This window comes from Lygodium microphyllum, chromosome 8 (genome assembly GCF_053477565.2).
Source record: "Lygodium microphyllum isolate KBCC chromosome 8, Lygodium_microphyllum_v1.1.10, whole genome shotgun sequence".
Taxonomy (NCBI): domain Eukaryota; kingdom Viridiplantae; phylum Streptophyta; class Polypodiopsida; order Schizaeales; family Lygodiaceae; genus Lygodium; species Lygodium microphyllum.
This window is the reverse complement of record NC_141142.1, coordinates 82,960,498-83,032,586: the sequence shown is the minus strand read 5'-3', so window position 1 is coordinate 83,032,586 and position 72,089 is coordinate 82,960,498. Positions and strand designations below refer to the sequence as shown.

The 72,089-nt window shown below is 38.2% G+C and overlaps 1 protein-coding gene across 2 annotated transcripts; it reads right to left on the bottom strand.

The window, feature by feature from the left end:
* Positions 1–36,501: 36,501 nt before the first annotated feature.
* Positions 36,502–42,208, bottom strand: LOC148032507 (putative methylesterase 11, chloroplastic). 2 transcript variants are annotated; one of them, XM_087683188.1, is made up of 5 exons: positions 41,909–42,201; positions 38,949–39,200; positions 38,691–38,834; positions 38,166–38,297; positions 36,539–37,264 (listed from the first exon to the last, which is right to left on the bottom strand). In XM_087683188.1, exons 1-5 carry the CDS (start codon positions 41,996–41,998, stop codon positions 36,980–36,982), a joined length of 903 nt encoding a protein of 300 aa, XP_087539314.1. In that variant the 5' UTR covers positions 41,999–42,201; the 3' UTR covers positions 36,539–36,979. The 2 variants fall into 2 exon arrangements, with proteins under 2 accessions (XP_087539315.1, XP_087539314.1); XM_087683189.1 differs by lacking the exon at positions 38,949–39,200 and having other exon boundaries at positions 36,502–37,264; positions 41,909–42,208.
* Between the last annotated feature and the right edge of the window lie 29,881 nt (positions 42,209–72,089).

Below are 72,089 nucleotides of genomic sequence, written 5' to 3'. Positions count from 1 at the left end.
CTTGCTAGATGTGTGATCATGAAGAGTTACCACGCTGTATTGTTGGTGAGCTGCCAAGAGAAGCTCACCAATGCTATATTGTTGGTGAGCTACCAAGGGAAACTCGAACTTGTGTGAAGACTATAAACTGTACAGAGATGAAAGAAGCAACAAAAAAATCAACTAACAGAATGGTAAACAAACAATTTGAAGAATTGTTGGCTCGTGTATGATGATGATGATGACATCATCTTTGACATTAGTACTTAGTTCATCATCTTGAACACCACCTTCCTTAGAATCGAGATTTCAGTCGTTACTTCTTTACAGTCTAACAAGTGACCAAGCAATCAGACACATATTGCCTGTATGATAAAGAAGCACATCATCCAAGTCAAGAAAGAAGGAAAAGGTAGCTTCATGTCGCCTTGAGAGGAGAAGATTGCACCATGGCATCATCAACTCTATACATGTGGCAGTGTACCTCGCTACAAACATATGGATATGTGATGAAGAAAATGATGCATATGAAAAATCCTTCATGCTCATGTGAATGATTGTTATCATGGGAGCCACCAACTGTTGCCAATAAAAACATCATTATTGAAACTAGCATCAATGTGAAGATGAAGCCTATGATGAGAGCATCTTTGGATACCTATGACATAAAAGAGAATCATGGCACCCATGTTTCAAGAGAGAAGCTTTGAAAGTCTTCTTAATCTTGCCATATGATTACGATATGCCAATGTCATGCAATAATTGGCCTCTTGTGAGCAGCTGTTATAAGTGCCATCATATGCTACTTTGATGAGGGAAGGAGAACATAGAAGATATGATAGTATTCCACTCAAGAGTTAGATGAGTGCTACCCAAGAGCTCCATGTATGGAAAGTTCAAGAGAAAACACCTTACAAAGGAGTCAACCTATAGAGACAATATCATGTGTTTCATCTTCACTTTTCTTACTTTGCCCACATATATATTTGATTGAATGTGTATCTTAACCATTCTTCTTACCCCGTATAATTGCCTTGAGTTGAGTACTCTTCATAATACTTTGCTCCCATCTTTCATAGTGTCCTTGCGAACAAGCGGCTTTCACGAACTCTCGTGCGTATTACATGCATCGATGGGGGTAATGAAAGAGCAAGGAACAAGAAGGCCAAAAGTTTGGGAGGCATTGGATATAGTGTTTTTTGTATTGTGATAAAATACCTCGGTCCATTGATGATCTCCTAGCCTTCAAGAAAGCCCCTAACAAATTTAAAACCTTCATGAAGGATACCTAGGGAAAAAACAATTTCATACACTATATGGTGCGAAGATCAAATGTTGTATACACGCATAGTGAATGCCGGAAGGTCCCCAAGAACAAAGAACTCTACCAAACCTTCATAAAATCAAAAGAGAATTTGTATGACATGAGAAAAAAAGGAAAATTGGGTGCAATCTCTCTCCATGCCTTGTGTGAGCGCTTCACAAGGAATGCATTAATAGATTTATTTATCTTTAAGCTAAAAAATAGCCCACTTTACAAATAGCATGCTTTTGGCTTTTGTATTTGCTTTTGCCCAAATATAGAGTAAGGCATTTGGGTATCCAAAAGTTGAGGGCTATGCCCAAATACAAATATCGAATAATGAAATATTAAACCAAGCACCTATGCGCATACAAGATAATAACTATTTTGTCAAGCGCTTTAATAAATAAGCGTGCTTTAATAAATATTGGTACGACGCCTTTAGTAATAAGGCACACACCCATCAAAAATGGTAATTTTTCTAGGCATTTGAATTCACGTCATCGCCCAATGCTACCCAACGCCATCGCCGCCTACTCTACACATTAGCTAAAGCATTCACAATTGTTAGAAAATAATATGATAAAACCCAATTACAAAAGTGAATACCTAACAGTCTTCACCTACAAAATAATTAAATAGGTTGGAACTATGTTCTAACCTTAATTTAATTCAAGTGTGCACTCTAAACTCGTAAAAGTCCTTTAATTTGATATGTATTTTGTGAAATCACCTGCTGTGGAATCACCTACGTACACATTAAATTAATCTGACACCGGAAAAGGACAAGTGTCCCCCTCAACTTCTTGCACAAGGAATCCATGACCGCCAAAGACCAAGCCACTTGTAATCGGGTTGTTAAGACAACTCCTGCGAGTTGTAGCATTGAATAAGTGATATTGGTAACTAATTTTTATGATTTATTCTAGCCTTCCTCAATAATTACGACACTTGTTCATGGTAGTCCAACTAATCTAATATCGAGAACTTAATAAACTTGCATATTCTCGCACTTCATCTCTTAAATCTTCACGGCTAGGTCTCTCCACTGAACACTGGGATACTAAGCCTAGGATTCTTATCCCTTAGGAAATTGATCTCAGAGCAGCATAGATCCAATGGATCTATCTACACATTTCCATTTAAATTCTTTTTAAATTATCTAGTCTCTTTTTTTATATAATAATTTTCTATTAGTATTATTTAATCATTTATTTTATATCGTAGATTAACACACCATGTATACTCTTAATTATGTCAAATAAAAAAAACACCATGCATATATGGATATTTTTGTTAACAAGAATAACATTAAATTGTTTTTCATATTTCTAGAAAATTTACTATAACATGAGAATGTTGACTTTCAGCTTTTCCATGAAAAGATCAAAATTTTTATTGATGCAAAATATAAAAATTTTAGATGAAAATTAAAATTTTTACTAAAAAATAGGCATTTTAAAAACTGTCAATATATTAAATAATTTCCAAATATTATCCAAAAAATTTCCTAAACTTTTAGCATTATATAGTTCATATAAAAAATATTATAACTCATAATTATACAATCAAGAATTTTATAAAAAATCATATATTCCCTTTTAAAGTCATCTTAAAGCATTTTTAATTGTTTTTTATTTTTTACCAAAATAAATTCTAAAAACTATTCAAAATTAAAAATGAAGTTCAAAGATTTTTTATAAAAATTACAAATCAAATAAATATTCATGTTGAATCACTTATTTCTGTTTAACAAGCTAAGGCACTTACGTGAAGTATGAGAGTCGCAATTACGGTATTGGAAACCATGTCCTTTGCAGTCCAGCCAAGGGAAGTCTATCCAATGGTTCCAAATAGTAAGCTCATCATTTCTTGCTTCCTTGAGTTTTCATTTTCAAATTGCATTGTTGCCATACAAGTGGCCACTTATAACTCTCTGAAGATTTAGTCTTGATTAATTTTAAACCTAAGAGCTTAGCTTCCATAGTTTCATGTCCAAGACTAAGAGAGGGAAAGAGCGTAATTCAATATCTTCAGCATGCTTCCACGAAATCAAGAGCTAACTGAAGTGATTTGAAGGCAGAAAATTGTTCTCCTACCCTTTCATTTCATATGAAGGGGGTACATTGAAACTCTAATTTGAGGTTAGAGGAGAAGGCATTGTGATGATGGAAGAATGATAGTAATAAGTTTCCAATCAACAATGATTACTAGGATGATGGAAATTTTTCCTCCTCTCCCCCTCCCCCATATCGCTAATTGAATGGTGTTCTCTCTCTTCCCTCTAGTGTTGGAAGAGCCCCTTTTCCCAATCTCCCTCCTCTCCTTACGACATGAAGATGACGTCCCTCTTCCATTGTCTTTATGCGGATAACAGGAGGTGATCAGGTCCATGTGCAGGGTCTGAATTTATTTGCACGGTTCCTGGAGTAGGTTCGCAAGCACTTCTTGGGTTCATCAATATCCATAGTATCTCCATCACCATCAATCTCCATCTTCAAAGACTTGTCCCTCTTCCTTCCTTGTCTTGCGTTTATCAAGAGGGATTTCCAGGATAGTGTCGATCTAGAGGTTTTCAATCAGCTTTCAAGGTAGAAACAGAGAAATCATAAATTTTAGGTTGCCACAAAGTGCTCTCGTTTATGCAAGTGTGGTGTCACACAACAACAGAGCTCGATGATGCAGAAAATAAAGAGTGGGGATCATGGCGTTCTCTCTCTCTCTCTTCGTCTACCTACCCTGATAGCCTTCTTCCATCTTCTTCATCAATCAGTGCCTCCTTCTTCTTGCTCACGGACCCTCCTTTCTCCCCAGTGTCCACCAACGGCCTCTTTTTTCTAACCTTCAATTTTTTTCTTTAATACATCCCCCCCCCCCCTCCAAAGCTTAGACAGTCAAAGCACCTTTTGCCTTTACGATGGGGAAAATTATGTTCGAAGCTCCCTTAAGCACTTTGATTCGGCGCCATATTTTCTTTGGTGAAGGGGGTATAAGAAGATGGTCCATGCCATAAACTACCGCAGCACAAAAATGTCCAACCAAGGTCATCACCCGTGGGTTCAGGCCTGATAATAAAGCCATAGGTCCACTTGAAAAGATCCCCCTCTTTAAACCTTAATAAAACCATTATTATTGTTCTTGTGCTTTTTTGCATAGAACATAGTAGTAACCTTAGATTGGTAGTTTGTCCTCATTTGTTCAGATTTGATTTTAAATATTTCCTTCCATGTCAATTTATTGTCCTTCTCAAGTACCACATCTTTTAGAATGCTCGTTAAGATAGTTGTATTATAGAAACTGAACTTTTTTGTGTTTTTATTCTTCTTCCAAAGAGCCTAATGCTTGTGATAAACTCAAAGGAAAACTCCGCTAATTGTAGCAACCACAATATTTACCACGAAATATCCAACAATCACAACAAGAGTGATAGCATAAGCCACTCCATATTTAAACTTAACAGTCTCCATAACATACATGACAAAGCTCCAACCTTCTAGTGACACAACTTGAAAGAGTGTTAGGATGGATTATGGAAACATGTCAAAAGACTGAGATCCATAGCCGAGGTTTCCATGAGTTTTCTTGTGTATTAAATTGCTTGCGACTTAAGTCCTCTATCTGAGAAATGTGAATAGTATATTACAGGGTAGGACATTTGGCCATCTATCTGCTTTATACACATATATGCAAGATCTGATCCAAAGAATTGAGGTCCAATCAGTGAATAGAAAAATACCATAACAAGTGTAAGTAACAACACATCTTCAAGTGGCTCCATACTTCTCTGGAGAGCTTCAAAGATTACTAGCACATTTGCTCCAGACTTCTCTGGAGAGCTTCAAAGATTACTAGCACATTTGCTCCATACTTCTCTGGAGACCTTCAAAGAATGCAAGTGTTACTTAAGCGTTGTGCGGAACCACCACAAAGCTCGTAGATCTGCCTCTTTTCACTAATTCAAAATCAAATTTGGTGTTGGAAAGAGGGGAATCAAGGGAAAGAAGACAATATCTTATCTTCTCTAGATGATAATAATTCCCTATGGGAAAATTTTAGATTGTTCATGGTTGGGATTCACTAAGGAAATCTATCAGATTTTATCTATAGCACCACCTTCCTCTCATACAAGAGTTTCCTTGTATCGACATCTCTTGGCCAGTAGATTGCAGAGACATGGCCTCCAAAAATAGCAACAACAAACACCGCATCTACATTAAACTAGTGTAAAAAGTTGATAACAATGTGTTAATTGTCTAGAATTTTGCTTTAAAAATTTGTGATGTTAGGCATTGTTTCTAGGTGTTGTCATTCTCCCCCACTTAATTGAAAAGTGTCCTCACGAGCACAATTAGAAGAGCTACAAAACCATACATAGAAAACTAGTAGACAGTGAAAAGATAGGAAAATATTTACTGATGTCATATTAGTAATCAAGCAAGACAAATGTTTCAATTAAGTTATGTAAAAACTTGTGCAGACAAACGTTTCCCTTACTCATTCTCCCCACTAAAGTGCATAACAGATCTTCATCCAATGCATAGAATATACCAACTAGGAAGCTTTCTAGAGCCAATAAACAACAAGAATCCCTCTAGGCAAGAAAATGCCACACTACTATCCCACTAGGATTGTTGCTTCTAAAATAGCCTCACTAATAAGGTCCATGCCTAACAAAGAACCCAACAAAGCAAGCTAATATTACGACACCAAATAGGACTCCTATGGTTGGGTTGCTAACTCTCCATGTTCTACTAGAACAACCAGTCTCAATGGTCCCTAACTTCCAACTATCCAAAGTGTTCGTTTGTTTGTGTATTTTTGTTTTTTTTTAAATTATAGTGGTTGTCTTTCAATGCCAAAAGAGTATATACATTTAGAATTCTCCTTTCCAAAAGGTCCCACCCCAAAGAGATGCAAGACATACCCATCAAGGAAATCCCTATAGCCTACCAAGACCTCTGAGGCGATGGTTATCTTCTTTTTGTGTTTTGTCTTTCTTTTCTTTAATCTGACAGTTTCAGGGTTTTTTTTTTCTTTATTTATTTCTTTATTTCTTTCTCGCCTTCCAAAGAATAAATATATAGACTCTTCTGAACTATTATTATTTGGATTGGATTTTAAGGTTTTTTTTTAAATGATTAATTAGAAGGCTAAGAATGCATCACTTAATTGAACGGTCAAACATTTCAGCTCAATAACTTCACTTGAGGAATCTATTCTAGCACATAATACTAGTCATAGTGACTGGGAAAATGATAAGCAAGAAAACTCATTAGCTCAGCATCTCTCGTCCAAGCTACTCCTAGTCAAAATTTGGTGGATAGAACCTTGTTATTCAGCTATCCCACATCGTTTAAAAAAAATGACAAAAAGATAGGAAAAAACTCTATTGGATTCCTAATCAGACTTCCATACAATGAAATGTACTATGTCATGCACACACATCACCCCCTTTCAATCACTCCCTGGTGCTAAGTCCCATCCCATGTGGGTGGACTCTCATATATACTAAACTGTTTATGTATCGTTTAGTGTATGTGTGTTAAAAATTGAGTTTTGTGTTTCTTCTACAGGTATTTAGGTTTGGAAAACTCTAAATGATTGCAATCAAGTTATATTTTTAACTATGAAACAACCTGTTAAGTACATGGATATTGCAACTCCAAGATAATGCGAAGATAAACACATAGTGGTTCACAAATTGCAATGATCATCAACTCGACAAAGAACTCAACTACTAACCACTAAACCATTAATATGTTAAATCAATAAAGAATGAAACTCCTTTAAAAACCAACCATCTAATCAAACTTCCTTCTAATGAGCTCCTAGCACTAAAGGAGTATCCCAACCGTGTGTACAACTAACTACCTAACCATGTGAAGTCTAACTAAACTAAAGTGCGCTAAAACCTAAAATGTAAAGGTACCAACAAATCAAAAGTGCTTTTTAAAAGGATTATTTGTTTTTAATGTTTTATTTAAAAAATATGTAGAATAAAGTAAAAACCCCAAAAGACTCTAAGAAAACAAAAGATCTAAACTAAAATCTTCAAACTCCCTAAGATCTTCTACTACAAACAATAACCCTAATCCAAAAATCCACACTCTATAAGTCAAGCCTATCAACTAAACCATGACATATAGGATGCTCATGAATAGCATCCAGTGCAGACACATCAGACGTCATACACCGGCTATCAGGTGCATCGCTAGAAACCTCCATCACATCATGGAGCGGAGCCACGACTGCATCATCATAATAGGGCATAGGTGCCATCGGTAAACCTCCTAACGAGTAGCCCTCAGTCACATCGATATATGAACATATATAATCTAAACACGGACAACTAACATTTACTTGATCATTGGGATATGATGGAGTAAAACGGTAAACAACAGCTTGATATCTAGAAAATTCATGCTACTCTCTACCCACCCTAGACTAAGCAACACCACTCTCAGGTGAGAATACACTATCATAATCATGGCACTGATAAGTGTAACCTATAGCATCCTGAATTATAGTAGTACCATAATGTCAAAAGTAAGTATGACAGTGTAATACCATCCACCTTCTCCCTTTATGATGGGGAAAATTATGTTTGAAGCTCCCTTAAGCAATTTGACTATGAGCCATACTTTCTTTGGTGAAGGGGGTATAAGAAAACGGCCCACGCCATAAATAACACAATATTAGTGAGTTTGGAAATTCCCAATTTCCATTTTTTGAATACTAAAAAGGTGGTACCCGAATAACATGCCCATAAGTTTTTCAAAACCATATGATATGACCTATCATTGGAAAGCGCTTGAAAAATGGAATCTATTGAGCTATAGAGTGCTCGATTTGGATTTATAGTGTTCAAGTTATGACAAATCCAAAGATTTGACCACGTGTCCCAAACTTATGGGAAATTCCCATATTCCCCAATATGGTGTTAAATTGCCACAGCACAAAAATGTCCAATCAAGCTCATTAGGCGTGGGTTTAGGCTTGACAATAAAGCCACAGGTCCACTTGAAAAGACCCCCCTCTTTAAGCCTTAATAAAACCATTATTATTGTTCTTGTGTTGATTGATGCAGCATTGTCCACATGCATTTTTTTGCATAAAACATAGTAGTAACCTTAGATTGATAGTTCGTCCTCATTTGTTCAGATTTGATTTTAAATCTTTCCTTCCATGTTACTTTCTTGTCCTTCTCAAGTACCACATCTTTCAGAGTGCTTGCTAAGATAGTTGTATTATAGAAATTGAACTTCTTTGTGTTTCCATTCTTCTTCAAAAGAGCCTAATGCTTATAATGAACTTGAAGGAAAACTCAGCTAATTGCAACAACCACAATATTTACCAGAAAATATCCAACAATCACAACAAGAGTGATAACATAAGCCACTCCATATTTGAACTTAACAGTCTCCACATAATATACATGACAATGCTCCAACCTTTTAGTGACACAACTTAAAAGAGTGTAAGGATGGATGATGGAAACATGTCAAAGACTGAGATCCATAGCCAAGGTTTCCACCAGTTTTCTTGCATATTAAATTGCTTGGCACTTAAGTCCTCTATTTGAGAAATGTGAATAGTATATTACAGGGTAGGACATTTGGCCATCTATGTACCTTATACACATATATGCAAGATCTGACAACCCAAAGAACTTAAGTCCAATCAGTGAATATAAGAATACCATAAGAAGTGCAAGTAACATCACATCTTCAAGTGACTGCATACTTCTCTAGATAGCTTCGAAGATTTCTAGCAAATTGCAATCTACTGACATTGAAATTGACCCCAAATGAACTGTGCTTTACATTGCGGGTTACGAGGGGCATGCAAGTGTTACTTAAGTGATGTGTCAAACCACCACAAAGCTCCTAGACCTACCTCTTTTCACTAAATCAAAATCAAATTTGGTATTGGAAAGAGAGGAATCAAGGGAAAGAAGATAAGATCTTATCTTTTGTAGATCATAATAATTCCCTATGGGAAAATTTTAGATTGTTCATGGTTAGGATTCACTAAGGAAATCTATCATATTTTATCTATAGCACCACCTTCCTCTCATACAAGAGTTTCCTTGTATTGACATCTCTTGGCCAGCAGATTGCAGAGACACGGCCTCCAAAAATAGCAACAATGAACACCGCATCTGCATTAAATTAATGTAAAAAGTTGGTAACAATTTGCCAATTGTGTACAATTTTGCTAAATTTTTTTCCATATTGGGCATTGTTTCTAGGTGTTGTCAATCAAGGGAGATAAAATAGAGATGGAAAAATAAGGGAGAGAAAAAGAGAGGAAGAGAGTAAAGAGGAAGGAGAGATAAAAATAGAGAGGGGAGAGAGAAGGAAATGAGGGAAAGGAAACTTCATAAAAATGAGACAGAGGAAGAGGGAGAGAAAAATAGAGAGATGGAGGGAGGGAGAGAGAGAAAGAGAAACAATGAGGGAGAGAGAGAATGGGGATAGAGAAATAAAGAGAAAAAGAAAGGGAAAGGAAGGGAGAGAGGAGGAGCTCCATGAAAAATAGAGATAAAAAGAGAATGAGAAAAATAGAGAGATGAAGGGAGGAAGAGAGAGGCAGGGTAAGGGAGAGAAATAATGAGAGAGAGAGGGGAGGAGAGATAAACAAAGAGAGAGAAAGAGACGGAAATGAAAGAAGAGATAAAGGAGGAGAAAGATGATGTATGGCTGGTGTTATGAAAGCTTGGCATGGACTACAACAATATCCATGCATGTGTCAACAATTGTATACTATTTTAAGAAGACTATGGAGACATGTCTAAAGTGTGGTGCTCATAGATATCAATAGGAGTTGCAAGGGAAAATTGTCCCTTAGAAGATTCTCAGACACTTTCCACTTATATCGCGTATATGATACATGTTTTGTATATCAAGCATGGCAAGCTTGACAACATGGCATGCACAAAATAGATCCATAGATGGAGTCCAATGAATATCAGTAGATTCATGTCCATGGAGGCACATTGGCTTCACCTTTCTAGACTTTTTACGAGTGCAAAGGAATCTTCTCTTAACTTTTTACAGTGTATGGCCTCTAGTCTGGGGATACACTACTTTCTTACTAGAGGGCCATAAATTGAGGAAAGGTTTTCTTGGATGACCTCCAGCATGAATGAATTCCCAAAGCTAATACGAGTTAAAAATGGTCATTGAGGAGTCACATCTAAGTGAAATGTGATGGTTCTTAGTTTTTTATGTTGCGTTCATATTGGAATCACTTACAGATCAACCACTTATCAGATCCCATGCACATTTCAAGAATGTGGGTAGCTTATTGTGGATATTTCAATTTTGAGAGGGCAAAAAAACTCAGATTCAAGATACATCTGGACAAGTGACTTCAGGGCATCAAAATCCATCAACTTTGCCTTTGTCGTGCACTTGTTGGGTCTTGGATCCAGTAGTTTCTTTATAATGCCACACCTTGCGAGGATTAAATGAGGTCAAACAACCTCCGATCGAAGAATTGAGACTTGCGTTGGATCCCTCATATCGATATGCATCTAGGAAAACTTTGGCTCGGCCATCAACCACCACTTGATTTTTCATGAAAATTTGATCTTTGCTGCTTCTCTAACACTTTCTACTCCAAAAACGACCTTAAATGCTTTAAGCATGGCTCAAAATCTGCTCCTAAAATCTAGCTCTCAATTAAATTAGTAAAAAAGGGGTGACAAACAAGTGTTTAGATTGAAGAAACATGAATTATTAATAGATTGACAGGTTTACACATTATTAAATGCATGTCTAATGAGTAACACTTGAGCCACAAATTTAAAATATGGCCAAATCCAAAATGTTGGCCTCAAAATTCTGATATTTAAAACAAGTAAAACAATTTATGTAGATGCATTTGTCTCAAAAAAGTAGTCATTGTATGATTTTACAAAATATAGTACTGAGAGCACATCAGATTAAACTCATAAGGAACACATCAGAATGCTAGAAGGATGTGGTTGATGACATTAGTTGATGCAATAATGGATCTAGAGCTTCCAGGGTCTCTAGAATAAAAAATAGTAGATACCCTCAAGAAGAAGTCTAATCTAGAGAAGAACAAGATGGTCATTGGAGGGGGTCCTTCCAAAAACAAACCTTCTTTGAGCTTTGACAATGTCCTAAATGGAATCTTGCCCTATCATAACCCTATTGGTATATCGCGATTGCATATGCATCTTTGGATACAATTGATATTTTCTCACAAACTGGGCTAGATATATGGGTATAGTTAGACTCCACAAGAGAAGTTAGAGTAAACTAGATATTGGATTAATTAACTATGCATGTTGAAAGAACCTTTCTTACCAAGCCCTAGGCAAGAGAAAGTGGAGTATGAAGCTTTCCTACCATGCTCTAGATATTGGAGTGTAGTAGATAAGACAAGGTGGAGTGCTAAGATTTCTTACTAGGCAAGAAGTACTCTGAACTTGCACTTCAAAGGATTCCTTAGAAGGAAATAGAAGATTGTATCCTAGATTGGGATCATCAATGTTGGTGTGCATGTAGGCTAGGGGTTCAAAAAATGCATCATCAACCATGTGCGGAGGCCTTTAAGAAGGTGAACAATCATTGATGATGTCACAAGCACAAGATTACTAGCATACATGGCACCATTCAATGAGCGACTTGTATTCATGCAATCAACTATGAAACTTGTACCGAATATTTTTGGCAAGCCATAATTGCCACATGGTAAGTGCTCTAAGGGGATCAAGACCTTGCACACATGGCACAATAAGTGAATGACTTGTGCCAAACACTCCCCTGATATCTCGGGGGGGTCACTCATGTATATATGTATACATAACATGAGTTCAAAATAAGGGGTTTTCAAAACACCATTTTTATACATTTTTTACATACAAGAGGGTGTCATATAAAGGGGTTACTTACAGATTGAATAGAAAAGGGTTGTTTTTTATCCAAGAAAAATTCACAGATTAGGATATTTATAAATAGGCCATGAATGCACATTATATAGAGAATATATATATAATGAATCACTCGAGCCTGATATTGAGGCTATGCACATGTGGCACAAATGGGTGATTGAAAATGGTGGCACAATTGCCACCACAAATGGTACAATGATGCATAGATGAGTGAGATCGGATTTTAAAGGTTATTCTTGAAGCCGAAAAGAGCTCGGGATACCGTAAAAGACCAAATTTTCATGAAAAATGAAACGATTGCAGATCAATAAATTGGAGTTTTCCTGGATGAATTTCGATGCTAGGAACCCAACGCAAGTCTCAATTTGCTGATCGGAGTCCGTTTGAGCCCCCATTTAATCCTCTTAAGGTTTTGTGTTATGAAGCAACCATGTGATCTAGGACCGAAAAATATGTCACAGTGGCCAAGTTTATAGATTTCAACATCACAAAGCCATCCGTCCAAACGAATCTCAATTTCGAGCATGTTTGCCCCTCTGAAAGTGAAAAAAATACTTGGGATGTAGTGTGAACACAAAGTAGTGAACCAATTTTTTTCACCAAAAGCTTAAAGCTTGTTTAAGCTTATAAAATGACAAGACACAACTAATGAAAATGTGAGAGGGGGGTGTCTTTATTTCAACACCTCCAAATCATTAAAATAATGCCATTTTTTTATGATCAGCGTTAGGAAGAATCCTCAGGGCAGCATAATGCTCCAATTTCTCACCCTCCATCGTGACAAACAATGCTAAAAATGATGCATCATACAAGAATATCATATTTCAGTCTTTCTCCCTCCTCTCTCCTCTTGTGGTTTGTTCTCATGGATCAATGTAAAAGAGGGGGATGGGCTGATATGGGAATTTTTTGGTCAAGTGATGATGTGAGAGTAGAAAGAAATATGAATCAAAGTTGGATGGATCATTATTGGACATGGAAGAGCATCAGGGGGCCTCCAATGTTGAAAACACACATCATAATGACCAGTTTATGAGAAAAATACAGATTTTATCGTTTTATGATGGATTCTCATTTGACATGGTTAGCAATGCTTGGATTTGATTGCCAATCCTCTGTTTGATTAGTCATATTGAAAGAATCATAAAAAAGTAGTCGTATAATAATTTTATGCAAAACACGCAAAACCCGAGACTAGACGGTTTAAGGGGAAATATGCAGTTTTTGGATTTTTGGTGTGCATTTGCGGTTCCTATGGAATGAAACATGCTTAAAAAAGAATTCTCTATAAGAGTAATCAATCTATAGCTGAATAAGTAATTATTTACAATTTTCTATAAATAAATAGAAAAAAATAAAAATGGAAAAAATTAGGATTTTCGTGTCATAAAAATAAGGAAAACTAAGATTAATATGTGTGGACATATGATAGAGTTGAAGCATGTCTTAGTCATAGTTCAACCCTATCTCTTTGTTAGAGTGAGTTTCTATGGCTTTTAATAAAGAAAAATACATAAAAAACCATGCCTACACCTGTCAACACAACCAAAATTTTAAATGGTAAGGAGTAGGGGGTTGCTAGGTGATAAAGTATGTTAAAATCTGATGTTTCATACTGCATTTTATATACAGTTTGTGGTTGTTTAAAATTAAAGGGACTGTTAGCACAAGGAAGCTCGATGCTAGCCCTAAGCAACGAAGCACTATTATAGGAAAAGAGAAATCATGAATAGAATTATCTTTGCACTTTCACATTGCTAATTTTCAATGAACATTTTTTCGAGTACGATGGTCATATTCACACTTGCATTAATGTACCACATGGTATAATATTCCGGATGCATGGCACATGTTTGTATGAGTAATGACCCGATGCTGAGAGTGTGAGGTATCCCAAGCCATAGGGCTAGATATTTGATTCCTTGGGAGTTATTTGTTGGGATTTATCTATCATATATTAGATCATTTAATTAAAATAATGAAATTTGTTTTGGACGTGTTTTGTGTTTACAGTGCATCTTGGGACCAATCCCCAAGGTATATGAGAGTTGTAGTGAAGCTGTTGTCGTACTGTTGCGCATCCGAGGTGTGGAATCCACCAAAAAGTTGTGTGTATGACATTTGTTACTTTGTACATACTTAGTCATTGTATTTGCATTTTTGTTCTACGTGGATAGTAGTGGAGAGAGGTTTGGAGCAAGAGGAACTTATCTGTAATGCTCTGGTTGACATGTATGCAAAATCTGGCATGCTTGGAAAAGCCCAAGAAATATTTAACAATATTTCAGCTCGAGATGTCATATCATGGAGTGCGTTAATTACAGGTTATGTTCAACATGGATATGATGAGCAAGCAATGATGTGTTTTGAAAAGATGCAGCTAGAGGGCCTCTTTCCAAGTGCAATAATATTTTCTTGCATTGTGAAAGCTTTTGGCAACAGGAGCTATTGACAAGGTCAAAGAAATACATGATGAGATTGTGAAGGAGGGATTGCTGGAAAAAGATGTTGTTCTTGGCATTGCATTGGTGGATAAGTATGCCAAATGTGGTCTATTTGCAAAAGCATGGGAAGTATTTGATAAGCTCCCGAATGATAGAAGGTGTAAAGCCAAATTTAATCACATTTACTATTGTTCTCAATGCTTGCACGCCCACATCAAGGGATAGTGATAGCAGTCAAGAGGTTGAATCCAGAAGGGCAGCAGGGTCACAAAGAATGGATGGCACATGTATATTTTTTGGGTGCACTTCACCATCCCAATCTTGTCAAATTGATTGGATTCTACATAGTGACCAAACGTTGCTTGTGCATGAGTTCATGCCTTGTGGGAGTTTAGAGAATCATTTGTTTAGAAAGGGCACCTACAAAACTTTATCTTGGGCAGTTAGAATGAAGATTGCTATTGGTGCGGCCAGAGGTTTTACTTTTCTACACGATGCTAAAAGGTAGGTGATTTTTAGGGATTTCAAGTCCTCAAACGTTTTGTTAGATTCTAATTATAATGCAAAGCTTTCGGACTGGCCATTGGGTGGTAAAAATAGAACCGTTCGGCTGGTGAGAAAGGGAAAAAAAAGCCATGTCCAATTGGAAAGAAAAAAAGAGGAAGAATTGTACTTTGCCTGGGATCAGAGGGAAGTATAGGGAACTCAATAACGGGATCAGAGGGAAGTACAGGGGACTTAATAACGGAATCAAGGGATATTTTTGGGGGAGTTGGAATAAAGGAGGAGGACGACGATCTCCATTGGAATTCAGTAAGAAGTGAGGCTCGGCGTAGCAAGTTGCGGAGATGTGAGTTTTGGCAGTCTGCCAAGCGAGTTGCATGACGACTGGCGTGTGTCAAAACTACTGATCAATAATTAGCCACTGTGCAACAACAACAAGGCTCTTAGGACTTGTGGGCTCAGCCTCAATTTGCAATGCAGCCTGGTGTAGTAGTGAGTTCTTCGGTAACAATGATTAGTTGAACGCACTAGATGGAGCTGATAGAAAGAGACGGATTCATGAATTAGAATTAGAGGCTTTTTCCAGGGAGTTGGAACATCATTACTTGTTAACACAATCAAAGATGGAGGAGGCCGAATTCAGCACAGGTCCTCTTTCAGTGTTGACAGCAAGCGTGAAAAACAATACACAGGTTTTGATTAATTGTTGGAACAATAAGAAGCTACTTGGCAGGGTTAAGGCTTTCGATTGGCATTGCAACATGTTGCTGGAGAATGTCAAGGAAATGTGGACAGAGGTCCCTAAAACTCAAAAATGAAAGAAGAAGGAAAAAGCAGTTAATAAGGATAGGTTCATCAGCAAAATGTTCCTCAGAGGAGACTCTGTTATCATTGTTCTAAAAAATCCCAAGTAATTGGACAGGGCAACATTGCTCAAGTTTTTTTTTGACTGGTTTAGAACAAATTCACGTCGCCCTGAGCTTATTCTTGTAGCACTGGTTGTTTGGTTTCTGAGTATATTTCACAAGCATTAAAGTTGAAGGATTTTTTACTTTGCCATGGTCTCATGTGTTTTCCCTCCTTGTTGGGTTTTAGAAATGCAATACAATGCCATGGTATAGAAAGGATATACTGAAAGTTGTATACAAATAAAATATGTATGGGAAAAAGAAGCTGTGATGGGAAGTAGTTTTTCGATATGGCCAAAAGGCAGCAGTAGATTTTTCCACTTTGAGCCAACAGGAACAGGATGCCAAGCCAGAAATCATCAAGAAACAACAATAGCAAGAGGTCAAGACAAAAGGGATGGTTATCACTAAAACAGCTAGCAGTTCCTACAATTAATACTCCAGATACTCGATTAGCAACATCAAGTGATAGGTATGTTCGTGTCTATAATCTTTAGAAATCATTAGATACTGAATCAAGTGTAGCCCTTGAGCTACATAGTACTTTAGAGCTCTTTGAATGTTGCAGTAGCATCTGATTGCACATCAGAATTTGGAAGCTCCATATAGACAAATAATTTCCTCAGATTATTTGACTCTAAGATATACTTTGCTGTACTTTGATGTCTTATGCACGATGCTTTGCCCTGGAGCTTGAGCATACACCCACAACCATAAAACAAAGCCGTCCAGAACGTGTTGCTGTGTGAGAAATTGGACAATAGGATTATTCACATGATGGATCTTCTATCTTGAAATTCGTCAAGGTCCTCTGTGGACGTGACTTTGCTTTTGAAAACCTTTCGACCATTTGCTTTGTTAACTGATTGTACGACTCACAGTGTTACCACAGGATATATGCCCGCAAAGTTGATGTATGGTCAGAAATCGGTTATGCCGACTAAGACTTATGCTTTGACTTGGTCAATTTTACCTTGGCAAGAGGATTTGATAAGAGAGGATCTCTTAGCTCTTCGAATCCGGCAGTTGGAGAGAAGGCCAAAGGATATTTAGCTAGCTATTGACAGGTTGAAGGTTTCTAGACTAAGAAATAAGGATAGGTTTGACAGCAGGCATCGCTTGCGGCCTGATAGCAGCCTTGAAAATCAGCATACTGCACTTCGGAAGATGGTGAAATGATGGTTTGTGTCGTATATAGTCAGACATGTCTTTGATAATGCAACATATGAGCTGACAGAATTGGATGGGACAGTGCTTAGAGTGCCTATTGCAGGAAAAAGAATCAAGATTTTCAAGAAAAGAGATGATGAGGATTATGCATTGGAAGAATTTGCAAGAGAAGAGAAACGAGAAGAAACTCCAATAGAAGAGACAGATGATATGATAGATAACCTTGCGGATATACCAAAAATAGTCAATGAAGATTTTGATCTGTTCGTGGATCTTGACGACAATGATCATGGGTAGTTGGCCCATTCGGAGGATGCGCAGGATCAGAGGGGGTGGATGTCGTACTGCTGCGCATCCGAGGTGTGGAATCCACCAAAAAGTTGTGTGTGTGACATTTGTTACTTTGTACATACTTAGTCATTGTGTTTGCATTTTTGTTTTGCGTGGGCAGTATAGTGGAGAGGGGTTTGGAGCAAGAGAAACTTATCTATAATGCTCTGGTTGACATGTATGAAAAATTTGGTATGCTTGGAAAAGTCCAAGAAGTGTTTGACAATATTTCAGCTCGAGATGTCATATCATGGAGTGCACTGATTATAGGTTATGTTCAACATGGATATGATGAGTAAGTAGTGATGTGTTTTGAAAAGATGCAGCTAGAGGGCCTCTTTCCAAGTTCAATAATATTTTCTTGCATTGTGAAAGCTTGTGGCAACATAGGAGCTGTTGACAAGGTCAAAGAAATATATGATGAGATTGTGAAGGAGGGATTGCTGGAAAAAAATATTGTTCTTGGCACTACATTGGTGGATAAGTATGCCAAATGTAGTCTGTTTGCAAAAGCATGGGAAGTATTTGATAAGCTCCCGAATGATAGAAGATGTAAAGCCAAATTTAATAACATTTACTATTTTTCTCAATGCCTGCATGCCCACATCCAGGGATAGTGATAGCAATCAAGAGGTTGAATCCAGAAGGGCAGCAGGGTCACAAAGAATGGATGGCAGAGGTATATTTTTTGGGTGCACTTCACCATCCCAATCTTGTCAAATTGATTGGCTTCTACATAGTGACCAAAGGTTGCTTGTGCATGAGTTCATGCCTTGTGGGAGTTTAGAGAATCATTTGTTTAGAAAAGGCACCTACAAAACTTTATCTTGGGCAGTTAGAATGAAGATTGCTATTGGTGCGGCCAGAGGTTTTACTTTTCTACACGATGCTAAAAGGCCAGTGATTTTTAGGGATTTCAAGTCCTCAAACATTTTGTTAGATTCTAATTATAATGCAAAGCTTTCGGACTGGCCATTGGGTGGTAAAAATAGAACCGTTTGGTTGGTGAGAAAGGGAAAAAAAAGCCATGTCCAATTGGCAGAGAAAAAAAGAGGAAGAATTGTACTTTGCCTGGGATCAGAGGGAAGTATAGGGAACTCAATAACGGGATCAGAGGGAAGTACAAGGAACTTAATAGCGGAATCAAGGGATATTTTTGGGGGAGCTCGAATAGAGGAGGAGGAGGACGATCTCCATTGGAATTCAATAAGAAGTGAGGCTCGACGTAGCAAGTTGTGGAGACGTGAGTTTTGGCAGTCTACCAAGCGAGTTGCACGACGACTGGCATGTGTCAAAACTACTGATCAATAATTAGCCACTGTGCAACAACAACAAGGCTCTTAGGACTTGTGGGCTCAGCCTCAATTTGCAATGCAGCTTGGTGTAGTAGTAAGTTCTTCAGTAACAATGATTAGTTGAATGCACCAGATGGAGCTGATAGAAAGAGACAGATTCATGAATTAGAATTAGAGAGCTGGAACATCATTACTTGTTAACGCAATCAGAGACGGAGGAGGCCGACTCAGCACAAGTCCTCTTTCAATGTTGATAGCAAGCATGAAAAACAATACACAGGTGTTGATTAATTTCCGAAACAATAAGAAGCTGCTTGGCAAGGTTAAGGCTTTCGATTGGCATTGCAACATGTTGCTGGAGAATGTCAAGGAAATGTGAACATAGGTCCCTAAAACTCAAAAATGAAAGAAGAAGGAAAAACCAGTTAATAAGGATAGGTTCATCAGCAAAATGTTCCTCAGAGGAGACTCTGTTATCATTGTTCTAAAAAATCCCAAGTAATTGGACAGGGCAACATTTCTCAAGTTTTTTTTTGACTGGTTTAGAACAAATTCACGTCGCTCTGAGCTTATTCTTGTAGCACTGGTTGTTTGGTTTCTGAGTATATTTTCCAATCATTAAAGTTGAAGGATTTTTGACTTTGCCATGGTCTCATGTGTTTTCCCTCCTTGTTGGGTTTTAGAAATGCAATACAATGCCATGGTATAGAAAGGATATACTGAAAGTTGTATACAAATAAAATATGTATGGGAAAAAGAAGCTGTGATGGGAAGTAGTTTTTCGATATGGCCAAAAGGCAGCAGTAGATTCTTCCACTTTGAGCCAACAGGAATAGGAGGCCAAGCCAGAAATCATCAAGGAACAGCAATAGCAAGAGGTCAAGACAGAAGGGGTGGTTATCACTAAAACAACTAGCAGTTCCTACAATTAATACTCCAGATACTCGATTAGCAACATCAAGTGATAGGTCTGTTCGTGTCTATAATCTTTAGAAATCATTAGATACTAAATCAAGTGTAGCCCTTGAGTTACAGACTACTTTAGAGCTCTTTGAATGTTGCAGTAGCATCTAATTGCACATAAGAATTTGGAAGCTCCATATAGACAAAGAATTTCCTTAGATTATTTGACTCTAAGATATACTTTGTTGTACTTTGATGTCTTATGCACGATGCTTTGCCCTGGAGCTTGAGCGTACACCCACAACCATAAAACAACGCCGTCCAGAACTTGTTGCTGTGTGGGAAATTGGACAATAGGATTATTCACATGATGGATCTTCTATCTTGAAATTTGTCTAGGTTCTATGTGGACACGACTTTTCTTTCAAAAACCCTTCGACATCACGGTGATTAATCTAGGGGTACTCCCTGTGTGTATGCTTTGCAGTGTACAACATCAAGATGTTCAGGCACTACAAGGATATGAGGGTATAGCGACGCTCATTAGCGATGAGAAATAGCAACAGTACCTAGAGGGAAAAAACGTGGGCCGAAACCTAAGCGCGTCATTTTTTGCCCATTCACGAAAGAGAGAGCGAAAGGAAGAGTGAGAGGGAGAGAAAGAGAGAAAGAAGGAGAAAAAAGGCTTCTCACCGCCACCGCCGTCGTTCGCGAAGAATAGGAGGAGGTGTACCGAGGGCAAAGAGAAGCCCCTGTCGCGAAAAGGAGCCGCCAAACCCTTCTTCGAGCCTTACGATGTCGTATTGCTGCGCATTTGAGATGTGAAAACCACCCGAAAGTAGTGTGTGCAATTTCATACTTTATGCACACTTAGTTTTTGTGATTACATTTATGCTCTGCGTATTCAATCTATGCTGAATCTGGGCTTTGTGAGGATGCTCTGAATCTTTTTCAACTGATGGAATTTGAAGGTATTCAGCCAGACAGTATCACTTTTGCTAGTGTTCTCGCTGTCTGTAGTCATGCAGGTCTTATAGATAAAGGCCTATTGTATGTCGAATCTATGGACAAGGAGTATGGTATTTGTCCAACTATTAAGCACTATAATCGCATGGTTGACCTCTTTGGCCGTTTGGGACAACTCAATGCAGCTCTCACTATGTTGAATAAGATGCATCTCCAACCTGATCAAGCCTCCTGGAATACTGTGCTAACTGCATGCAGAGAATTGGGCAGCCTAGACCTCGGGTGTGCAATAGTATAGTAAGGGTGTGCAGAAGTTTAATGATAGACATAAAAGCTGAGGAGCTGAAAATGGAATATCTTTTCTAGTTCCATGGCCCACAATTCTAACTGATGCTTGACGGAAATAGCTGGGGGAAGAAAACGAGCGAGGCTAATTGGGGGGATGAAGAGATATCAACGAAAAAGGCTGCTGGAACAGAGGAAAAAAAAAGGAGGAAGACGTTGCTGTGAGGGAGAAAAGAGCCGAAGGTGACGAGAGGGGAAAAAAAGAAGTAGTCCAGACTGAAGGGGACGAGATCGTGGTGTCGTCAGGGATGACGACGACGGAAGGGTCGAATTGGGAGGAAGATGACAACGCAGATGTCCGTGAAGAGGAAGAGCTCTGAAGAGGATTGACGGAGGCTAGCGGAAGAAGTGGCTATGACGAAAGCGCAGAGCAGAAGATGAAGAAGAAAGTGACAAAGTTGCAGTGACAACGAAGAAGAGCTCTGAAGAAAATGTAGAAGGTGATGAAGCAGAGAGACAACGCAGAAGGTTTACGACGACGAAGATGACGTTGCTATGATGTAGGAGGAAGCCTGCAAAGGAAGGAAAACAAGGAGGCGTAAGAAAGAACGAGAAGATCAAAGAAGAAGGCCAGAAGGTGACGATGAGGAATGGGAGGCCGACGGAAGAAGACGTTGTTGGGATAGAGGTGATGGAGGACGAGGTGATGCAACAGAAGTAAAATTCTGAGTAATTCTGAGACATGGAGGATGATGACGAAAAAACGACGACAACCTGCACCACATGTGACAAAGGAGATACAAAGCAGAACATTGCTGTGACAGAGAAAAGTTAGAAGATTGTGACGAAGGCCGACGGGAGATAAGGAGACAGAGTAGCAGTAGAAGAATCGTGCGAAGATTTCTTCCTCCTTCCGCAGGTCGAATAATCGAGTTCAGAGTCTGAGAAGAAAAGCGTGGATTCCGAGCTGTTCAGATGCCGATGCTGAAGATAAGCTCCGACGTTCCGCTAGACGGAGTCTCCACCTTTGACATCCTCAAAGATTGCAGCAAAAACCGTGACTAAAACTAATGGCAAGTCAAAGCAGTATGTGATGGTGCTACTCAGAGGGGGCATTCCCATGTCTTTTGGAGGCAGTGAAGAGCGGCAGCATATGCAGAGCTAATATCCATTTGTTCGTCAAAGTTACATGTCGCAAATTTGATTTTCCTTTCAATAGAGAGCCAAAGGAAGGTTCTCGAGGATAAACTGGAGCCGCTGGCTGCAAAACAGGGACAGATTGCATTCGTAATTGGTGGAACTCGTGGCATATTCAGACGATCTTGAACTCTTCTTTATTCAAACATTATGGAGCTACCTTTACATCGATTGCAAGGGATATGAGATGAAACTACTTCATGAATTGATAAAGAATATGATTCTTTATTACCTTATGGATGTCATCACTACTTTGGCCCATCTTGTTCCTTTGAGTGAGCTTCTTTTACCCCAATGTGCTCTCCCTCAATCCACTGACACTGACTTTAGTGCTACACTAAAGACACAAACTAGCTGATTTATCAGTTGAAGAAGAATCTATTTTGAAGATATTTTCTTGACGACTGGATGATATATCTGATGCTCTTGTATTCTGATTTATAACATAAAGTGTTTTTCTTGCGAGGCTTTTGGTTGCTCCGTCTTGTTACTTGTACTTGAACCAAAAATTGTAATACACTTAAACCCTGGCATCATATTCGTCTTGATTATTTGTTTCGCTTGATCTTTCATCTTGGAATTTCACAAGAACCTCTGTGGTTGCGACATTGCTTTCACAAACCCTTCGACATCTTTGGTGAACCCGACGTGAAAGCGTCGCAGAAATTTCAGGATGGGAGACACTTCAACCTCTATTTCAGCTTCCTCTACAACTCCAGCTGCCTCTACTTCAGCTCCATCTATGACTGCTGCGTCAAGTACTTCAACGGAGGATCTAAAACAGATTTTGCAGAATATGTCCATGTATATGCAGCTCCAAAATCAGCAAACACAAATGTATATGCAGCAGCAACAACAATTGCATCAATAGCAGTTGTCTCAGCAAAGGCAACTCTATTCGGAGCAGGAGAATGCAAATAGCGCGACTAAGGCTATTGAAGCAGTTGAGAGTGAGAAAAAGCTATTTGACGGGCGTAATGTTTCAGCATATTTGAAGACATATGAGATCAAGATGGGGTTCTTTGGAGTTCCTGCTGGACTTATGAGTAAGTACTTCCTTCGTCTTGTCACACCTGCTTTGAGAACAAAAGTGACTGATTTGTTTATTCAAAATACACATTGGCAAGGTTTTAAGAAGGCTCTTAAAGAAGAATATTTTCTTGAGGACTTTGGTATGGCTACTCGACGGTCATTCCGAGAGTGGGTCTACATGCCAAACAAGGGTCTTGCTGCTTCAGAGTTGATTCAAGAATTTGAAGAAAGGTATAGTCAGCTTGATGCCATTGAACAAAGAGCATTGGATGTTGAAAAAGTTGAGCTTTTCTTGCAAGCTGCAGATCCTGCTCTTCAAGAAGAATTGGGTGAGCTTCTTGAAGATCGCACGAAGCCTATGGGTCTAAAAACTGATTGGCAGGATGCTCAGGATGCAGTCTCGACATTGACTAAGAGGAGGATATGGAAGACTCGCCTACAGAATGGTTCCATGACACCTACACCATCATCTACTCCTATGCCTACTTCTATCCCTGTTATTTCTTCTCCTCCTCAGCCAGTTTCTTGGCCTATGCCAGTGCCTACTGTTTCTACTCCACCTATTCCTCCTGTTCCACGACCGATGCCTACACCTTCTGCTCCAAAACCATCCGCTCCATCGGTGCCTACCTCTATTGATGATATAATCAAAGGAATCACAGATTTGACACTTGAGTCAGTCAAAGCGGAGTTGGTGGGTAAGTTCAAGGAGCAGTTTGCTTCGACTGTGCCTACTACTTCTTCTAGTGCTCCTAGTGCACCTAGGAGAGATCGGAGATGTATTTGGTGTGATAGTACAGAGCATCAGCATTGCAGGGATTGTGACTCTTTCCAGGATGCAAGGAGGCAAAATTTGGTATATTGGGGGCAAGATGGTAAGATTTGGTTGACTGAGACAGGAGCTCCACTTGCTACCAACTTTGGTAAAGGCGGAATGAAGAAGTTAGTGGAGGACATGGCTGCGCGTACTTCTTATGTGACAACTAGAGGTGATGCTTCTGCATATGGAGTACAGATTGAGAAGGGATCGGAGACTCAGTCTCCACTATGGACTTATGCTATGGAGATTGCAAACAAGGGGAAAATTCAGCAAGCTGTTTTGACTAGCGCAGGCTCTAGCATCAGATCAGAGACAGGTTGGGACTCGCCTGTTGACAGGTATTCTATTTATGCTTATTTGGCTAAATCTCATGGTGCAGATGTATTTGTTGAGGAGAAGCGTAAGAGGGATGAAGACAATCCAAGTGCAGCTAAGAAGACTAGAGGGGGTGAGTTTGTTACTCCACCTACTGCAGGACCGTCTTCACGATCAGGGCCAGATCGACAGATGGAGGATGCTCAAAAGAGGGAAAAGAGGCAAGAGCCTAGAGAGAGAAAGCAGCCAGGATTCAGATTGATGTCCGATATTGAGACATCTACAGACATGAAGAAAATCTTTAATGATAAGATACTTGGCAGTGAGGTGACTTTCACTATTTCTGAGATTTTGGGCATCTCAAAAAGAGAGTTTCAGGATCAGTTTCAGGAGGTCCTGAAGAAGAAAAGACATGCATTGTCTACCATTGATACACAGGGAGTTTTGATTGGAGAGTTGGATGAGGATGATGATGAGGTTATGGTTGTTAATGCTTCTGTTTTGCCGCAGGTAGAGAAGAGGGTTCAGCCTATGCATTATGCTGAAATTGATGAGCCTGTTTTGATACCGCGTAGTCACTTTTCGCGGAGCCATTGGGCTAGGGCAACTACAGAGACGATGGTAAAGGTTGGAGAAAAACAGGTGCCTTATGTTGCATTGGTTGATCATGGTTCAGAGATTAATCTCATTGTTCGTGGAGTTTATGAGAGTAACAGATGGCCTATGGATGTAGAGCATGGGTGGCGTATGAGAGCTGCCAATAACACTGCAGGTGATTTATATGCTGCTTGCCCTAGTGTCAGAGTTTCTATTGGTGATGTAGAGGAGGATTTTCATTTCTTTGTGCAGGATTCATGCTCTTATCCCATAATTCTTGGTCAGCCATTCATTACAGAGATGCTCATGGAGACAAAGGTCATGGATGATGGATCTGCTTATGCACGGATTCGCAGTAAGGATGGTATGAGAGCAGTTCAGTTTATGACTGTATGTGTGAACCATGTTAGAAACAGAGATACTCTCAGAGATGCACCCTTACCCACTGTGAGGGATTCGGGTTTTCATTAGGTACTGCCGTTTTGCGAGACGACGGTGGTACAGAGGAGAGGAGATTGGAGTTCTCGCCTCCTGGCAGCAGTGTTTTCTCCTCCGGTTATGTTGGGATTTCAGCAAATAGTTCGATGAGCTATCAGAAGACTTCTAGATTGTCTAGAGCTGCCAGGCAGTATATATGCAGGAAGGAGAAAATTTTTAAAAATGTAGGAATTTTGGAGGATGATGAGCACATAGATGGTATGTATGACAGTGTGATTTGTGCAGATACGATGTCAGAAATGGGAGATATGCAGAAAACTGATATGCTGAATTGTCATGGTAATGTATTAGTGCAATCCCTGGACATGTTTCATGAAATTGCAGATTTTGTGTCACAAATTGAGTCAGAGGGTGAGGAAACTCAGCAAAGAGTATTGAGTGCTGAAGAAATTCAGCAAACAGAGTTTCTAGCTGGTTATGATCAGCTTTCAGAGAGACAGAGGGCTGAAATTTTTTAGCCAACAGAGTTTATTGCTGAAATATTTCAGCATTCAGAGTTTGGGGCTGTTTCTATGCAGTCCATAGAGCAGAGGACTGAGAATATTCAGCCATTGGAGTGCAGAATTGCTGATTTACAGCAAGGTTTATGTAATGCAGAAGAGCATAATGAAGCCAGGGTTGACACGAAATACAAGACTGTGGATAAGAATGTGGATTTTATAGGCAAGATTATGGAGTATTGTTCTACTACTTCAGAGATACAGAGATTCATTGGAGCTTGTGTGTTTTACATGACTTGGACACCCCATTTTGCACACATAGCAAATTGTTTTTATCAGCTGTTTCGAAAGGGGCAGAAACTATTTTGGGATGAGAGCCACATTAGAACCATGTGGAAAATGAGGAAGTTATTGCAGATTTTTTGGAAGATGATGAAAAGATGGTTTGGGCCGTACATAGTCAGACATGTCTTTGATAATGCAACATATGAGCTGACAGAATTGGAAGGGACAGATGATATGGCTGAAAATCTTGTTGATCTACCGGAAATGCAAACGAAGAGATTGATTTGTTTGTGGATCTTGATGATAATGATCATGGGTAAGTTGGCCCATCCGGAGGATGCGCAGGATTAGAGGGGGTGGATGTCGTATTGCTGCGCATTTGAGATGTGAAAACCACCCGAAAGTAGTGTGTGCGATTTCATACTTTATGCACACTTAGTTTTTGTGATTACATTTATGCTCTGCGTATTCAATCTATGCTGAATCTGGGCTTTGTGAGGATGCTCTGAATCTTTTTCAACTGATGGAATTTGAAGGTATTCAGCCAGACAGTATCACTTTTGCTAGTGTTCTCGCTGTCTGTAGTCATGCAGGTCTTATAGATAAAGGCCTATTGTATGTCGAATCTATGGACAAGGAGTATGGTATTTGTCCAACTATTAAGCACTATAATCGCATGGTTGACCTCTTTGGCCGTTTGGGACAACTCAATGCAGCTCTCACTATGTTGAATAAGATGCATCTCCAACCTGATCAAGCCTCCTGGAATACTGTGCTAACTGCATGCAGAGAATTGGGCAGCCTAGACCTCGGATGTGCAATAGTATAGTAAGGGTGTGCAGAAGTTTAATGATAGACATAAAAGCTGAGGAGCTGAAAATGGAATATCTTTTCTAGTTCCATGGCCCACAATTCTAACTGATGCTTGACGGAAATAGCTGGGGAAAGAAAAGGAGCGAGGCTAATTGGGGGGATGAAGAGATATCAACGAAAAAGGCTGCTGGAACAGAGGAAAAAAAAGGAGGAAGACGTTGCTGTGAGGGAGAAAAGAGCCGAAGGTGACGAGAGGGGAAAAAAAGAAGTAGTCCAGACTGAAGGGGACGAGATCGTGGTGTCGTCAGGGATGACGACGACGGAAGGGTCGAATTGGGAGGAAGATGACAACGTAGATGTCCGTGAAGAGGAAGAGCTCTGAAGAGGATTGACGGAGGCTAGCGGAAGAAGTGGCTATGACGAAAGCGCAGAGCAGAAGATGAAGAAGAAAGTGACAAAGTTGCAGTGACAACGAAGAAGAGCTCTGAAGAAAATGTAGAAGGTGATGAAGCAGAGAGACAACGCAGAAGGTTTACGACGACGAAGATGACGTTGCTATGATGTAGGAGGAAGCCTGCAAAGGAAGGAAAACAAGGAGGCGTAAGAAAGAACGAGAAGATCAGAGAAGAAGGCCAGAAGGTGACGACGAGGAATGGGAGGCCGACGGAAGAAGACGTTGTTGGGACAGAGGTGATGGAGGACGAGGTGATGCAACAGAAGTAAAATTCTGAGTAATTCTGAGACATGGAGGATGATGACGAAAAAACGACGACAACCTGCACCACATGTGACAAAGGAGATACAAAGCAGAACATTGCTGTGACGGAGAAAAGTTAGAAGATTGTGACGAAGGCCGACGGGAGATAAGGAGACAGAGTAGCAGTAGAAGAATTGTGCGAAGATTTCTTCCTCCTTCCGCAGGTCGAATAATCGAGTTCAGAGTCTGAGAAGAAAAGCGCGGATTCCGAGCTGTTCAGATGCCGATGCTGAAGATAAGCTCCGACGTTCCGCTAGACGGAGTCTCCACCTTTGACATCCTCAAAGATTGCAGCAAAAACCGTGACTAAAACTAATGGCAAGTCAAAGCAGTATGTGATGGTGCTACTCAGAGGGGGCATTCCCATGTCTTTTGGAGGCAGTGAAGAGCGGCAGCATATGTAGAGCTAATATCCATTTGTTCGTCAAAGTTACATGTCGCGAATTTGATTTTCCTTTCAATAGAGAGCCAAAGGAAGGTTCTCGAGGATAAACTGGAGCCGCTGGCTGCAAAACAGGGACAGATTGCATTCGTAATTGGTGGAATTCGTGGCATATTCAGACGATCTTGAACTCTTCTTTATTCAAACATTATGGAGCTACCTTTACATCGATTGCAAGGGATATGAGATGAAACTACTTCATGAATTGATAAAGAATATGATTCTTTATTACCTTATGGATGTCATCACTACTTTGGCCCATCTTGTTCCTTTGAGTGAGCTTCTTTTACCCCAATGTGCTCTCCCTCAATCCACTGACACTGACTTTAGTGCTACACTAAAGACACAAACTAGCTGATTTATCAGTTGAAGAAGAATCTATTTTGAAGATATTTTCTTGACGACTGGATGATATATCTGATGCTCTTGTATTCTGATTTATAACATAAAGTGGTTTTCTTGCGAGGCTTTTGGTTGCTCCGTCTTGTTACTTGTACTTGAACCAAAAATTGTAATACACTTAAACCCTGGCATCATATTCGTCTTGATTATTTGTTTCGCTTGATCTTTCATCTTGGAATTTCACAAGAACCTCTGTGGTTGCGACATTGCTTTCACAAACCCTTCGACAACGGTGAGTGCATTGTCCACTCTTGCTTTGCTTTTGTGTTTTCTCTCTCTTTTACTTGTTTTTGGTATAAATTGTGTGTATTGAGAGAGGGAGAGGAAATGAGAGAGAAAGGGAGGGAGAGGGAGAGGGAGGGAGAGAGAAAGAGAGGGGGAGGGAGAGAAAATGAGAGAGGGAGAGAGAAAGAGAGGGGGAGGGAGAGAAAATGAGGGAGAGAGAAAGAGAGGGGGAGGGAGAGAAAATGAGAGAGGGAGAGAGTTTTTTTCTCTCTCTTTTACTTGTTTTTGGTATAATTCGTGTGTATTGAGAGAGGGAGAGGAAATGAGAGAGAAAGAGAGGGAGAGGGAGAGGGAGGGAGAGGAAATGAGGTATAATTTGTCTGTATTGAGAGAGGGAGAGGAAATGAGAGAGAAAGAGAGGGAGAGGGAGAGGGAGGGAGAGGAAATGAGAGAGAGGGAGAGAGGGAGAGAGGGAGAGGGAGAGGGAGAGGGGGAGGGGGAGGGAGAGAAAATGAGAGAGGGAGAGGGAGTTTTCTCTCTCTCTTTTACTTGTTTTTGGTATAATTCGTGTGTATTGAGAGAGGTAGAGGAAATGAGAGGGAGAGAAAATGAGAGAGAAAGAGAGGGAGAGAGAGAAAGAGAGGGAGAGGGAGAGGGAGGGAGAGGAAATGAGAGAGAGAGAGAGAGAGAGGGAGAGGGGGAGGGGGAGGGGGAGGGGGAGGGGGAGGGAGAGAAAATGAGAGAGGGAGAGGGAGTTTTCTCTCTCTCTTTTACTTGTTTTTGGTATAATTCGTGTGTATTGAGAGAGGTAGAGGAAATGAGAGGGAGAGAAAATGAGAGAGAAAGAGAGGGAGAGGGAGAGGGGGGGAGAGGAAATGAGAAAGTGAGAGGGAGAGGGAGGGAGAGGGAGGGGGAGAGAAAGAGAGGGAGAGGGGAAGGGAGACAAAATGAGAGAGGGAGAGGGAGTTTTCTCTCTCTCTTTTGCTTGTTTTTGGTATAATTCGTGTGTATTGAGAGAGGGAGAAGAAATGAGAGAGAAAGAGAGGGAGAGGGAGAGAGAGGAAATGAGAGAGGAAGAAATGGGAAAGGAAGAGGGAGGGAGACGGAGAGGGAGAGGGAGGGAGAGAGAAAGAGAGGGGGAGGGAGAGGAAATGAGAGAGGGAGAGGGAGAGGGAGAAGGAAATGGAGACATTAAACATAATAGGGAAATGAGAGAGGGAGAGGGAGAGGGAGAGGGAGAGGGAGAGGGAGAGGGAGGGAGAGGGAAACATTGAAGAGAGAAAGAGAGGGAGAGGGAGAGGGAGGGAGAGAGAGAGAGGGGGAGGGAGAGGAGAAGAGAGAAAAAAACATTAAACATAATAGGGGAAGAGAGAAAGAGAGGGTGAGGGTGAGGGAGGGAGAAGAAATGGGAGAGGGAGAGGAAGAGAGCAAAAGGAAATGAGAGAAGGAGAGGAGAGAGAAAAAGAGAGAAAAGATGTTAAACATAATAGGGAAAAACGAGAAAGAGAGGGTGAGGGTGAGGGTGAGGGTGAGGGAGGGAGAGGAAATGATTCATACAAATGCAAAGTTCTTAGATGCTCCTAGTCGCGAGGCTGTGTAGGGTGATTTTAGGTGAGTAGTAGAGGCTTGGCTAGTGCCTTTTTAGAGCTAGCGTTGGGCCCGTTTTAGGTCACGATAGGTGGTGCATTTACTGGGAGCCGCTAATAAGTGACCGCTTTCAAATCTTGGCTATAAGTGACCCATTATTTTTCTTAGTTTCCAATTGGGAGTCATCTTGAAGAAGTGGTGGATATTAAATGCAAGTTGACTAATACTTCGGTTATCAACATGATGATTAATCCAAGGAATCCCAATAACTCAAAAGATAGTTTGTCTATCCTAAATGGTTTAGTGGGATCTTTAGTTAGTGACTATTTTATCCTTTGCCTCGAAAGTGATACCATGTAACTTTTGAGATTCATAGGCCATGGGAGGTAGAGAAAACATTATAAACCAAAAGTGAGGCTAAGAGGGCACAGTCATCTACACTAATGATGATGACTTTTTAGACAAAAAAACTATGATAAAAATGGTTAAAATGCATGACTTCGATTTGAGAATACATCTGATGCTAGTTCTTGAAATAATTGGGTGCCATAGTGTAATTGCTAAGATCCATAAAGCATTGGATGATGTCTATGCATGTGGGAAATCATTGTTGGCAACGAAGGTTATATTGGGACCTATCCTAGGTTCTAGAAAAGTGGTGGTAGATGAGAATAGCCTTCCTAAAGTACCATCAATTAGTGATGAGGTAGATTCCCTATTGCGTCGTGTTAGACTCCCTGAATCACTCTGTGAGTTAGCAGAAAGGGAGGCCCAATTAGCACGAAACCTTCCTACACCAATAAAGGTGGAAACACAAGAGATTAGGGGCCATGAGATGATGGGATTAGATCAAGAGAAATATGAAGATTTTGAGGACCCAGTCTTGATCCCAAAGAAGAGGACTAAATGCCCTCCTCCTTATAGGGAACTCATAGTGTTTCATGGGCTACTAGATGAGGATTTGATGCTACACTTGAAAGAATATGGCCTAACTTGCCTTGCAAGTGTGTTCGACGATCTACATGGGATGATTGTGTTCTCGGGTACCCTAAAGGGAGAGATTGAAAAATGGTATTGGAGCCTCCCAAGAGGGTCAATCAAGTAATTGGAGGAATTATGTGATAGATTTTTAGATGAATATGAAAAGAAGGTTCCCATGACTCAAGTCTTGGGACAACTTATATGGATTTGGCAAGAGTTATATACCTCCATCAAAGAGTACACAAGAGCCTTTGATGATATTCTGAAGCTTTGGTCAAGGAAAGTCAGTCAATTACTAGAAGATGTGATTGGTGAACTCTTTGTCAGCGGCTTAGAAAAAAACATGTAGTTCTAAGTTAGGATGAGAAACCCTAAGTCACCAAAGAAGGCAAAGGTTCAAGTATATGATTATGAGAGATATATTCAGAGGTGTCAGGAGAACTATTGGAGTTTTCCCCGCACCCTTGAAATCCATAAGGATTGGCAATATTTATTGTATGTTAGTTCCATTGGAGGTGCAAATGACATGTATACTAGGGAGAATCCTGGCATTAACTATAAAGACCCTAGGGCCCAAGAACCCTGGCCTCCTAGTGCAACCAATTCCATATTCCAAAGCCATGAGCTAGATGGAAAGGTGTAGAGATAATAGGGGAACAAAGTGGTTAAGTAACCCCTGAGTGGCCTAAGTTCGAAACAAAATCATGCTAATGAGATAACGGCCCAAAACATAGTTGATATATACTACCGTGTGGAGGCTATCTCAATAATTGAGAGCCAAGGTGAAAGGAAGCCTAAGGTTTACGATGGTGAAGAACCAATCTAGTAAAAGGATCTAATTTGGGGGAAATGATATTGAGCAAGTGAGCCGAGATAGATCGGTCCACATGAAAGAACATAGAAATAGAAGAAGTGGTGGCAACCAATCAAGCCATGCAAATATAAAAAGAAGATGAGTTTGGAGGCCTAAAATCTCTAAAAGTGTGGTTGTTGTGCTAGATGAAAGGCAAAGAGTTCCAAGTGGATATACCATGGCGAATTCCCAAGTGGATGAGACTAGAGGACATAATAATACATCTAGCAATGTGCATCGCTCTAGGATGCATCGTTGTGATGGGCGTAGAATTGAATCCCTACCTGGTTTGGGTAGTAACAATGACACATTCAAAATCCAAACAAGGAAGGGTCGAATGAGCCAAAATCCATGGATCTCTTTATAGAAGAGCCCTTTGGAAGCTAGAACAACTAGTCTATTTGAAACGTAAGATATTTGAGCCTAAGGGGGTCATTTGTTCAGCTAATAGAAAACAAAAACGAATAGACCATATTGATGTTATGTTAGTAGGAAGGCTTGGACTTGTGGATATACAAAAAATCCAAGATTAAAACTCAATAATGGAATTACCCTCGTACCTTATGTGACTTTGGTTTAGCTTGGTTAATCTAACAAGAAACAATTTACATGCCAAGTAGAGAAAAATGATTGATGTTAGGTCAAGAAGGCCATGTGTCTATTTGGTGCGGGTACATTTAATGGTTTTCTATTTTAGTGATTCCATTATAAACGTTTTATGAAGTGTGCCTGGAGGGAGCCTTTGCTATGGAGAACTTCTTGTGGCCATTCTAGGTGGTGTTGTCACATTTTTGAGTTTTTCCCTTAACCTGACAATGTTATATGTGTATGCGATGGTTATTTTATTTTCGTTTGTGGGGACTCGCAATCAAGGCATGAAGTCCTAGGGTTTGGATAGGTGTATCGGGGGAGGTTCAAGTATTTGTCTACCTCCTCCTGTCAAGGCATTCTCATGCATTGAAGGCATGTTTTAGAATGCAGTCCTAGTGACCCTATTCTACTAGCCTGCTAGGTAGCTACTCTAGGAGTCCTTGCTACTAGTGTTGTTAGGCAATAAGAGAAGCCTGCCAAAGCATAAAGAAGAGGAAAATCTAAATATGCTTGAAAAAAATAATTTACAGAGGTGTGTTAAAATGTGTTCTAACCCCTCACCTAGAAAAGAAAAGAAAAGAATGAAAATTCCTTAAAGTAATTGAATATCGCCTTGCAGAGGCCAAGTAGGTTCTTGGGGACAAGTCAAACTTGGGGATGCCTTGTCACCCTAGTGGTAGTAGTTGAAATCAAGACATAAGAAAGGATGAAGCAAAAATAAAAGTGAGCCAAACAAAGGAAAGGATTAAGCGTCACCTCATGAGAGCTTGGTTGGTTATAGAGTCCCAAGTCAGGTCACCTTGAGGCTGATTCCTTGTTCTCCTTGAGCCAAACAAAGAAAAGGATTAAGCATCACCTAATGAGAGCTGGGTAGGTTATTGGGTCGCGAGTCAGGACACCTTGAGGCTGATGCCTTGTTCTCCTTGGGTCATTCTAAGCTCAGCTCCCTCCTTTTTACATGCCCCAGTATGGAAACTTTGAAAGGAAGTGTGTTAAAAGAAAATTTATGATGACTAGGCTATAGGAGTTGTCGCCTAGTAGGAGTTCCTGCTCAGTTCTTGACCTCTTTAATAGTTCTTTTAGCTAGTCTGTGTTGAAGCAGTTGGCTTAGCGACTCACTCTGGTTTTCTATAAGTTTATGCTGGGTCTATCCCTTCAAGATTTTCATGCCTTGGTTTTGCTGGGGGTAGGGTGAGAGCTATTCCTATGCTTTGTTGTGTATATTTTTTCTGGCAGTTTGATGCTTTGTTAGGTTGTTATTTGCGCATATTAGTATATGGGATTCAATGGGCTGATTTTCCCTATCGCATGGTTGCCAATGAGAGCAGATTTTAATGGCTATTTTTGAAGCAAAAAAGAGGCTGAGAATGTTGTAAAAGACCAAATGTTCATGCATAATGAAATGATTGTAGTTAGATGAGCTAGAGTTTTCTTGGATGGAGTTCAATGCCAGGAACCCAACGTGAGTCTCAATTCATCAATTGAAGTCTCTACTTGACCTCCCATTTAATCCCCTCAAGGTTTCATGTTATGAAGCAGCTATGTGATTCGAGAGCCAGAAAGTGCATCACGGTGGCCAACTTTATAGATTTCAATGTCATGAAGCCATTTGTCCAGATGGATATCGATTCCGAGCATGTTTGCTCCTTCAAAAGTGAAAAAACCACTTGGATTGGAGTGTGAACACAAAGTAGTGAACCAGTTTTTTAAACCAAAAGCTTTAAGTTAGTTTAAGCTTGTAAAATGAAAAGGCAGAACTAATGAAAACATGGGGAGGGGGGGCACTTTTTTTCGACGCTTAAAATAATGCCATTTTTTTATGATCAGCATCATAAAGAATCCTCAGGGTAGCAGGATGCTCCAATTCCTCACTCTACATCATGACAAACAGTGCTTGAAATGATGCATTATACAAGAAGATCAGATTTTAGTATTTCTCTCTCCCCTCTCCCTTCTCCTCTTATGGTTTATTCTCATGGATCAATGTAAAAGAGAGGTGGATGGATTGATATACATGTTTTTGGTCAAACAATTATGCAGAAGTGGAAAAAGAAGTGAATAAGATTTGGATGGATCATCAACGACCGTGGAAGAGCATCAGGGGGTCTCCAACATCGAAAAATGCACATCATAATGAGCCGTTCTATGAGAAAAAGATATATTTTATCGTTTTATGATGGGTTCTTGTTGAAATGATTAGTAATGCTTGGATTTGGTTTCCCATCCTCAATTTGATTAGTTATATTGAAAGAATCATAAAAAATTACGCGTATAATAATTTTATGCAAAACATGCAAAACCCGAGACTAAATGGTTTAAGGGGAATATGTGGTTTTTGGTGTGCATTCATCATTCTATGGAATGAAACATGCTAAGAAAATCATTTTGTGTAAGAGTAATTAGTGTACACTTGAATCAGTAATTATTTACAAATTTTTATAAATAAATACAAAAAAATAAAAATAGAGAAAATTAATATTTTCACGTCATAAAAATAAGAAAAAAGAAGGTTAATATGCGTGGACGTATGATGGAGTTGAAGTATGAGGCTTTGTTCAGGCCTATCTCTTTCTTAGAGTGAGTTTTTATGGTTTTTAAGAAAGAAAAATACATAAAAAACCATGCCTACACCTATCAACGCAAGAAAAAATTTAAACGGTAGGGAGCAGGGGTTGTTGAGTGATAAATTACATTAAATTCTGAAGTTTCATGTTACATTTTATATAGAGTTCATGGTTGTTTAAAATTAAAGGTATTAGTAGTACGAGGAAGCTCGGTGCTAGCCCTAAGCAACAAAGCACTATTATATGAAAAAGGAAATCATGAAAAGAATTGTCTTCGCACTTTCACGTTGCTGATTTTCAATGAACATTTGTTTGAGCACAATGATCATATTCACACTTGCATTGATGCACCACATAGTATTATATCTTGGATGCATAGCATGTGTTTGTATGAGTGATGACTCGATGCTGAGAGTGTGAGGTATCCCAAGTCATAAGTCTAGATATTCGATTTCTTGGGAGTTATTTGGTGAGGTTTATCTATCATCTCCTTGATTGTTTAATTGAAAGAGTGGAATTTTTTTCGGATATGTTTTGTATTCATGGCACATCTTGGGGCCAATCCTCGAGGTGTAGGAGAGTTGTAGTGGAGCCACGACGATCAACTAAGGGGTGTTCCATGTGTGTGTTCTACATGGTATACAATGCCAAGATGTTCAGGAACTCCTTTTAAGGAGTGGGAAAAGAATCATTTGTTGGACTACAAACTCGAACAAACCCAAAGTTCTTAGATGCTCCTAATCGTGCGGCCATGTGGGGTGGTTTCAAGTGAGTAGTAAAGACTCGGCTTGTGCTTAGAGCCAATGTTGGGCTCATTGTAGGTCCTGACAATGAGATATATTTGAATTGAGGATTTTGTTGATGTAACTTTGCATAAGCGAGGATGTTATTTTTTTCATTTTTGCACCAAGGTAAACGACACTATTTTTAGGCAAATGACTTTTTCTAGAGGTTTTGAAGGTCACAACCCTAAATTTATGGGCTTTAAAATTTAGAAAATAGCCCACATAGACAAAAATTTATGTATTTTTTTCTAAATCTCACCCAATTTTTTTCTTAAATGTCTAAATCTCCACCTTTGATTAAAAAAACATTTATCCACATATTTACAAACTAAAAATCACAAGGGTTTCTTAGTTTTTATCTTAACATCCATCTGTATGAATTTGTTCTATTGTAGTACACCTATGGCTTTTTTATATACACATGTATTTCTTTCATACTCCATATGGTACACATCCTTTCCATGTATAACTTTTCACTTTTTATGGCTTCTCTTTGTGTGTCATTCATCATCCTTTGCAAGGTTCCTTCTATTCATAGAGAGGTTGATGCAATCCAATACAACACGAAATTGTTGCAATTTTGAGTTGGATATGTATTTAAGCCCCATTATTGTTAACACATCAAGGCATAGAGAGCCTTACATAAGAGTAGTCATGGAAACATCTATGCTTATAAGAATAGTGTTTTGACTTCTTTCAAGGAAAATGATCATCTATAACCTAGATAACATAACTATTAAGGAGCTTTGAAATTTTGGTTCTTACATTTTGCATGACTATACTATTTGTTTAAGGTTTGATTTTTGGCAATAGAATTGAGAATATTAGAAAGGTCTTCTGGATAAGAAAAAAAGGATGAGTGGTCACTACCTTCAATAGTGAACACTTTATTTGGGGGATTATCTTGCACTATTTGTGCTTGTAGAGATGGTGGAATTACACGGTCCATGGTTGTCTTTATGTAGTATCGCTTAATACGACCATATCGAGTCTGTGTTAATGTAAGGTTCTCAAAGAGTGGTCCATAAGGTGAGGGATTCAATAATGTGAATGCAAGATTTATATCCTGCAAGAAACACCAATAATTTATATTGTTACTCTATTTTTGAGATAAACTAGCTTTTGTTGATGAGGTTAATATGCATTTGTCAAAATAAAAAACTAGTTTGAATGTTGCTCATAAATAAAATTCCCACTCTTTGCATAATATTGTTAGAGGCTAGGTCATGTAGACCCTAAAAGTATTTCCTTGAGAAAATACAAAAGTTATTAATAAGTTCTTAGTAAGTTACTTTTACTTAAAAGTGATTTTCAATACCAATAATATAGGGTATTTTTTAGCTTTTTGTTTTTTCTAACTATACAAATTTCCTAAGAGTAAGATCTATTGACTTTAAATATGAAGGACTAAGCATTCAAATTTGTGGTTGAATTTTTTTACTATATACCCATGCTCTAAAAATATATTATGTTTCGTAATTTATTTAACTTTACCTTTTTGTTCCTCTTTAAAAGGTTGGAGATATGGATAATTTGTTAGTAAATCTTGCATTTTTATGGGCATTTTAATGTGCATATGGAAGGTTGCATGCTTTTGCACACATTCACACATGAGCATCCAGACTACATTGATGAACAACAAGTCCACTTAGTTTCGTACCATGGAACACAACTATAGACAGTCATTGCATTTTTTTATAATCTACATGATGAGATTTTTCTTACAAACTATATGGTAGGTAAATCTAATTATATATCTACATGGCAACATAGATGTTGGTAGTTATTACAAAATGGAACAAAAAACATGCATTGCTTGTTTTACATTTACTTGTAATATACGTTGCAAAAAGAAGGGATATGAGAGGAATAATGACCTTGACTTAGATTTGTATTTAAATTAATTGATTAACCAAGTTATGCATGCACTAAGATTCTTGCTAGAGCACCAAATAGTGAATTCTTACCTTGATTGGGCTTTTATTATAAAAATATTCTGCAGCTTCTGCAAGATTAATATAAGCTGATGTCGGCTCTGATGAAGAACCATTTGCGAAATTGAATAGGATAACCCTATTTTGGAGTAATTCTTGTGAAGCCTAGAAAATTCAAGAAGTTCCAAGAGAAACATCAAGCGAGCACACAATAAAATAATGGTAATAAAATATGACACAATGACTATGCTTGATTCTAATTATCACCACAATAATTTCCACCACAAGAATTAGAACCATGATCATCATCAAAACAATTGTAATTATGTTTTTAGTTTTTTCAAAATTTCTTCACAATTTCTATCACGCTTTCATTACTCATGGCTACTCCATCATGACATGCCTACATATTTGCAACATAAGCACATCTAAATTCATTACCATAGCCATTGCTATGATAATATGATGCTCTTGATGTATGAAATGAGTGTCATAAAATGCAATAAAACATGAAATAAATTATCACATTGTAGAAAGCATAGGTCTTATGTCTAGTACCTCGAAATCTTGTATGGGTATATAGCTTTCCCCATTCCTTGGCATAAATGCAGAAAGGAATACTGCTTTATCTATTTTATTTGGAAAATGTTCCATTGCATAAGAGATGGCACCTCCTCCCAAGCTATGTCCAACAAGAATAACCTGACATATTACAATTTAAATACATTAGAAGTGGTTGATGCAATATATATTCAAAAGGTAATGTATGGGCTCTAGCAAATTAAAGTGACTAGGAAATTGGCAACCAAATCAAACCTTCTCATCAACATTTGCAATGTTGTTCTGTAAAAAGTCTGTCAAAGGCTTCACATATTGAGCTATAGAAGTCACTTGGTCTGCTACTACTTTATTGATGCCATTTGATGTGAGATCTAAAGCAGTCACATTGTTTCCCTTGCTTTGTAAAATTGTTATGATTTTGTACCAACACCATGCCCCGTGGCTTAAACCATGGATGAGTACAAAATGGTTACTTGTTCCTCCGTCTTGAGATGAACCAACTTGTACCTATTTTCAAAATCATAAATACAAGGGCTAAACATGAGAAACTAGTTGCATGCAAAGTATCTATGTAAATTCTAGTTGTGAAGATAAGCTAACCATAATCAACTTACATTCAATGCTACATGTCTGGAATATGTAAATTTTTTGCTATAATTCAATTTAAGAGGATGGTAATGGTTACATCATGTCATAAGAACGTATGAAGAAATGCACACAGCTCATCAAACTTAGATACAACATGTCTCATTAGTATGCACATTCACCCCTAACTTGTTGGTGCGGTTTATCATAATTATAACTAGAGTATAAGCTAGCTCTTATCTTGTACTAATCAATCACTAGGAGCTTTTGACTAATGTCTAGATAGGAGAAAAAGAGTTTTCCTACCTAATGTACTAAACAAAACTACACACATCTAGGGATTTTTGGACCTAGCGAAAAGGGCGCTCTCTTCCTATATAGATTAGGTCTAAAAAAATTCAATGTATAGGCTTTTTCTCCTCATGTGTACAAAAATTTTCTAAATAAGTAATATTTTCCTATATAGGCTATTTTTTCTTATGAGAAGAAGTTTCTAGCTAGGTAATATTTTCCTATATATGTTTTATTTTCTTATGTTGAGAAAAAGTTTCTAGATATGAAATTTTATTTCAATAAATTATTTGAAATAATTCACATGATGCCACAATAGAGTGGTACTATATTCTTACCCAAGTAGATCCCTATTGGCTAATGAAATGGTAAACAAAGATGTTGAATTGAACATTAAGCTCAATCTTAGGCAAGGTGGGCAATGTGTCCATAAACTCTTACATGATTTGGATAAGCACAAGAAACTTATCCATGTAAGCAACAACTACAAAACTATAAACCTTAGAAACTTAGAATGCCATATATTTTTGTAAGTTCAATACGTTTCTTTAGAGTCTAGTTATGCTTAAGTTTCCCATAGTGGTAGGCATAGTATGTTGATGCTTATTTTAGGACCTTGCTCTTTATGCAAGGTTGAAATAGAGGATTCGTCTTATCTCTTTTGACAATGTCCATGCATTAGAAGGATATGGAAGAAGATGCACAAATGGCACAATACAATTAGTTCCTAGTTTTTATAAATATCAAACTAGGTTAAAAGGTGGTGAACTTTAAATTATTGATCAATTATAGCTACACTTATCAGGCTTGATGCACCACTAAATAATCTTCATAGGATTTAGAGTTAGAATTTTGCAAAAGTCCATAAAACGGGATGAGAAGCAATGCCGTACAAAGTGGGCCTGAGAAAAATAAAGTGGACCCATAGATCCATCTTAGTTAGGGAGTTTCATCCCAATTAATGGGGGTAGTTCGTGGCCCTTAGGATGTGGCATGTCTACATTTATCGTGCATCATAATTGATGTGTCTTTCAAAGCATGCTCTTGACTTCTCAAAAGGTTGATGTGCTATCACCTTGTACGTTACCTGAGGGGCTTATTTTCAACTTAAGATGCTCTTGACTTCTCAAAAGGTTGATGTGCTATCACCTTGTACATTACTTGGAAATTACATTACCTCGAATCAAAAGCGTGGTCTCCAACAACAAAACGCCCCTCTTCTAAGCCAATCTTGCTAAGTGGCTTATGCAGCAACAATATGATGAAGTGGAGTTTCTTACATGGGAAAAGTTGTTTGAAATATTTTTGACAGCCTTAGAGAGCTTGACGAGCAATGGACTTGCTATTGTGAAGGATAAGTTTAGTAATCATGATCATCAACAATCTTACTCTTCAGAAGTGCTGAGCCGTTTGAATCACTAGTAGTCTAGGGTGGTTGATGCCTATTGATATGGCGCTCTGGCTTGCCTTGGAATCTAAGATTGTGTATTGTTGTTCTACAACATCACTTCTTCCTTATATGATGACAGTTCTATGACTTGCTTATATCGACAGAGGCTTCAAAGGTAGTAAACACTTCTCTTTTCATGCATATCCATGAACTCACTTGTGACTAAACTTGGGAATTCTTTTGTGAGTAGCAACAAAAGATCTATGTATGAAACATACCAAGAAAATTGAAATCTATGTTTGAATGAGAATCCTAGCCATTCCTTCACTCCATGTATTTATCTTGATTTGAGTAATCTTGTTCAAGTATTCCCATCTCACTTAGCGTCCATGCGACGAGTGACAATTACGAACCCCTTGCGTGAATCCTGAGCGACATCAATACCTAGTCATATATTGATATTGGTATGCATTGTAGTATCAATTCATACAAGGTTGCATCCTTGAAGAAGATGGGCCATTAGGATTGATATTGAATGGCTCTCCCAGCTATGATGATGTACTCAATAGATTTTAGGCTCGGGGACTTTTTAGTAGATTAGGTCATGTAGTAGATTAGGTCATGGCACTGGGGCTAGCTTATGGGTTCTTGCTTTATAAAGGGGTCATGGGACTTGGGATCGTTAACTTGGATTATTTAGGCTTGGGGCTTATGTGAAAGATTACTTAGATCCCTTGCAACCTTATTCCAGAGGGCGCAGACACTCCTACCACGCAAGTTGAATGATTCACTATCGCAAGGTAACAGAAACGATAGGGCACACACACTCCTACCACGCGATTAGTTGAATGATTCTCAGGAGCGAAAACTACGACAGAAGCACATGATCGTCGTCATGGAGAGAGCAAAAGCAGCAAATTAGCGCTATAATGTCATCTCATGAACTCACCAGGGCGACATGGATGAGGAGGATAATAATGGCGACGGAGGGGCGGCGGCAGTAGCTGGATGGACGATTCGTGAGACTGGAGTTAGCCATGATGATCTGCTCTGCTTTGCGGATGCTATTGAATACCGAGAGAGTGTAAGATCCACGGAGTGGGTCAATCTCACAGCGATTATATGTCGTGTGTGCGTGCGTGTGTGTTTGTAACACCTACTGCACGAGTCAATGCCCAGTGCAATATCGCGTGAGCTTCCAACGTGAAATAAGCTACTCCATCGGAAATTTCTTTCGTGTGTGTCTTCCTCTTTTCGAGTGAAGAGACGTGCTTTTCCACAATCCCACTAAGCTGTGCCATCGATCATAAAAAGCTTCATTTTCCTCGGGTAAGTTACTTATGAATATATGTGTGTATCACATGGGGTTTAAAATAATTTATTTTTAAAATATTATTTTTATACATTTTTTATATACAGAAGGGTATAATACAAAGGGGTTATGTATAGATTGAATAGAAAAGTGTTATGTTTTATCTAAAAAAAATTACAAATAAAAATATTTATAAATAGGCCTTGAACGCATGTGATGTAGAGGATATACATATAGTAACTTCCCCGAGCTCATTCTAACTGTAACTTCTGCTCAAATCATCATAATTTAATATGCATGGCTTTGAGTGTGGTGCCTTACCACACAACATACGTTTGATCCTAGGTCAAAAGAGTTTTAAATTATAATACGACCTAAAAATTAGCTATTGCTCTACAGTGAATAAAGAGAATGAGTGCCAGTGAATAAGAGCTATGCTCCTCCCCAATGTAAAAATAAGTTCTTATTATGAGTTTAAGAAGTATGATTACTCAAAAGGCTTAGGTAAATATGGGAGTGCTTTACATGAAAATGAAATGGTGTGTAGGTGTAAGAGCATTAAATAGACAAGTTCTCTACATGTGCACCACCGTATGAAAAGCAAATGTGCTTGTAACCACACAATCTAATGATTGAAAATAAAAATTCATTTAACCATACAATTCAAACACTAGTTGGTTGCAAAGCTAACATCATCTCTCTTGATATGCTAAGTCCAATATCATCTACTAGTTGTTGGCACATTTAATAGAAAAGTTGAGATTTTGGTTCAATCACTAATCGACACTTTGCCTTTGTTAGCCTAGATGACTTTGGCTATAGATGTCCTATCATTGTGACAAAGACCTAAAAGAAAGGTTGTGCTCCATGGACTCTTCCAAGCATCAAACTATTTTTGTTTGTAGAATCGTTTTTCTCTAGTCATGGTTAACACAATTTCATAGTTCTTGTGCGAGTTACACGTGATGCCAATTGTTCTAAAGCTCATTTGAAAATGTAGTTCACATATCCATTGTCTACTTAAATGCCATGTTTCTTGATAGAAGTTGCCAACTCAAAGTCATATCATTTGATAGAAAAGGTTTGAGATATTGACATCACATTTTCAAAATCCATGATATAAACTTTAGAGTAAATGTTTGCCAAGCATCATGTAGAATAGGCACATGCCATGAAAATCATTGTCCGGATTGAATGTGAGAACTTCTTATTGTTACTTAACTCATTAAAATGCTTTTACTTATTCAATTGATAGTCACCCAATCTTTTATGTAATTGAAGGATGCTCTCATGAATTACATGATTGTTGTTTTACATTGAAGTCTAACTAGCAATAGTTGTGTATTATCATGTGCAAGCTCCACCTACTTTGCGATTTGCAGGTATGGCGACGATGACTTTTCAATTTTTATTTCTATATTAGACTTGGGCTATTGGGGTTTGACTTTTTGCCACACACTGGGAGATCCCCTTTTACATGGCATGAAAAGGGTGAATACACAAGCTACTTGCAAAAACCCCAACTATATGAAAGCATCATATTCGAAAACATATATCCTTGTGCAATAAGATTTCTCTATTAAGCATCATGTAGAATAGGCACATGACATCAAAGCCATTGTTAGGATCGAATAGTGAGGAGACACTAAAAGATTTTCTTATTGTTACTTACCTCACTAAAGACTTTGACTTATTCAATTGATAATCACCCAATATTTTCTTTTATTGAGGGATGATCCCATGAATTCCATGATATATAATTACGGCTATTGTACATTGAAGTCTGGCTAACGATACTTATATACTACTATGAGTAAGTCCCACCAACTTTGCAATTTAATCATGTCATGATGATGACTTTTTAAATGTTATCTCTACATTAGACTTGGGCTATTGTACTTTGACTTTTTTGTCACATATCTAGCCATCCCCTATTAGATGGCGTACAAACACACTTTTTATTGGAAAAGGAGAAGCCTCTTATATATCTAGTAAAATATTTTGGGTTTTGTGTAGAGTCTAGGTGAATGTGTACATAAAAAGAGTTGTTTCTGTTATATGCTTGTGCATAATGTGAAATCAACATGCAATGCCACAAGGACCAAGGTTCCAAGAAATAATGAAGATCATGATTTCACAAAGAGTATGATGAAGCCTTGAGTAAGTGTGCACATTCGTAGAAGAAAAGGTTGTGGCAAATTATAACAAACGTATATTTATGTAGGATTGTAACATCTATGTGCAAGATAGATGATATCTTAAGAGGGAATGTAGATTGTTTTTGGGCAAAAGGTGATTGTGTAAGGCCTTTTGTGAAGGGGGGCCTATGGTTATTTGATTTAGTTTTTGAATAGCCTTAGTAATAAAGCTTATGTTGATTATATTACATAGCATTGTGGCAAATCTTCCAACAAAGCAAGATGAATCCAATTGCAACAAAAATAGTACGTGGATGACCTTTACTATTTGGCAATCCTAGAGAGATGGACTGTGATGAATCAACTATTGATCTATATGCATTGCATGTTAAACACTTGGAAAATCGTGAGACCGAAAATGAATGTAGGAGAGCTTAAGAAAATCTATAAATTGAATCTTTCAATGCAAGGTGAGGGGATGAAATTGGCTATGAAGCGACCACCATGCTATTTTGAATCATTTTCTTAATGCATCTTTTTTCCTTTGATAGTTTGAGCTAATTAATATAGTCCTTAGGTCTTAAGACTTAAGCCTTTTCCCTCTAGTTTCAATCTTCTCCTTTGTGAAACAAGATGGCTCATTCCCACAAGCCACTAATACCTTTAAACTTTTCATTTATCTACGCTTCAAACGCAAAATATGCTATTGTGAGGATGCACTTCCTTGAAGATGCCATGCAAAGATGGAGGCATTGAATCAATACCTATTTCATACAAAGGCTAGTAACAATGCATAAAGCTACAATTCTCCTTGGTTATTAGTGTTATTTGATATATGCATTATGGATCCTCAATTGTTTCTTTTGAAGTTTATGATAGAAGAAAGACCCCTTATAAGTTTCTAAATACTATTAGATATGCTCGATGCCTCACCCTCATAAGATGCCACCAATCATCCATGGTTCTCTAAGTTATAAGGCCTTATTATGAGGAGAAGACATGTGTGATCCCGATTGATTGCGTCTCAAATTATCTGCTCCTTATATGTTAGATCCCAATTTCAGGGTTTGGCAGCCATGGAAGCAACCCTTGACTAGGGGGGTCTTAAGGGGGCTAGAGGTAGCACCCTTGGTCAAATAGTGAAGGGTATATTTCCTAGCCAACTAGGGAGGATTTATAATATAGGTAGATAGGCTGACTAGAATACCTTTGCTAGTTATAAAAGGAAGATCCCTCCAAAGCCATCATCAATCTATCTTTCACCCAATAAGAGTTCTCCCAACTAAACTTAAGCTCTTCCCCTATCATCTATCTAGGTGGCCATCTGGGCTTCACATTGGAAGCAAATGGCTTGATAGATCCATCTCTGTATCATTTCATTTAAAACTAGATCAATTTCTATTCTTCTCATATTTGTTGTGTATTCTTTACTCCTGCTACTGCATTCTATCTATTGTGTTGTGTAATTTTTACATGGTAGCAAGACCCAAGTGGCTCTATTAAGGAGTAAAGAGTACGCGAGAGACAAGGTCTTCAACACAGCAATGAGGAGAAATGTTGTCTACTATATGAGATAGTGGTGCTAGCACATCAGGTGGTGGTACTATTATACCAATAATTCAAACACTGACAATCAACATTTAGTGAAGGAAAGTTAGATAGCACAAACTACTGTTTGTGGAAGTTTAAAATTACAACTATGTTTGATTCTTATGAGCTTCTAGAGACAATACTAGGGAATGACTTAAAGCCATAACTCACCCTTGACCCATCAAATTTATGTGTTATGACTCCTCTAGATAATGTAGATCTTCTATGTGCTTGGAAATGAAGGAACCCAAACGTATTGTGTGCCTTAGTTACGAGCTATTTGGATAGTGTTTTGACCTTGATTCAAGATACAACGAAAGCATCAGAGACTTGTAATATAGTGAGTCAATATGAAATAAGAAATCAAGGATTTAGAACTTGAAGAATCAACTAGTAGTAGAGAATTTTGAACAATAGAAGCATTCATCATCATTGAGATCAAGAATATACGTGACTAGATGTTTAAAGTCTAGTGAGAAGCTAGCTTAGAGGTGTCTTTGGAATTTTCCACCAAAGTTTGATGGGTTGGTAACTTCCCTAAGCTTACATTGGACTCCAAGCTTGGACATTTGAGAAATTTTGTGCAATACTAATGGAGAAGGAGTTACGACTTAAAGCCTGAGAAGGTAGCATCAGTGGAGATGTTGCATTCTTTGCCGATGTGAAAAAGGCAAGGGTTGTTCCTCTCTCAATGGTGACAAAAAGAAAAAGGGTGATAATAAAAAGTTTCAAGGAGAGTGCTTCTACTCAAGAAGAAAAAACATGCAATTGCTGATTTCCATGTCAAAAAGGAAAATGAAAAAAATGACATTGTGAAGACGAAAGGAAAGAAGACAACCATTATGAATGAAGGAGCTGCTCATGGTTATCATTATGAAACTATATTCCTTGGCACAAGGAATATCTACCACTCACTCATGGGTATTGGATAGTGATGCGCTCCAATGATAAGAAAGGTCTATATAGTTGTATGCAACCTCTACAAGAATCCATCACTGTGATGGTTGGAAAGGATGCAAAATGCCTTACTATTGAGGGCACATGTAGTTTTTTTGTTGTTGTTACAAATTGTGAAATCAAAATTATTTCAAATGTACTGTATGTTCCACATATTAAGAGAAATCTATTATCAATTGCTTCTACAATATTGGCCATGAGGTGAGGGCCACTAAGATAAGAGCTATAGAAATTATCAATACTACTACCAAAGTTGTTAGCAAAGGAGGAAGAAGGAATAATCTCTATGAGCTCTTATAGAGCTGATGTTGATGTGGGGTCCACTAAGATAGGTGTAGAAATTATCAATAGTGCTAGCAAAGTTGTTAGCAAATGAGAAAGAATGAATAATCTCTATCATGCTCTTACAGTTGATGTTGATGTGGGCACAAGCAACCTTTGGCATGAAAGATTTGGTCACATTGGTTTGCAATGTTAAACAAGATACATAAGCAAGATATGGCTGCTCACCTACCTAGAGTAATTGAAATAAAGAAACCACATGAATCTTATATGATTGGCAAGCAACATAGAAATACATTTTCACAAGAAAGCATGAATGGAGCGAAGGCTCCTCTAGAGTTGGTACATGCTAACTTGTGAGCGAAAATGCCTATATAAGCCTTGGGTGAGTTCCACTCAAAGGAGTTTGAAGACTTTTGTAAGAACAAAAGAATTAAGCATCAATTTAGGACACCTCATATACCTCAGTAGAATGGCATTCTTGAATGCCAAAATCACACCATTGTGAAAATGGCAAGGTGCATGCTTAAGGGCAAGTGATTGTCTAACCAATTTTGAATAAAAGCTATTAGTATTGCAATCTACATTCTCAATCGAAGTTGCACAAATACTCTTAAGGGAAAAAGCTTCTCATGAGGCATATACTGGTTGGAGACCATCTATCTCGCACTTTAGAACTTTTGTGTATATGAATGCTATGCACATACTCCAAAGAATAAGAGAAACACGTTCAAACTAGAAAGCATAAATGTATCTTGTTAGGTTATACTAATGAGAAAAAGGTTTACAAATTGTATGTATGATCAAGAGGGAAAGAGGATCATAGTGAGCCATGATGTGGTTTTCAAGGAGCATCAATGTACATAGGAGAAAGAGTATACAAGTTCTTCCACTATATCATCCAGTAAAGAAGTAGTCCACTATAAACCTATCCCAAGAGGCATTCCTACTCTCAAGGATGATGAAGCATCATCTTCGGATGATGATGAGAAAGTTCACTAACCTACAATCACACCACCAGAAAATCCATTGATGCAATGGGTAAAGTAGCCCTATGATCATAGTAACCCTATGCCTACCACTATTGAGGGAAAGATAGATGGACCAAGGAGGTCTTTGAGAATAAAGGAGCAAAGGAAGAATTTTACTCTTATAGTCAATATGGCCTTGAGGGCTAAGATTATGAGAGAAGTAAAGGAGTCAGTAGACTTGGAAGTCAGGGGGATCCACCTATAAGAAATCATCTATATAATGTATATTCAAAGGATATTAAGAAATACCCTTTCTTTATATGCTATAAGGCCCTAAAATGACCTATTATACTTTACTAAACTTACAGATTGTTCTCAAATGGTAATTTAGAAATCCATTTTGTAAATATAATCCCATAAATTTTACTAAATATAATATCCTTTATTTTTAACTCACATGGTATCTTACATGTTCTACAAGGTAGACTCCCCAAGCTTGGAGATGCACTTGGTAATCCAACACGGTATTGGAGGGGTTTCAATCGCATGGTTGTATCCATCGGGGATTAGAGAGACAAGAGTAGAGAATATGAGATAGAAGAGAAGAAAAAGAATAGACAAGAGATACACAATATAAAGATAAATCTCAATCAATTAAAGCACTATGTATTAATAGAGCCTAAGATGATAAACAAAATCCTTGTTAGGGACTACTCGGAAGCAATCTCCAAGCATTAGATCTCTTGGAGCTCCTTGGTAGACCACACCAAAAAATAGATTTTTCTCTACTACTCAGATGGTAAATTTGTTGGTTTTGTTGGCTCTGAAAGGGGGGTAAAATTCTAGGACGCCTAATCAGAATTTCCCCAGATCACTCCTTCTCCCTGTTTTGAGTGTTGTTTACTGCCTATAAATTGCGATCACGTGCTATGAAAATTCGAAAGCCCCTTCTTTTTTGCATGAGATCTCCCAAAACTGCTAAAAAGCCACTGGCTTTTTGCATGTCACTCTATTCTAGAAGTTTTCTACACCTTTTTAGGATAATTACAAGAAATAATATCCAAAACATTAAAAATAGGCTAAACTTGTCAAAAAATCCTATATTTTGGAACTAACCATACTATGGACAATAATACTAATGAATAAGATGACATTGACTCTTTAGATTCATAAAGCTCGATGATGATGCACTCTAGGTTTTTTCACACTGTCCACGTAGCAACACGATATCCATCCCCTCTGAATTTGCACATTCTTCGCTAGGTGCCAAAGTCCTAGCTCTCACGAGATTTTGAGTCCTCCTTATCCTTTGTAACCATATCCTTTGCTTTTTCATCTTCCTAGCTAGCTCTTGTGTCATGGCCACTATTTTTTCTAGTTCTGGCAACTCATAAGCAATAGATTTTTACCTCTTGAATAGTTTGATTCTTTTCCTTGCTATTGGAAGTTTTATGAATGTCCCATCTAGCTCATTTAATGCATAAGTAGTATTATCAAACACACTATTTACCACCCATTGTACTAAGGCTTTGAACAAGGATTAGGAGTGGCCAACACTAGCTTTAGTTGTCTTTCTTAATGTGTGACATATGAAATGGCACCTTGTTTTCTAATGCCATTCTCGGACATATTGAGGAACTTCCACCTTGAATGAGGAGCATCATATTCCTCACAACCCAACACATCAAACGAGAGACTATCTACCACTGTTGGACATACGGAGTAAGGCAAGAAGGCTGCATGCCGAGGTGCAACTGTTGCAGCTACAAATAGGGGTTCAGGGGCGGCCTCGTCTACAATCTGAGGAAGAACCTGTCATCAGAGGAGTACACAAGTCCAAAGTGATGTTCTGGATGGAGGATCTGAGGTTGGAAGAAGGGCACGAATGTAGCTCAATTGTTTGGGCATAGGTGCACTTGACATTATCTTTGAAAGTACTTGTGTTGTTCTTTATCATTGTCTGGGAGTTGTAGGTTTTGTGAAGAAGACCCGAGTCATGCATGTATAAGGGGTCATGATCATGATGGAAGGGAGAAACGGATGATGTTTTTTATTCTTTTCAGCTACCATAGACAATCACTGAGAAGATACATGCGTTGATATAGGAGAAAGTTTACTGAAGACTAAGCACACAGGTTGGAGAGTAGTACAGCAAAACTGTAGGAAATAGAAAGAGAGAAAAAGATAAAACACAGGCAATGCTGCTGATAAAACTGCTCACATATTTAATTATTCGATGCTCTTTAAAAAGAGCCATAAATCGGTTACATTCATGTGAACATTTGTGTGAAGCAACACAACACTCTCCTGCAAGTCTAATGGCTTTACACAGAAGCAAGGTTGGATCTTGCATATTTTTTAATGATTTATCTCTATGGGAGGGTGCTGTAGGTGATGCAAAAGCAGGGTTGATAACTGCAGTAGTAGAGTAGGTCGTTCTTTATCTGTTGTGATAGGATCAGTTTGGTGAAGAAACACAAGCAGGTTTGTTTTCTATTGTGACTGAATGATTCTCATGACCTTGAGGAGGAGATGCCTAGCAGCAGTAGATGTGGAGTAGACCACGGGCAAGACAGGGAGCAGAAAAGGGGTCAGGATCCTCCATTGTTGAACTAGCGGCCTTTGATACCATGTAGGAAACAGAAAGAATAAAAAGATAAAACAGAGGCGCTGCTATTGATAAAACTGCTCACAGATTTCATTATAAATACTATATAGAAAGAGAGAAAAAGATAAAACAGAGGCGTTGCTATTGATAAAACTTACTATATAGAAAGTTTATTATAACAAGTATCTATATAGTAATTTTATTAAAAAAGTTAATATATAGTGACATTATAAATACACATTATCTATATAGTAACTTTCATCATATATCTTAGTTTATAGTATTAATATAGTAAAATCTTAAAAAAAACATTTTAATATTTATGAGGTAAAAATAGCTTTTAATAAAATAAAAGTGGATAATAATATTTTTTTGCCAATGTCCACAATAGAAAAGTAGCATACAATAAACAATGTGAAATCCAATCTACGTGCCTATTCTACTACATGAACATAATCTAGACTTCAACCTTTAATTATGTACCTTAAATTATAACTCGTTTTTGCATCATGAGCCATTGTACTATAGTCTTTCTCATAGCATCTACATTATGCTCCATACGGTTTGTAGGAAAAGTGGAATCTCTCTTAATCATGTTAAAAGTAGATTTTAATTATGCATATAGCTCATCCACTCTAGCAATATCCAAATAATTTAACAAAATTGTTTCTTCATCCACCTCACTCAACATACTCTGCAATTTCCAAAGATTACTTTAGTAAAAATATTTATATTTATATAATTAGCAATACACACATAAACTAAGTAAATACAATACATATAACCTAAGATGATTGGCTTTTATCAAATGTCATGGCATCACTCCTTACAAGTGCATTGGAGTTTTTAGTCCCCTATAAGATATCACAAAAGAGTTAAGTTATTAAAAAAAATGCTTCTATTATATTTGAGTGTATTTTTCTCAAGAGATACTCAAAATACCTTGGATTTATTATAATTATCTCTATCCTTTAAAGCTTATCTTTTATTTTCCTTCATATTGTATTCCATCTTTTCTCTCCATTAAAATATTAAAAAATAAATTAGTTAATCAAATATAATATTTAATACAAATTATAGAGAAAAAAAGAAAGAGAAATAACTTATCGCATTAGGGGTTCTTTTTTCCTTTCCATTTAGAACTATAATTTTATTTGCCACCATAGTGTTTTCCTCAATCTATAATGAAGAATAAGTATTATTAACATTTGTGATATGTGAGAATAATTGATTTTCAGAAAGCATTGAGAGATCACTAGCCTATGTAGCATTTTCAAGAAGATCCATAAATGACTTATACTTATTGAACATGTCATCTCTAAAAGAAAATAAAATGTATTAGTAAAATGATCCAAAAGTTTTTGCTGAACATGATTATAGATATCATACTTAGTGTATCAAAAATCTCATCAATTTCAATATGATTTTCATCACGTTCTGCATGCGAAGGTAATTCTAGACAATAAAAATCCTCAATCTCCATCTTAGTTAAAAGAAAAATTAATAATGAAATAAAATACATAAATATTACAAAAAAATGATCACTGATGCGCATTATAGTTTTGTTGACAAACTTCTAATGTATTACATATATTATGATTCAAATAATCATTTTTTTCATTGATAGAAACTTAGAATTTCTACAATGTAAAAAGATACAAAAAACAACATAAATATAATTTGTATTAGCACAATTATATAATCAAAATCATAATTTAAGACAACATCACTCCAAAAAGTTGATAAAAGTTTTAAAATAAACGTGTTGAACTCCTTCTTGATTATCTTTACTATTTTCTCCAATCATAGAACTACTTGATTTCTACAAGAAAATTATTTTATTAGTAAGATAAAAACTAAATAAAGTTCTAGTATATGTAAAAGAGCGTACCATAGAGGAGCTCTCCATCAAACACTTCATCTTTTGTTTCTTGGACTTTCTATTTTTTTGCATATTTCAAAGAAAATAACATGGATATCTTCCTTTTTCCAAATATAACTTGGCCCTAGAAAGTCAAGTGGCCTAATCCCATGATGCTTGGATTAAATGTTATCCTTTATTTCTTGTTTTAGATCATGCTTGTGTCACAAATCTTCATATTTTCCTCTACTTCTTTCATCCGCTGTCTTACAGTAGCTTGATTTATGCAATAAATTTGATTTTGTGTACTACGATAATATGTAATCAAATATTTTCTACTGTACTTTTTATTTGGATCACGACTATTTGATTATGGAGGTACAAAGATTTGCTCAGAAGTAGGTGTATCTACACCTCTAACTTTATTGGAGGCCATCTCAAAATAAATTTGAAAAGAAAAAATATAAGCATAGGTAAAATATCAATAAGATACAATATTCAGGATTGTAATCCTTCATGAAATGGTAAATACCACTTATGAAGGTATACAAAACTTGGATTATTCTTTGTAATAAACATTATTGAAATAAAGTCTTACACATAGAAATGTATATAGCCCATCAAAAGCCTTCTATTTCACATAGATCTAGGATATCCATGCCACTGAAAAATCATGTAGTTCTCCAAAAGATAACATTTCTCTTCTTCTTTTTCTGACCAACCATCCATGTATTATTGTGATATAACAATTCATGTCCCCTAGTGTAGCCATCCTCAATGCAAACGTTTCATAAGTTATTTTGATTATGATCTTGTTCCAACCATGCAAATTTGCAATCTTTTTTTTTTCTCTATGTCATGCATCATAGCATGTTGGGTTATTTTCCCATTCATATCTATATATGCTAGCAAAGTAATATTTTTCTCTAGCCATGGAGGAACACATCCAACTTCACCCACTTGAAGTAGTCTCATCCTTGGTGAGAGATCTTTGATTTCATAAGCTCGAAGCTTATTTTTGAAAGGGAGAAGCATACACTTGTGCAACAATGAGCTTATAGGTCTTTGTCAATCCTAGTCAAATGGAATACATTCTCTTTGTAACACACTTATGCTCATGGTTGGTTCGATAAGTAAGAACTCTTTATCATCTTTAACTGTGATACATTTTTTATAATACTTTGCCACAAAGAAAATCATGATCTTTGTACTCCATTGTACTGAAAAGAGTGATGTAATATGAGCCTTCCAATGACCCATACATTCAATAGTACTATTAGGCTCATCAACGTAGTCTAGTCACACTCCTTACAAGAGACTTGAACAACAACAATCCCCTTTAATCATCAAGCTCTGCTCTTCTTTGATTAGTCCTCACATACTCATGCTTAATATCTATTTGTTGATATGGACTTAAGATAATTATTAGATATATATTTTAGAATTTGCATCGCTCTTTCCTATTTTGTGAGAGTTTCTTAAGAAAAAGATTATGCTAAAAAAGATACTAGACATTAAATGTAGATCAATCCTACCTAGTAAATCTTACTTAAGTGATCTGAATAATGGGCATGGTATACTTTTTCCCTTCAAGTAGTTTACTTCTAAGCTTAAGAAACTTGGAATTAGTTACACACATCGAATTTCATTCATAACTAATAGAATAGAAACATAAGTTTGGATTTGGGTAGTCCTTTTTACAACTAGGCCTATGGTGCTATGGAGATCTCATCTATGCTCCATGCTTAAGCTCCTCATACTCTTGGATCTACATTTAAGGAACCTCAACAATCACTTTTTGATGCCCCTCTTCCCTATAAGCTAGGAAATGCTTGGTAATTGTTCTGACATCCTGAGCCATAGTTGAGATTCAAATTTGTAAACTAGTTTTCTATACATTTTACCAAGTAAACCTTTAGGATTATGATAGTAGATATAAAATGAATATTATAACACACATTACAATTATTGATCACTCATGTCTTTTATAGCCTAATGACAAAGAACCATCTCAACTTTAAAGCACTACATTTAAAGTTAGGGTGATAAGGTTAGGATCATTGTGTGCATTTGGATACCTTAAAAGAACTTCTGAATGTACTTGTGTGTTCTATAAAATGCATGCCGCCAAATACATTTGAAAAGTGCTTGTTCACTAATATCATTTACTACTATCAAGGAAAGGGAGACAAATTGGGATGTGTCTAAAATGTAGTGGTGAGTAGGTATGCATGTGCAACTTAGAAGGTGAGTCTAATGCTAGATTCAAAAGCCTCATAGGTATATACAAACCTTAAGGACTCAATTGATGGGAAATTTAAGTGTACTGTGGGGTGATTCAAGGTAAATATGTATGTGCAATAAGTCAAAGCCATGGCCTATGGTGTAGGACCTTGGATCTTGAGTAGGGATAGGGCTAGGAAGTTAACAAAGGAGGTGGTCACTAGTACATCACCGAGCACTATTAAATTGAAAACCTCTACATGCAGTGGATAAGTGTGGGCCTTATTACGGGTGCTTTTTTGTTGCTTCATCTCAAATTTATTTTATTTTTTGGTACAAGGGGGTAGGGAATGCTAAGTTGTTAGGTTATGCATTGGCACCAAATACATTTGAAAAGTCCTTGTTCACTAATATCATTTACTACACAAGGAAAGGGGAGACAAAAAGGGATGTGTCTACAATGTAGTGGTCATTAGTACACAAACCTTAAGGACTCGATTGATGGGAAATTAAGGTCTATGGGGTGATTCAAGGTAAATATGTATGTGGAATAAGTCAAAGTCATGGCATACATTATAGGACCTTGGATCTTGAGCAAGGATGGGGCTAGGAGGTTAACAAAGGAGGTGGACACTAGTATATCACCAAGCACTATTAACTTGAAAACATCTAAATGTAGTGGTTAAGTGTGGGCCTTATTATGGGTACTTTTTTGTTGCTTCATCTCTCATTTCTTTTATTTTTTGGTACAAGGGGGTGGGAAATGCTAGGTTTTTAGGTTATGGAGGATTATGTGTAGGGATTGTAGGGAGAAATGATGGCTAAAAATCTAATGGTTTTGAGATATCCTTAGATGAAGAGGTGCCAAGGAGAAATTGATGAATGCAAGTGGTAAAAAAATTCTCACTCATGTCATCTACGCAAGCTACTTAACAAGTGAGGAGAAGTAGGTCTAGAATATATATTCCAGTCATACTCTAGCATCTAGATTGCCATTGTTATTTAGAAGAAGCTCAAGGACCTACTTCTAGACTTAGAAATTAGGACAAGATTATAGTGGTTATGAAATTAAGGTCAAGATAGAACTTAGTCAAGAGACTGTGGAAGATGATGAACAAGGGTATGACATTATAAGATTGGAATATATATGGCGTGATGTCATTATTGATATTACAAAGCTTGGAGGAGTTCTAGTGGAAGTTGAAGGAGTTATAGGATGTGTCATAATGGTGAGGATATGTGCAATAAGAAGGGACAAATTGGTGGTTGACAAATGTACTATAGTAAACAATAGGATTGTGCTTACAAATTTCATTGTATGTCATAGACTTTTAGGGAGTATGATTGAAAAAAGAGTCCACTTGTGTATATTGTGACAACAATACATGGTTTTGTGGAGAGTTCAGTTCCTCTTTCCTCTTATTTTATGATAGAATTTCAATGTTCCATTAAGATTTTGCGGGAGTTTTTACATTTTTTGAATTCTTTCATCTACATTTGAGATTTACGATAATCTTATGCACTTCCATTGATACTTTTCTATGAAACTTCAAAACCTAATCAAAGACAATAGAATTGGTTAATTTTTGTTGGGAGGGATGAGAATACATTAGGAGAAATATGGACTCTCTGTTTTGCCCCTTAGGGAGTGAATAAACAAATATAGGCCTAACTAATGAGAGAGTTGGGATTCCAGATTCAAGTAACATGGATCTTCTAGCCATATCTTGCCCCAAATCTTTCATCATAGTAATAAAATAAGGGGAAATGTGGGGAATACAATGTTGTCACCACTTGGAAGTTTATGACTCAAATTTTCATTTTCTTATTTTTTTAATATTTTACTTTTCATTTCTCCCCTTTTTTGAGTTTCCCCTGATTTCTTAGGTGAAACTCAAATTTACTATATCTCTTTCCCCTCTTCTTCTTTCCTGATTAAATTGTATAGCCTCATTGTTGCTTGTGCTATTTGTAACCCTATGAAATTTCATTTCCTCTACACAAGCACAGAGAGTGAGTTTCACATATTTTATGAGAATAGGGGTTGTTCTACCAAAGCCCTAAGTTTTTCTTCGCTTTCAAGTTTGATCATCTTAGTTTACTTTGATCCAAGTGTGCGATAATACATACTGTAATTAGTCAATCGCATTGGTTAAAATCATAATTAAATTTTAGGCTAGAGTTCTATAATCTATAGAATATTGTCTTTGCATAATGATTTATTATAGCTTATATCTTCTATTCATTTCTTAAATTTAAATTAAATTGGATCCAAAGGAATTTTGAAGGTCTTTCAGAATTATTTTCTGTAAAAAATTTATATTTTATCTATTTGTACTTGAATATATTCAACGATCCAAGAATATTCGAGGATCTAATAATGTAGAACGAAGTGTTGTCTCTATGAGTAATTTTAAGGTTGACTATAAAGTATTGAAATAAAGAAACTAAGGTAAGAGTTTTAATTTGAAACATTAGGGTTAAAATTTTTATAATAACCTTTATTTAAAACACTAGATACATAAAAGCTACAACTCCAAACTCATTTTCACTTTCATTCTCTACTTCCCTACACTTGTGCTCTCCTTCCATCTCTCTTTGTGTGCCATGGCTACCACTCTTGCCTTCACTGCATGGATTAGCTCCACATGCTATGCGCATATAGGAGAGTAGATATACCCTATAGGTTCTGTGTGACCTTGAGTCTAGAAAGCTGGATTTCCATCATAGACCCTAGCTCTAGTATAGTGGCATGGTTTTGTGATGTGGAAAACCCTCTCACTTGCTCTATTTTGGCCTTTGCTCTCAGCTGGGTCTCTATAGATTTCTTGTATAGTTTACATGCTGGATCGAGCCATGCAAAGGTGATAAATCAGCCCTGGTGCATATGAGGCAACATCTTCATGCTAGAGTAGTGCCCACCTCGTCCCACGACCATGCCATGATGGATCTCATCGAGCACGATGTAGCATTTTCCATATATGTTTTGTGCACTAAGGTGCAAGAGAACACTCATAAAGACATTGACACACCCTCTCGGCCATAGGTAGAGTATTTCAAGAGGGAGCCTAAGGAGATCACTCTTGAACCGCGCATAGAGGCAACACAAAGCTTAGCCATTGTGCACCCACCTTCCTGCCTTGATGAGATGCTAATAAGTGAGGTTGCCTCCATATGTGTGTGATCGTGGCATTGTCAATGTGTAAGGGTTCTCCCTCTGAGGAGTTTATAAAAGGGAAACGTTGGACTAAAAAATGATAAAAACCATAAACGCATAGATTAGGCTTTAGGGCAGTTAGTCCTTTAGCAGTAGATAGACGCTCTTGGTCCACGAGGCCGTGAGGGTGTGTTTGTCTGTCATGAGCATGAGGTCCGGCTAGTGCCATAGCTAGTACCGGCCCATTTTAGGTCCCATCAGTGGTGCGTCTGTCGGGAGCTGCCTATAAGTGGCGGTTTTCGAATCTAGGGTTTCAAGGGACCCTAAATTATCTATAAAATGGGGTTTGTTCAAGGATGGAAAAACTTGGCTTTCCCCATACAAAACTTATTAATGGACTTAGTTAGTTATATAGAGCATGAGTCCTCTACAGAAGATAATTTATGTGATGAAAAGAGTAGCCCATTAGTGGTTACCCCATCCTCTAATATGATGGCATGGGCCGAGGTTTGCCTTGGTGTGGTCTCTACCCAAGAGAAATCATGTTTAACCATCCATCAACCTAGAGGGCATGAAACAAGCATGTTGGAAACTAAGGTACTTATGGCATCAACAAGTTATCATGCTAAAGCCATGATGCCATGGGAAAGTGCTGATATACGATGGAATATGCTTGTGGTTGAAACATCCCGTGTAATGGGCCACCATGACGACATAGTAGGCATCACAAGGATGTTAGAAGCCCTAGCTGTCAAGGGAAAACCGTTGCTTAAAAGGCACAGTTCCCAAGTTTTAAGAAGTGGTAATGATAAATCTGCTTTAGATAAGGACCAAAAGCTCTTATATAAACCCGTTATGGACTTTCCTTTTAAAGGGAAAGGTATGGAAGACAAGAGGGGATCAAAAGGACATGTTGAAATTGATAGGACTCCCTATACCACTCAGTGAGTTGGCAGAAAGGGATGTCAATGAGGGTAATAACCTCCCTACACCGAAAAGGGTGGGGATGGAAGAGGTTAAAGATCCTAAGAGGCTGGACCCAAATCATGATGAATATGAAGATTTTAATGACCCGATGTTGATCCCAAAAGGGAGGACTGAATGTCCTCCTCTTTATAGGGATCTCCTAGTGTTTTATGGGTTGCCAAATGAGGATCCGATGATTCATTTAAGAGAATATAACCTAACTTGCATTGCAAGTGGGTTCGACGATATACATCGGATGCTCGTATTCCCAAGTACCAAAAGGGAGAGGCAAGGAAATGGTACTAGAGCCTCCCAAGAGGGTCAATCAAATCATTTGAGGAGTCTTGTGATAGATTTCTAGATAAGTATGAAAAGAAGCTCCCTATGATTCAGGTCTTAGGGCAGCTTATGCAGTTTAGACAGGAGTCTTATCTTTCTGTTAAAGAGTATGCTAGAGCCTTTGATAGTATTCTTAGGCTTTGTCCAAGAAGAGCCAGTGCACTACCAGATGATGTGCTATGTGAGCTCTTTCTGAATGGCTTAGAGATTAATACACAAATCCAAGTGGAACTGCAGAATCCTAAGTCGTTAAGGGAAGCAAAAATGCATGCCATTGATTATGAGGGTCATATTCAAAGATGTTGGGAAAACTTTTGGAGTTTTCCCTGCTCAGTACAAGTGCATCCTAGCTTCCAATCATTTCTGCAAAAAGACAGCTCACTTGTTGATACCAAGATAGCCTATGAGGGGAATCTTGGTGGCCAAAATCTCAAAGTAGAAAATGGCCATTCTATGAGTAGTAATGACATGCCTCTCAGTGAATAGGTGCCAAGTCATGTAAGTCCCATTAGGGCTAACAACACTTCCACGAGAGGTAGTTGTGATGGCAACATGGATAGAACCAATGGGCCTATGAGTGTTGATAAGCATTCTGTGTGTGGTTCTAAGTTTGTTGCTAGTAAGGCTCTTGAGAGACCTTTGGTGTTGGAATCATGCTTCCGGGTGGATGTTGTTCCCTTCAGTGAAAGCATGGTTCTTATGGGGGAAAATTTACAGTATGGACGTAAACAAGTAAAGACATCTTTTGCAAAGAGGATGCAAAATGCTAAAAGTCTACCTGTGGTTCACAAAGGTCATAAGGATGTGAGGCCATTTGGCCATAGGGATAAGTTTGCATTGAGTTCGTTAGACCAGTGTAGCAAATTGAGGGAATGCAAGAATATTAAGGGAAATGTGAGATGGGTTTGGAGACCCAAAATCTCCAAAAGTGTGGCAGGAGTGTTGGATGCAAGGCTAAGGATCCCATCCGGATATATTTTGTCGAACCCCTAAGAGGATAAGACTGGATATACATCTGACAATAAACACTGCCTTGGGATACACCCATGTGATGTGCCTAGGCTTGAAGCTCTACCTAGTTTGGGTCACAGCACGGATTTATGTGAAAACCCAAATAGGGGAGGTTCGAATGAGTATAAAGCTATGATTATTTTTGCCAAAGGAGCCACTCAGCCGCTTGAATGATCAGTTTATTCGGATGACAATAAATGTGGGACATGTGAGCCCACTGAGGCCGTTCATTCAGCTCATACTACCCAAGAAGGGATTGGCCTTATTGATGAGTTATTTGTGGAAAGGCTTGGATTAGTAGCTCTACAAAAAAAACCTAAGATAAAAAAAATACAAGAATAACAAGCTTTTAGCCAACTTGCATGAGTAGCATGGGGCTAGTGGACCTATGATGCGCTATCCTTAGCACCCTGGGTACTTTGCTAGGGTGTGATGTATATGCCAAGGACATCAGCATTACGTGGACTAAAATGACCTATTTAGTTTTAAGCTAAAAAGGCTAGCTGCTTTGGCTATTACATCCAAAATTCGTTAGCCCAAGAGGGCCGCTCAGTTTCTATAGAGGAAATGCTTTATTTCATTAGGCCAAGAGGGCCAGTTGTCTGTTTTGTACAGGTGCGGTTAATGGTTTCTTGTTTTAGTTCTGTGCTAGATAGGTTCGGAAGAAGAGCTTGGAAGGAGCCTTTTGTTGCATTGACACTTCTTGTGGCCCTACCCAGGTGATATCTCTCCTTTACGAGTAACATGTTCTCATGATGTATATCTCTGTCTACTTGTTGGGGGATTTTTCTTTCTTGTTGGGGAATGGTGTCCAAGGCATGAAGTCCCAGGTTTAGGTTTCGAAAGACCTGTTTTAGAAGGAAGTTCTAGTGACCCTGTTCTGCTAGCCTGCTAGGCAGTCGTTCTAGGAGTTCTTGTTAGTTGTGAGGCAGTTAGAGAAGATTGCCAGAAGGAAAATGATGATAGAGAAAGAAATCTTGAATATCATAAAAGAAAATAAGTATATACAAAGGTGTGTAAAAAGGGATTCTAACCCCCTATAAAAATCGAAAAGAAAAGAAAGGGAATTTTATACGCAGTTGATCATCGCCTTGCGAAGGCCTGGTAGGTTCCTGGGGCCGATTCAGACACGGGGCCAATGCCTTGTCTTCCTAGGGGTGGCGTCTTCCTGGAAAAAAAGAAATTAAGGAAGGTTGGAGCGAAAATAAAAGTGAGCATCAGAAAAGGATTAAGTGTCGCCTTGTGAGGGCTTGGTAGGTTCTTGGGTACCGAGATAGGACTTGAGGCCAATGCCCTGTTGTCCTTGGGTCACTACGCTTAGCTCCCTCCTTTTGACATGCCCGAGTATGGAAGAATAAAAACACTAAAAGAATAAATGTGCTAAAAGAAAATACTTCTTGATCAGGCTACAGGAGTCCTCGCCTAGTAGGAGTTCCTAGTTGTATTGTCCTTAGTTAGGTAGATAGTTCAGACCACCACTTAGGGCGACTTCTTAGTTTGGCCGTGTTGGAGCAGTTGGTTAGTGACTTGCTTTGGACCATCTATCAGATTATGCTAGGCCTACTCCTTGTGGATGTCATGCCTTGGTTTTGTCAGGGGGTAGGGTGCGACTGTGCTATATTTAGTATGTATCTATTTTGTATCAGCTTGATGCTTCCTTTGGTTGTTTTGTGCAGCTCTATTGTGGGATTCGACAGGCTGAGTCGCCCTATCCCGTGGTCGCCAATAAGAGCGGAGTTTTGAGCTCGGGATGTGCCTAAAATTTGCCAAAAGATCCAGAATTTAGGGGAAAAATCTTCAACATCAAAGGCGGCGGCTCCAGCTAGGATGATTTTAAGCACCAAGGGAAAGACGACTTTTAAAAGGCACCCGAGCGACACTTGTGGATTTTTGATAATTATTCAGACTACTGTGCGGGTTGTGAGGAGTTATCAATCAATGTAGGATGTCAAGCCGGACACCCAAAAATTTACAGCACTCAAATCGGAGCCCAGACGGAGAAATGGCCACAAAATGGTCAAGATATGAAAAGGTGGATACTTGGAAGGCTAAAATTGGGCATGCCTTTTGAGTTTGGATCCCCTTCCCCCCCCCCCCCCCCTCCCCTTCAAAATTTTAAGCATACAAGATCAAAAAATGTGGAGAGAGAAGATGAAGAAGGAGGAGATGGAGGCGCCAATATCACGCTGAATTTTGCACCCTCTCTCCTCTCTCTCATGATTGGGGGGTTGCATAGAACCCATAGAACAGAACTTGGGCCTTCATTTCCCCCTGTGGGCCGAGCATATCGCCATCCTTCGCTCCTCCAAAGGTGGCCTGAATGGAGAATTCTGATTCTAGTCTTTCTCTCTCCTCCCTTTCTCTCCCCTAAGGGGCTATTCTTGTGTGGAAGAAGACAATGAAGAATGGTGGAGGAAAGCTTGTCTGATTGAGACCGGATTGCTTCCAGATCAATGTAGACATGAAGATTCCTGATCTTGAAGATGCTGGACATTGAATGAGGGATGACCCGCAGTCCTGCACCAAAACCGAGATCCCGAGGCATAAAGCCTAAGCGGTAATTCAATTTTTTTGAAGGAAAAATGAGTTTTTATGCTATTTGATTGATGAAATATTTTTCCCATGGACTGATTATGCATTATGTTGTTGTTTGCTATGATTTTGATCATTTTATGCTCTGAAAATCAGAAAATCATAAGTGATATGGCTGGAATTAGTGTTATAAAACCCGTAAAACACGCGTTTAAGGGGTAAATTGGGATTTTTTACAAAATAAATGGAAAATATGAGACATAATATCAACAAAACCTGAAATTTTAATGCCAAAGAACCTAAGGGCCACAGCGCACAATCAATTCTAATTTCTAGTCATTTTTATTGGAAAAAATAGCGGAAAAATACCAAAAAATGGTGAAAAATGGATTTTAAATGGGAGAAAATTAAGAAACGGTAAAAGAAAAATTCCAAAAAATTATATGTGCGTTTGTGAAATGTATAATGAAGGTAGAGCATGAGGTTGGCCTCGATTTACCCTTGTTTCTATGTTTTTGTTCGTGTTTATCGCTTTTTCTATAAAGAAATACACATAAAATGACTCTTTCATCTATCAACGAATGCAAAACATTAAATGGTAGGGTGAGAGGGGAGGTTGAGCATTAAAGTATAATCTTAAATCTATTTTATGTGTTGCATCATGCCTATAGGACGTTGTTTTAAAATAAAGGGAAAGGCAGCATGAGCGTAAGGCTCGGTGTCTCTCCTTGTTTCAATATATAAACATTAGCATGGAAATTATGAAAAGAATTGTTTCGCATGATGCACAATCCTGATTTTCTATTGTTTGTGCACTAAACAATTCACATTATGCACTACGCATGGTTCATGGTATCAAAGGAAAATCTCCTGGACTGCATAGCAATTGTCTTCTTAAGAATTTGAACCACGATTGAGAGTGTGAGGTTATCCCTTGCCGTAGGGTAGAGGGTCGGTTTTCCTAAGGGACTGTTAAGTGAGGGAACATGGTATATCTCCTAGAAATACTAGAATATAAAAGAGAGGAGTTTGTGTTCGTTTGTGTTATATGTTTAGCAGCGCATCAAAGGGCCAATCCCTGCGATGTAGGAGCGCTGCAGCGGGACCGCGGTGTGTTATATGTTTAGTAGCGCATTAAAGGGCCAATCCCTACGATGTAGGAGAGCTGCAGCGGGGTTGTGGTGTTTCTATTGTGAGGTTGCCTCCATATGTGTGTGATCGTGGCATTGCCAATGTGTAAGGGTTCTCCCTCTGACGAGTTTATAAAAGGGAAACATTGGACTACAAAATGATAAAAACCATAAACACATAGATTAAGCTTTAGGGCAGTTAGTCCTTTAGCAATAGATAGACGCTCTTGGTCCGCGCGGCCGTGAAGGTGTGTTTGTTTGTCATGAGCATGAGGTTCAGCTAGTGCCATAGCCAGTGCCGGCCCATTTTAGGTCCCATCACTAGTTGAGGATGTGGAGCCCACTTATTTTGAGGATGTTGTTGGTCATACTCATTGGGATGTAGCAATGGATGAGGAGATGGCTGCATTAGAGGCCAATAAGACTTGGGATCTAGTATCATTGTCGAAGGGCAAGAAAGCTATTGGATGTAAGTGGGTTTATAAGATTAAGCACAATGTAGATGGTTCTATTATTAGGTACAAAGCTAGGTTGGCTGCAAAAGGCTATGCCTAGACATATGGCATAAATTATGATGAAATCTTCAGTGCAGTTGCTAGGATGGCAACTGTCAGATGTGTGATTGCTTTGCCAGTAGCCAAAGGTTGGAGGTTGCAGCAAATGGATGTGAAGAATGCCTTCTTGCATGGTGATTTGCAGGAAGAAGTGTATATGGATCAGCCAGCAGGTTATGAAGATTTAGAGCATCCCACGTATGTGTGTAGGTTGAAGAATGCGCTCTATGGGCTCAAGCAAGCACCTAGAACATGGTCTGACAAGATCAGAGAGTATCTTGTCAATATTGGCTTTTATTTTTTTGATGTTGATCACTCACTTTATGTGAGAAAGGGAGATGCAAGTTTGGTCATCATAGTCATCTATGTGGATGACTTGATTATTACAGGTGATAGTGATAGTGGGATTGCTGAAGTCAAGGATTTTTTGAAGAAGAAGTTTAAGATGAAGGATTTAGGTGAGCTAAGGTACTTCCTTGGCATTGAGGTGATTAGATGTGATGATGGTATATGGCTGTCCCAAAGACAGTATGGCTTGGATATGTTGTCCAAGTATGGTATGACAACATGCAAACCACTTCAGTCCCGTTGGAGCAGAATGTAAAGTTGAGTGCTGATGTTGGGGATGAGATAGAAGACCCTACTATGTTCAGGAGGATAGTGGGGAGTTTGATCTACATGGCCATTACAAGGCCAGACTTGAGCTACGCTGTTGGTCTTGTGAGTCAGTTTATGCAAGTACCTCGAAAGCCACATTCGGATGCAGTCAGACGCATATTGAGATATGTGAAGTCCACATTACATTATGGACTTTTCTATGAGGCATGTATAGATGTACAGGGGTTTGGATAAACAGATACAGATTGGGCTGGTAATATGTCTGATAGAAGATCTACCAGCGGATACATATTCTCTCTTGGTAGTGCAGCAGTTGCTTGGAGCAGCAAAAAGCAATCTACAGTTGCTTTGTCAAGTACAGAGGCTGAGTATAGAGGTGCTGTTATTGTAGCATGTGAGGTAGTATGGCTACAAAAGTTATTGGTTGATTTAGATGTGTAGGTGGAAGGTCCAGTTGTCATTTATTGTGACAACATGAGCAGTATATAGTTGGCTAGGAACCTTATGTTCCATGCCAGGACAAAACATATTGAGGTACACTACCACTTTGTGAGAGAGAAGGTACTAGCAGGTGAGATTGACTTGGTGTATGTCAGCACACAAGATCAAATAGCTGACATCTTCACGAAGGCATTGGATACAAAGAAGCTTCAAAAGTTTCGAAGCTTACTTGGAGTTGCAGAGATGCAGTTGAGCTTGAGGGGCAGTGTTGAGATGACAAGCTCAACACATGCAGACATTAATGATGGACTGTGTGGTTAGATGGGTCCGCACGTCTACACTTAGCATGTCGGTGGTCATTATGACTCTCACATGGCCACTAACTCATTACTTATTATATTGAGGTTGTTACACCTATTTACAACTGGCATAGTTATAGTGCCAGTCAACTAGTGTAGTCGATTATGCATTGTTTGACTTAATAGGCCACTTTCCTTTATGTTGTATCTTATCTATACTTTGTGTACATTGAAAAGTGTGTAGAAGAAGAAGAAGAAACCAACAAGAAAACGTTTTGGCCTCCATCTCTCTTCTTGTCTCTTGAGTGAGCTTCTCCTTGTGCATTCTATGTGTGTTTTGTGCAGCATCTTGAGCAAATCCCCTCACCATGCGATTCTTGACAAGGAGGAGTGTGTTTTGACCTTAGAGATTGAGTTTCTGACTATGATATTCACAATCAATCATTCTTTGGGTGAGGAGGATGCACTCTTCGAGCACTTTATGACTCTGGCCCACTTGGATGAGCTCAAACTGCAGAGTTTATTGCACCAAGAAGTGGCTAAGTGTTAGATGAAGCAATTACATGATTTAAAATCGAAGAAATATACCTTTTAAAAGGGACAATTAGTTCTATATTATAATGCACGTAGAGATCTGTTTTCAGGAAAACTTGAGCCCAAATGGGATGGTCCCTACGACAAGATCGTAAAGATATGATCAAATAAGTCCACGACATTACTGAGACTGATCTTGAGGGAGTGGAGTTTAAAAATAAGTTTAATCTTAATAAGATCAAATATTATTACCTTTAAATGCACTGACAATATACATGCCTTGTAGGTCAATGCTGGGCTAATCAAGAACCTACAAGAGAAAATATTGGTTGATGTGGCAACTTATTCCATATCAGGAACACCCATACTTGGAGCAGCGATATCATCAAGGAAAGATTATCTGGTGGAGTAAAGGATATAAAGTGATTGAGCAAGAGGGCATATCATTTTTCTGGGAAATCAAATTCTTCTATCATCATCACTTACAAATTGTGACAAGCATCCTTGTTATATTCAAGGAAGAAGGTGAGATGGAGTCTTTGGTACATTCTCTGAATAGTCATGATGAAATTAGCTGCTTATCTCATGGTTGGATTTTCCAATAACATGGTGGAATACAAAGCTTTAATCAGTTGTTAGTAAAGGGGGATTCCCAATTGGTATTGAATCAACTAAATGGGACTTACACAGTCTTAAATCCTATTCTTTCTATGTATCATCGCACTGTTATGACCCTACTCGATGGGTTTGAGAGAGTGTCTCTTCAGTTGGTTCCACATTATTGAAATCAGTTCGAGGACTCGCTAGCAAACTTTGCTTATGAAGAAGACCTTTTCTTCAGTTGTGGTCCTAGGTTGGGTATCTCTATTAATGATAAGATAGGACCTGGTCAATTGTGGGGGCTTATATTAGAACATGCCCTATATGGCAAGTGATGGTTAGTATGGGTGATGCAAAGAGTAGCTAGACCCATTTTTCTTTGTTATCTTGGATCCATAGGTTGGTTAGACGACATGTTATGCGTACACCTCTTGCTATTTATGCAAGAGGCATGGGTCACAACTTGATGCATTTAGTTTAGGGCATGAGTCCTATTTCCTCCTTAGGATAGAGCATCTTGTTGTATATTAATAAGATTTTACAAGGGGGGATATATATGATCTGTTTTGATTTATTTCATTAGGCCAAGAAGGCCCGTTTTTTAGGGTTTTGATCCTTGATTTCCTTAGGCCAAGAGGGATGATTTTTGTCGAGTTTAAATGCTTTATTTCTTTTGGCCATGAGAGCAAGTTTTGTTAGGGGTGAATTGTGATATTTCTTTAGGCCAAGAGGGCCATATGTCTATTTGGTGCAAGTATGTTTAATGGTTTTCTGTTTTAGTGATTGCATCACATAAGTTGACAAAGTCAGTGGAGGGAGCCTTTGCTGTAGAGGAGCTTCTTGTGGCCATTTTAAGTGGTATCGTCTCCTTTTTGAGTTTTTCCCTTGAGTAGATTATGTTATATGTGTATGCAGGGGTTAATTTCTTTTCATTTGTTGGGGATCAGTAATCAAGGCATGAAGTCCTAGGGTTTGGTTAGGTATATCTAGGGGACATTTGAGTAGTTTTCTACCTCCTGTTAGGACATTGTCAAGCGATAAAGAAGTGTTTTAGAAGGTAGCTCTAGTGACCCTATCTTGCCTGCTTGCTAGGCAGCTGTCCTAGGAGTCCCTGTTAGTGTGAGGCAGTTAGACAAGCCTACCAAAATATCAATAGAAGAGCAAAAGTCTTGAGTATATCTCAAAATAAGAATTACAAAGGTGTGTAAAAAATAGTTCTAACCCTTCAATAAGAAAAAGGTAACGAAAAAGGAAAAAATTCCTACAAGTAGTTGATTATTGCCTTGTGGAGGTTTGGTAGGTTCTTAGGGACAAGTCAACCAATGCCTTATTCTCCCTAGGGGTAGCACCTAGCCAAAACGAAAAGAAATGAAGGTTGGAACAAAATAAAAGTGATTGTAAAAAAAAAGATTAAGCATTGCCTCACGAGAGCTTGGTAGGTTCTTGGGTACCAAGACAGGACCTCGGATCGATGCCTTGTTCTCCTTGTGTCACTCTATGCTTAGCTCCCTCCTTTTTACATGCCCGAGTATGGAAACTCTGAACGAAAAATGTGCTACAAGAAGAATATGATGACCACGCTATAGGAGTCCTTGCCTAGTAGGAGGTCCTGGTCTAGTTGTCCTAAGGTAGGTGGGTAGTTTAGACCACCACTAGGATGACCTCTTTCATAAGTTTTTTTGCTAGTCCGTGTTCGAGAAGTTGGCTAGAGACTTGCTCTGGATTTCTGTTCGACTATGCTGGGCCTATCCCTTGGTGGATTTTCATGCCTTGATTTTTTCAGGGGGAGGGTGAGAGCTGTGGAATGTTTTGTTGTGTTTTCTTTGTATCAGCTTGATGCTCTTTATGTTTATGTATGCACAAACCTGTTCGTGGGATTCGACGCACTGAGTCGCTCTATATCCCACCAATGAGAGTTTGATTTTAGGAGCCCCTTTTAAGTTGTGCTTGAAGCATTTGAGACCATTTTTAGAGCAAGAAAGTGCAGTGAAGCACCAAAGACCAATTTTTTATGAAAAATCAAGTGGTGGAAGATGGCCGAGCTGGAGTTTTCCTAGCTGCATTTTGACATTAGAAATCCAACGCAAGTCTCGATTCGTCGATTGAAGGTCGTTTGACCCTCCATTTAATCCCTGCAAGGTTTGATGTTATAAAGAAGCTACTGAATCCGGGAGCTGGAAAGTGTGCTATGGAGGTCAAGTTTATGGATTTCGATACTGTGAAGCTACCTGTCCAGCAGATGGATCTTGAATTTGAGTCTGTTTTCCCACCCGAAATCGAAATATCCACTTGCGATGTAGTGTGAACACAAAAAGATGAATTGGTTATTTTAAAAATCATTAACCTTAGGCTTATTAAACAAAGGAAAAAAACAAGAAAACTAGCGATAGGGGGGGCGCAAATTTTTTTGCGCCCTCTTCCAATATGCTTGATGCCTCTTAAATTGTGGATATTCTAGAGATATTCATGATCTTGACAGAGAGAGGAAGGAGATGGTTATAATCTTTCCCGTTTTCATGGAAAAATGAGAAATCTAAATTTTTAGTCTTTCTCTCTTCTCTCTCCTCTTTATTGTTGTTCATATGCATCAGTTCAAGAGAGAAGGGGGAGGGGTGTAATGAAGAATCTAGAGCAAATGATAATGCTGGAGCGAAGAGGGACATAGATCGAGGACTGAGAGAGTGCATCAATGGCAAAGAAGAAGAGTCAGCAGCCTCCCATCTATGAGATACGAGCCTCGGAATCGTGGTGTCTATGCATTAGTGAGTTGTTCTTTTGTTTGATAGAAAATGATTGAAGAAAGTGCTTGATTTTGTTTGTTCTTGATTTTCCATGTTGCATTCTCTCTAAAATATGAAGGAAAATAAAAAAACTCAATGATATAATAACTTTTTGACTACAAAATACAGAAAATCCACAAGTTGCAATTTTTATAAAAATAATGGAATTTGGGATTTTTGTTGAGTATTTTGGGGTCATATGGGATAGAAATTGATATGAAAATGATGTTGAGTGACCTTGATCAGTAAAAACTCATAACTTTGAAATAATACATTTTTTATGAAGAAATAAATGGAAAAAAAAGAGAAAACAAGGGAAAATCTAGTTTTTTTGCCTAATTTTTTTTTTAAAAATACATTTTATATTCGTTAGTGTATAACAAGGTTGGATCATGAGGATCAAGCCTAACCCTTTTTTCTATGTTATAGTATGTTTTTATTTATTTTTATATGAAAAATTACATAAAAAAGAATGTTACACCTATCCAACAAATACAAAACCTAAACGGTAGGAGGAAAGAGGGTTTGTGAAAATGATTTGTTGCTGAAAATGATTCAAATTCAAATTTATTTATCTATGAATAACATATAGGAAGGATAATCTTTTGAATTAAGGAAACTAGTAGCATGAAGAAATTCGGTGCTAGTCTCTATCAATGCTGCATGTACGATTAGTTGGAAAATCATTAAAGGGTTGTTTTTGCACTTCACATAGCTAGTTTCTAATGATAAAATGCTTGAGTACAATGGTCATCCACACTTGCATTGAGCATAACATGGTATCAAACCTGGACGCATTGCAAATGCTTTCCAAATGTTGACCTATGTGGAGTGTGTAAGGAAACCTGAGCTGTAGGGTAGATGAACAGTTTCTTGGGGAAAGCTTGGTAAAAAAATATCAAATATCTTGGATCGTTCAAAACATATAAGAGTGGAAATTGTTTGTATGTTCTTTATGTTACAGGAGCTCATCGATGAGGTTAATCCCCAAGGTGTAGGAGAGCTGTAGTGGGGCCATGACATTCAGCCAAGGGATTGCCTCCTATGTTTTTGTTACATGGTATATTATATAAAGATGTATGGGATCTCCCTCTAAGGAGTAAGGAAGGGAAATCATTGAGACTATGTTGCATTATTACACAAACACAATATCTATAGTAGGGAATAGGGTAGTGTGTCCTTAGATGCTTCTAGTCGCGAGGCCATGTGGGATTGACTTGTGAGTGTTATAGAGACCCAGCTAGTGCCTATAGCCAATGTCGGGCCCGTTTCAAGTCTTGACACTTTCAAAACTACGTATAGGCAAACCCATCATCCATAGCCTTAGTCTCCATCTGAGACTCAGCAATGAATGGTTGCCCCAAAATAATAGGATAGGAACAAGAGTTCTACACAAAGAAATGATAAGTCCCATCCACATCTCTAATAGAAATATTCAAGTTTAGACAATCAACATACAAATCTCCTGTAGTGTTGTTGGCCGCATGCATGTGCCAACCACGATCCACATCAAGTTGCCATCTACTGGTATCATACAATCCATGCACTATGACATTAATCTTGAAGCCATGATCCAAAAGAGCAACACAAGGGGTCTCCATCTTACCAAGCCTAACTACCGTCTTCATAGTCAAACAAGCCCAGCGACTACAAGAAAAATGGCTACAAGGCACCAATCTATTCACATCATCACATACTATACAGGTTGAAGAGTCTTCTTGGATTGCATACATAAAGCTTCATCTATAGACTCCTCAATAATCTCCTCATGAGAATCAATCTCCCAAATCTGCAAGCCATAAATAATAGCCTCAACCATTACTAAAGCCTCTCACTGGATCATATCTTGTGTCAGCTCTTCAATAATCTATCATTTTCTTTTAGTGATATCATGATAACATCATGAAATTCTCTTTTGGCAATTCCCAAGACTTCTCCAAGAGTGAATTCAATTTTATAGTTAAGAATCCAATCCTCAAGCACCTTCTTCAAGTCTGTAGTCGTCTAAATGTTGGAAAGTAGCTTGAATCCATGTTGTTTTTTTGGCTTCAAATCCTTTGTCTTCAAAATTTCTAATCTTCCTCTATTTTTGGCTTTTGAACATCAGCCATACTCTGCTCTGGTTCTGAAGAAGAAGGCTGAGAAACTAGATCACTCCTCCCAGTCACTTTCTTTGTCACAAACCTTCAAGTTGGTCATCATCTCTTTTTCGCTTCTCCTCAACAAG

Excerpts from the sequence above, each read along its gene's own strand:
- LOC148032507 (XM_087683188.1), bottom strand. The coding sequence starts at position 41,998 with ATGGCTAACTCCAGTCTCACGAATCGTCCATCCAGCTACTGCCGCCGC. Across the intron at positions 39,201-41,908 it reads TCCTCATCCATGTCGCCCTG|GTACAAGTTGGTTCATCTCA; the intron begins GTGAGTTCATGA and ends TTTTGAAAATAG. Across the intron at positions 37,265-38,165 it reads ATAATAAAAGCCCAATCAAG|GATATAAATCTTGCATTCAC; the intron begins GTAAGAATTCAC and ends TGTTTCTTGCAG.